A 72089-nucleotide genomic window follows, 5' to 3' on the forward strand; every position below is an offset into this window, starting at 1 on the left:
TGGACGGCGGCAGCAGCCTGAACCTGCTTTATCAGGACACAGTGCGAAAAATGGGCATCGATCCCTCAAGGATTAAACCCACAAAGACAACCTTCAAAGGCGTCATACCAGGTATAGAAGCCAGCTGTACAGGCTCGGTTACACTCGAAGTGGTCTTCGGATCCCCGGATAATTTCCGGAGCGAAGAGTTAATCTTCGACATAGTCCCATTCCGCAGTGGCTATCACGCCCTGCTCGGACGAACCGCATTTGCAAAATTCAACGCGGTGCCACACTACGCATATCTCAAGCTCAAGATGCCAGGACCTCGCGGAGTCATCACGGTAAATGGAAACACCGAACGCTCTCTTCAAATGGAGGAGCACACGGCGGCCCTGGCGGCGGAAGTACAGAGTAGCCTCTCAAGGCAATTCTCCAATCCAGGTGTCAAACGTCCGGACAATGTCAAGCGAGCCCGAAGTAACATACAACAAATCTGGCTGGCACGTTCCAAGCAAGCATAGCAGTGCGGCTCCAACCCCAGCCCTCGCCAAATAGTGATATTGGTACCACGCGTACATAATTACGCCTTAGAGATACCATGGGCATAAGGGGAGGGGCATAACTACGGCACGCCCAGAATGCGGCTCAACCGCACTAAGGGGCTCCCTATTTCGCCGTTTTCCTTTTACACACTTTCAGGACCCAACTATTCGGAAGGCCTGTCCGGCAATACACTCGCCGAACACACGATGCAACAACCAGGGAGAGAACAAGCCACGTCAAACGTCCAGGTGGTCTCTATAACGAGCTTAATACCTGTTTTACTTAAAATCCCGCAGCTTGCCCCTGGAGGGGAACATGTCAAATAATCCCATCTCTTGCTTAACACACTCCTTGTATCGTTCTGCTTTCGCAGCAGCCCTTTTTTAATAAACAATACATAGCTATTATCTATTATTGTACTCATCTATTTTTTATATACAAATATGTTTAGTCATGACATTCTGCAACCGTACACTTTGGTACGGACAATACACCAGGGGCTTAAAACACCCCATAACATGGTGTGAGAAGACCGAACACTCTCATGCGTGCGGCACCCCGAACTTATAGCACTATATGCATCGGCTCTGAATCATGTCTTTGGTCAATAGTTGGGTTTTCCCGGCTCCCATGTTTTGGTACCTTACGTTCCGCAATGTTGGCTAAGGTAGCGCTGGGAGAACTACTGCGATTGTGCCCCAGTTGAGCTGGGTTAACACCTCAGTAGAGAAAGCTAAAACTGACCGTCATGATAGTGCGAGAGACCGGTCGCTATTCGCAAGGTTTTACAACTCCTTAAAGACTTATGCCGCTTAGAGCGAGGAACCGGACTTATCCGGCCTAGGCGTGGATAGCGCCCCGAACTCGGTCTTCCGGATACTAGGGGCTTCGCCGAAATTTAAAATTATAGAATTCTATGGCTAAGTGAGAGTGATAAAGCATTATAAGTCCGACGGCCTGGTTCGTTGTGCTGAGCGTCTCCCTAGATGGACCCAAGAATGGGAACAAGAGCGCTCAGGTTTATCCCGAACACCCCAGCACTTGTGGCATGGGGGTCGAAGTCGACGACTTGCATCTCTCAGATTTGATAAACGGCCGCACAGAAGGTAATATTTTAAATTAACAAGCGTTGCTTAACGCACATGAACAAAGTTTTCAGCGTACAAGATAACAAATGCGAGTCTACTAAAAAATTACATCTTTGGAGCACTCATCCGCTATACGGCGGGCACCCTTCAGGACGCCCTTATAATACATCTCGGGCGTGTGGTACTCCTTGCCCGGCGGTGGCGCGTCCGTCAAAAGCTACTCAGCGTCCAGCTTGCCCCAGTGCACTTTAGCACGGGCAAGGGCCCGACGGGCACCTTCAATGCAGACGGAGCGCTTGATGACCTCAATCCACGGACAAGCGTCCACCAGCCGCCACACCAGACCGAAGTAGCTCCCGGGCATGGCTTCCCCAGGCCATAGCTGAACTATGAGGCCCTTCATGACCTGTTCGGCCACCTTGTGGAGCTCGACCAGCTGCTTCAGTTGGTCACTTAGGGGCACCGGATGTCCGGCCTCAGCATATTGAGACCAGAACACCTTCTCCGTCGAGCTCCCCTCTTCGGCTCGGTAGAATGTGGCAGCATCAGACACACTACGGGGCAGATCGGCGAACGCTCCTAGAGAGCTCCGGATTCGGGTAAGTAACAGGTAATTTACTTTTATATTCTTGCTTTGCATAAAGAATGCCTTACCCGCCGCTATCTTCTTCATCGCCTCGATCTCCTGTAGGGCCTTCTGGGCTTCGGCCTTAGCAGTCTTGGCACTCTCAAGAGCCAAGGCAAGCTCGTACTCTTGAGTCTTCGAGTCACGCTCCAAACTCTCGTGTTTTTCCACGAGAGCCTGGAGCTCTTGCCGCACCTCCGCCACCCGTGCCTCCTGCTTCTCTCGCTCGGTGCGCTCCAAGGCTGCACTGCTTTCGGCCTTGGAGACCGCCTCCTTCAGGGTCGCCACCTTGGTCGTGGCTCCTGCAACATTTACATTGGTCCTGTCATTATTTGCAACCAAGTATTTCTATATACATTTACATGCGGTAGTACGTACCCTCTTTATCCTTGAGCTGCTTCTTGGCACGGCCGAGCTTGCTCTCGGACCGCTCGAGGCTTTCCTTCAAGGCATTGACCTCCGCAGTCAGTGCGGCAGAGGTCAGCAGCGCAGCCTGCATTCCCATATTGACACATTTCTATTAGACTCCTGCGTATATCTTTTTAGATCCTCAGCTCGGCTTTTCTTTCCAAACGCCGAACTGAGCATCAGGGGCTACTGTCTATACCCACAATGATGGCGCAGCCAATGGTTGAGGGCAGGAAGGCTGTCAAGTTTGCAGAGCCGATCGTCCAAGGTACAGTTCTTCTGCGTTTATCTTTTTTCTTATCTACACCTGTGCAGTATGACTTTTATCCCAATCAATTTTTTTCTTCTGTTTTTGGTTTCTCATATGTGATGGCAACTGCTATGCGATGACATGGCAACCGAATTTGCTGCACCGTCTCACCTACATTTTTGTTGCCATGCTGTTGTTTCCATTCAGGCAACCACATTTCCACTGATGTTGATAAAACATGGCAACTTTATTTGTTCTCACATGGCAACTTCAATGCTCTATACATTTGTATTTGGATTTGCTGCAGCATGTCACCTACATTTTTTGTTTCCATGCTGCCATTCTCATCAGGCAACCACATGGCAACTGGAGTTGGCACAACATGGCAACTGCAGTTGCTTTCACATGGCAATTACAGTGCAATACACCTGGCAATTGGATTTGCCTCCACATGGAAACTCCCCAATTTTTGTACCTACATTTCATATCATGCACCTTTTCTACTCGCTCTACTTTTGTTTTGTTTTTCAGGTATCCTAAACCACATTTTGATCCTTGCAGGCACCCCTGAGGAAATTTCGCCATCCCTTGATGAAGCTTACCGCAGGATTGAGGAGGCATCATTGCATAGGAGGTCCACACGAGGTTAGGGGCAATCAAGTTCCAACGTGCCTGCAGATATGGTATCTGAGGATACCATTAGGAGTGCCACCCCTGGTTCTATGAGGCAGCAGAGGGTAATTCACCCACCTCCAGCGGAAGACTACGAGCCCGAGGTCAAGGCCACAAAGGAGCAGAACCAGTTGTACGACATTGTCAAGCATTTTGGAAATGCGAGGGCAAGTAGCAAGCACATAAAGGAGCTGAAAGCGTAAATGACCACACCACATAATCTCTCATTTTGCTTTGCTCTTTTTTACAATTCATCTTCTTCGTACTTTCTAGACATGATCCGCTTACGTTTTAGTTCTTTCTCTTTTTACTTAGTAGACATGATTCTTTCATGCTATATCATTGTCATACAGCTCATGTTTGGACAGAACCAATGTCATTCAATGCGAAGCGACGTACGTCGACCTGGGTGATCTTGCCGAGTCCGTGAGGCCGAACGGTAAAATGTCGACGAATGTAGTTGCATGCGGGATTGACTACATCAACAAGCATACAGATATGTCTCCCGACAAAACAATCATGCATTATAGTGTGACCTACAAAATATGGGACGGTGACTTCCACCACAAAATCCTGAGGAAGAATTTTGCTCAACACGGTGAATTCAAGCTCACACTGAAGAAATGTGTGAGTACTCCTACCCTGTTTGCACTTTTTTTTTCACATGGTATGGTTTTTTGCCATTATCTGCACTCTGTTTATGTGGCAGATGTTTCATGTGGCATCAGCTGCCGTGTAAACTGACTTTTTGATTTGCATCCCGTGCAAACTATGTGGCAACTTCAAAGTAAAATACACGGCAAATTTTGTTCATACATGGACGGCAATTTTCTTTCAACTACCCACTATAACTAAACATTCTACGTGATTCTACTTTTTTTTGCCCCTCTGCTGTTCTTCATGTGAACTCTACTTCTCATTTCCTTCATTTTTAATTGCAGGTCATGTTCCCCATGTTCCAGGAGCTTGCACCACATGACCCACACAACAAATGTGGTCACCACTACGTGATCTGTCTTGACCTGAAGAACCAACGCTTTGAGGTGCTTGATTCAATGCATTCGGCAGCTGATGCAGACCTTACTACGCATGCTGAATTCTTCATCAACAACCTCAAAGAGACATGGAACCGTCACTACAAAAACTCAAAGGTCCAGATCAGACATTTTCCGATTGAGTACGTGGCGACTACGAAGCAAGGGAACATGTAATTTCCTATCTCTTCCTTCATGTGCCCTTTAACACCAATCCCACCCCTCTTGTTGTTACATCTGAATTGAAGTTCTTCATGTGCCTTTTAACACCAATCCCACCTGATTCTTTTTCTTGGCAGGACGGACTGCGGCTTTCACACATTGGAATACTTTGCAAAGTGGGAAGGTAGACTTGTTCCCGTCATCACAGCTGCAACGATCGTTGAGCTCCAGAAAATTTACACATGGAACCGGTTGACGAATGAACATTTCAACAAGCGGTTCGGAGCACGCGAGTTCGTGGAGGAAGCTGTCAAGAAAGTCATCAAGAAGTACAAGTGATCACGTGGCGTTACACACCGGACGCATACCTTACATTCTGTTGCCTTTGAATGTAAGGTACTACCTTTGTTCTTCTAAAAAACTATGCCCGTGTGCTATGTTATGACTGCAACCCCGAGTAGCCTAGTATGTAGTGGTGGTTCGTGAGTGACATTTGAATATTTTCTGTAATATTTTGTGTGGATGTGAACCTATTTAGGCGTGATAGCAGATACATTTTATGTTTATCATTATTATTATGGTTTCATCATTTGCACCACCAGGTTGTTGCTTTGAATGCGTTTACTATGTTTTAAAACATGGCAACTGTAGTTCATCAGACATGGTTAGTAAAAGTCATCGTCGTTTTTCATTTGGCTGTCTGCTTCTTCTTTTTCATTGCTAACTGCACCGGATATCACGGTAGTTTTGATCATGTAGTTGTACCCTTTTCTGCGATTGATGCACGTTATGCTTTTTCAACTTGTTTCCCATAGATTGCACACAATACAGTATGTGTGACTAAAGCGTGTCGAATTATCATGGAAATATACGCGATGTAGAGTCATTACAAATAACATGGCATTTTTCTGTACAGCTAACATGGCAGATTCAGTACAAAGAACACGACAGATTGAGCATAAACAACATGGCAGATCCAGTATACTTGACATGGCAGATTGAGTATAATTAACATGGCAGACCCAGTATATTTACCATGATAGATTCAGTATAAAATATCATGGCATATTTAGTACAAAATAGCATGGCAGATTAAACACATATAACATGGCAGATCAAGTACACATAACATGGCAACTGCAGTTACCCATTCAATGCATTTTCCTTCAACTTCTGATGCCCCTCAAGAATCAGTCTCCCATTTCTAAAAAAATTCAGAACATCTAGGTTACAAAACAAAATGTCCCCAAGGACCATGTCACAGTGCCCTAATTTTGCTTACGGGTTACCTGTCGCTTTTCTTCGTTTTCTTGTGTTTTGCTTGAATCTCCAATCCCGATTTGTACCTTATCTCTTTTGGACGCCCTTTTGTGATGGAACGGGGCGGGTTCCTGACCTGGGTTTGTGTGCTTGCTGTTCTAGATCCTCTCTCCGAGTTTTCAGATGATGGCCCCGTGGACGAAGGCACACTTGATGTGTGGGGGAATTCCTCATTTTTCCTCTTCTTGATCTCATCAAGCTCTCTTTTCAGGGCCTTCCTATGTTTTTCTGCAACTCTCGCTGTCTCATCACTCTTGCACGCTTCATCAATTAGCTCAGCATAGTTCTTTGTCAGCACAACGTGCCTCACGGCTTCCATGGTTGACTCCGGTCTCTCGTCATGCACAGCCAGAACTGCGTTTGTTGTCTGCGGCGCCAATGTGTCGTCAGCGTCCCAAGTCCATTGCCGCCTTATGAAATGGTGGGGCATCCGTGTCACCATGTTCATGTTCATTACTTTCAGTATGTGACAGCACACAATGCCGTCCCGTTCAAACTTGCAGCATTGGCAGTAGTATTCGCCTTGCTCGATCGAGGCTTTCATGAAGTAGTTCCTTCCTTTGTCTGGGTCCTCAGGTTCTGAGTCCGACATGCCCAAAATAGAACACACCTTGAATGTATGTTCGTCCACCTGGAAAGCCATGAACATGCTGGCATGTTTTATTTCTTCCTGGAATCTGCAAGTTTTGTGTGTTTTTTTGTTAAACTATCGTGTGCTGTTTTTTGTAGCACCTTATGTTGTCGTGCTTATAGAAGTACATTTCGTTTGAACATGGCAACTGTAGTACATTACACATGGAAACTATAGTACATTAGACATGGGAACTGTAGTACATTAGACATGGCAACTGTGGTACATTAGACATGGCAACTCTAGTATATTAGACTTGGCAACTGCAGTGCATTGGACATGGCAACTGCAGTGCATTTTCAACTGGTCATTGTCATTTCCATACAAACACCCCCACTAGGAGCACAGTGCATAAAACATGGTAACTACATTTATTAAACATGGCAACCTCAGTTGAGTAAACATGGCATTTGCATTTTTAGTAAAAATGGCAATTGCATTTCAGTAAACATGGCAACTGCATAACATTTTCAACTGGCATTGGAAGTACAGTGTATTACACATGGCAATTGCATTTCATTGAAACATGGCAACTGCATCTGATTAAGCATGGCAAAACAGTAATTCACTAAACATGGCAACTACAGTTGAGTAAACATGTCAAACAGTAGTTCATTAAACATGGCATCCTCAAATCATGGCTACTGCATTGCATTCTATGTGGCCTCTACTGCCTTCATACTTGCGCAAAACAAGATTGCAACGGAACTGACTTACTTTTTAAAGATCTTGTTGGTATATATCTTGCTCATTTGCCTCTCCATCGGTAAATACGTTAACAATTTTGGCTGCTTTAGCGTGGTGTTCGCTTCTTGCTGTAGCTCAGATCCCAGTATTTTTTGTTGTAAAGCTGTGTACTGCTTGGCAAACTGTAGCAATGAGTTGCCAGGGCTCACGTACCACTTCAAAACAGCATTGAACCCCTCGCTGCGCTGTGTAGTCTGCAGAAAAGGGAAGAAGCACTGCATGAAGTAGGCCGGCACCCAGTACATTCGCTTCTCCCATAGGCTAGCAAGAGTCTCTTTGTCTTGGACTTGATATGTTTCAATCATGGCCATCCAGCTCCTTTCAAACTCCTCCATCGTCAAGCTGTGGTCCACGCACAGCTCGAATGCCCTGTGCAGCTCTGGATGGTCAGCAAAGAACGGTCCTAGTGTCTCCCCAGCCTTTTTTATAATGTGCCACCTATAGTGCCTGTGCACTGCCAACGGAAAGACCCCCTCTATGCCTGCACGCATGCTAAAATCCTGGTCTGTTATTATGTTCATCGGAGCAAGTCCATCCATGCACTCCAAGAAGGTCTTGAACAGCCAAACATACCCATCCGTGTCTTCGTTCTGAACGAGCCCGCATCCGAACTGCAACGACTGATTGTAGTTGTTTGTTCCTATGAATGGAGCACACGGCATCTTGTACATATTAGTGAGATACGTCACGTCGAATGAAATGCAATTTCGGAAATGTTTGTAGGCTCTTCTTGCAGCACCATCCACCTAATACATATTCCTGACACGGTCCTCATCATCCAATCTTATCATGTAGAAGAAATCTGGATCTTCCTTCGCTTTCTCATCGAAGTATGCCATCCTGGCTTCTATGTCAGCCAACTTGCTCTCTCTATGGTATTTTGCCTTTAGGTTTGTGACGTCAGCTGGTATGTAGGGCATGCTACTCAGAGTCCCATTTTTGCTGTGGATGAGTGAGAGTATCTGCACCATTCTTGATGGACCAACTTTACAATCATGTAGCAGCTTTATGAATTTCTTCTCGAGTAGGGTGAATCCTCTGTGAGCGGTCAGAAACTTCACCAGGTCGAACTTCTTTATCAGTTGGTGGTTGTGCTCGTCAAAATATTCAGTGACCACCCACTGTGCTCCATCTACGTTTAGCTTACACCGGACAGGGCATTTCGTCTTGAGAATGATTCCTCTCTTTCGTTCTGGAATGACAGGCGCAACACCTTTCCCCTTCTTGTTCCTTCGTGCCTTGTGGCACCTCATCTCACCTCAGCTGTACTCGTTTGTTTTCTTAATCTTCCAATGGTATTCGGTGTTGACTGCAAACCCATGGAACTTTGCATACGTCTGGTCGAATTCCTTTGCTTCTGCGAACGATTCAAATCTCTACCCAACGTACGGTGGCTGAGGTACCATGATCTCTGATTGCCCACCATCTTCATCCCATTGTGCTTCGTCATCAGTTTCACGATTCACTTTAGTATCGGTGGCAGTTTGGTCTACTTGAGTGTTGCCAGTGCTTGTGTTCAAAGGGGTGCTTGTCAGCATTGCAGGAATGATTGCCATTTCTGACTCTGACTCGGTATTGTTTGCGGCATGATTGGTGGCTGGCTGGAGGACCACGTCTTCCGTGCGCTCAGAGCTCCCCGCAGTAGATGCCCCTGCGCCGGTGTTCACTGCAGTTGTAGGCCCTGTAAAACAGGTACAAGCGTAAAATCTTTTGCTTGAATGACATGTTTATCGTAATGGAGTACACCAACTTCAAGTGATTTGGCATGACATCATTCAAACAGCAAGCCGTTAGTCTGCATGTGGACATGCATGGCAACTATAGTTGTCTAGTCATGGCAGCTACTGTCCAACAAACATGGCAACTACTGGTTGCCAATGCATGGCAACCAACTCATTTTTTAGTATGAAAACTTGGATTCTATGTGCATGGCAGCTGCAGTCCTGCATACATGGCAAATACTGTTGCCAACACATGGCAAACCAGTGTGTTCTAGCATCAAAACTTTTTATATTCTAGTCTCGAGCTCACTATGCAAATGAGATCAAACATTTAGTGCTGCACACATGCTTTTTAGCAACTCGCTAACCCCATAGACAAAATATCACTCATTTGCACCCAACCACTTTTGTTCGCGTTTTCTGTTTGATTTTTTTCCACCATCACTGCTACAAATCTTCTTTTCCTGACATGCTATTCCCGCAAAAAGAAAATGCAGTGCTCTTTTTGTTGTTCAATTTTTCATTTGCCTTGCTGTGCTGCATGTGCCCATTTTGTGTGGTCTGTAACACCAAATTGATGTGCTCTATCTGCATTGTGTGAAGCTTGCCATGAGACGTTTGACGGGGTAGAAGCATCGTAATAACCTGTAAGCATGGTATTAGATGGGTAATGCATGGAAACTGCAAGTTGTTCAGTCACGGCAACTGCAGTTGTCCAGGGATGGCAACTGCAGTTGTTCATCCATGGCAACTGCAGTTGTCCAGGTAAGGCAACTGCAGTTGTCCAGGGATGGCAACTGCAATTGTCCAGGGATGGCAACTGCAGTTGTTCAGTCATGGCAACTACAGTTGTTATGGGATGGCAACTGCAGTTGTCAACTACGCTCCTTCTGCTAATTCACCACCCGCATCTTCACTTTAACGGACTCACCTGTGTATGACATCGATGGCAGGAACGTGGGTGCCGCCTGATGCCACGTGCTGTATGAAGGTTCTGCAATTTTTCCCGACACAACTCGTGAGTCTTTTGCCATCCTTTGCAAGTTTATTTTTCATGCCCACACCAGTATGTCTCTTTTTTGTATGCATTACCTTGATTTTCCACATTAGCTAGTTGAAGTTGGCTGCCCGTACATTTGTCAGTGTTAGCTCCCTGTGACTAAACTTGCCATGGCGCCCCTCTTAGTGCGTTTTGGTCATAAGAACCTACTAAAAATGACAGTGTAGGACATAAGTAGAATGTCACCATCATAGTTGCGAACACGGCAAATGTTCTTTTCTTTTTGTTATCATGCAGCATACCAATGCGTGCGTACTGTTCTAGTAGTGGCAGCAACGGCCCTACAAAAATGAGTTGATTGTATTCTGCTGCATCCCAAGGGGGCGTTTCTGGCCTTTGAGAACCCAAAAGATCAGCGCCATCTCCGTGACTCATTCTTTTCCGCGTCTCATTTTTGCCAATGTTCTCTCAATCACTGCATGAACAAGAATGCATCAACAATCCACAAAAAATGTGTCCTTCTGCTGCTTGCATGTAGAAGTTAACACATCAGTGTTATCACACTTTCATGCGTATGCAACCAACATATCATGGCTATTAGGACATGCACATCCACTCTCTTTTCTAAAATCTGGGTGCTAGCTATCCGTTCGATTCGATGGCATCAGCCACTACAATATGATGGCAAGCAATAAGTTAACATGGTGGCAGTTAACGACAATGATAGGTGGCAACTGACGTTAGACACCAGTGGCAACTAATTTTCACACCTCCCATTATTCTAAATTTCTCATTTTCTCTCCTTTTTTTGGATTCCTATGCATCCATTCATTTACCAACTACTTGCATCAATCTACTGAGAACTTAAGCTTATCACTAGCGTAGTACATGGCAGATCTAGTGTATTCTGCTTGGCAACTGCGAAGACACACAACCCATGTAGTGTTTTACCACTATAGCATGGATCTAGTTGCCAACTTCATCGGTAATTTTGCAATTTTCTGCCCAGAAGAAGGATGAGAAGCAGTAGGGAGATCGGGAGATTCACCTGCTTTTAGCTGGTCGTCTCTGGAGGGCGAGGTTGGAGTTGGGGGCGGGGGGTGGGGGAGGGTTGAAGGAAATATGCCCTAGAGGCAATAATAAAGTTATTATTTATTTCCTCATATCATGATAAATGTTTATTATTCATGCTAGAATTGTATTAACCGGAAACATAATACATGTGTGAATAAATAGACAAACTAAATGTCACTAGTATGCCTCTACTTGACTAGCTCATTAATCAAAGAAGGTTATGTTTCCTAACCATAGACATGTGTTGTCATTTGAATAAAGAGATCACATCATTAGGAGAATGATGTGATTGACTTGACCCATTCCATTAGCCTAGCACTTGATCGTTTAGTATGTTTCTATTGCTTTCTTCATAACTTATATAAAGTTCCTACAACTATGAGATTATGCAACTCCTGTTTACCGGAGGAACACTTTGTGTGCTACCAAACGTCAAAACGTAACTGGGTGATTATAAGGGAGCTCTACAGGTGTCTCCAAAGGTACATGTTGAGTTGGCGTATTTCGAGATTAGTTTTTGTCACTCCGATTGTCGGAGAGGTATCTCTGGGCCCTCTCGGTAATGCACATCACTATAAGCCTTGCAAGCAATGTGGCCAATGAGTTGGTTACGGAATGATGCATTACGTAACGAGTAAAGAGACTTGCTGGTAACGAGATTGAACTAGGTATTGGATACCGGCGATCGAATCTCGGGCAAGTAACATACCGATGACAAAGGGAACAACGTATGTTGTTATGCGGTTTGACCGATAAAGATCTTCGTAGAATATGTAGGAGCCAATATGAGCATCCAGGTTCTGCTATTGGTTATTGACCGGAAACTATTCTAGGTCATGTCTACATAGTTCTCGAACCCGTAGGGTCCGCACGCTTAACGTTACGATGACAATTTTATTATGAGTTTATAATTTTGATGTACCGAAGGTTGTTCGGAGTCCCGGATGTGATCATGGACATGACGAGGAGTCTCGAAATGGTTGAGACATAAAGATTGATATATTGGAAGCCTATATTTGGATATCGAAATTGTTCCGGGAGAAATCAGGATTTTTCCGGAGTACCGGGGGGTTACCGGAACCCCCGCGGGGGTTAATGGGCCTACATGGGCCATGAGGGAGAAGAGGAGGGCCGGCCAGGCAGGCCGCGCGCCCCCTCCCCCCTAGTCCAAATAAGACAAGGAAAGGGGGGGCGCCCCCCTTTCCTCTTTCCCCTCCCCCCTTTTCCTTCTCCACCAAGGCAAGAGGGGGGAGTCCTACTCCCGGTGGGAGTAGGACTCCTCCAGGCGCACCCCTAGGGGGCCGGCCGCACCTCCCCCTCCCTCCTTTATATACGAGGGCAGGGGGGCACCCCATAACACACAAGTTGATCTTGTGATCGTTCCTTAGCCGTGTGCGGTGCCCCCCTCCACCATATTCCACCTCGGTCATATTGTTGCGGTGCTTAGGCGAAGCCCTGCGTCGGTAGAACATCATCATCGTCACCACGCCGTCGTGCTGATGGAACTCATCCCCGACACCCTGCTGGATCAGAGTCCGGGGATCGTCATTGAGCTGAACGTGTGCTGAACTCGGAGGTGCCGTACGTTCAGTGCTTGGATCGGTCGGATCATGAAGACGTACGACTACATCAACCGCGTTGTCATAACGCTTCCGCTTTCGGTCTACGAGGGTACGTGGACACACTCTCCCCTCTCGTTGCTATGCATCACCATGATCTTGCGTGTGCGTATGAATTTTTTTGAAATTACTACGTTCCCCAACAGTGGTATCAGAGCCTAGGTTTTATGCGTTGATGTTATATGCACGAGTAGAACACAAGTGAGTTGTGGGCGATACAAGTCATACTGCTTACCAGCATGTCATATTTTGGTTCAGCGGTATTGTTGGATGAAGCGGCCCGGACCGACATTACGCGTATGCTTACGCAAGACTGGTTTTACCGCCGTGCTTTGCACATAGGTGACTAGCGGGTGTCTGTTTCTCCAACTTTAGTTGAACCGAGTGTGGCTATGTCCGGTTCTTGCGAAGGTTAAAACATCACTAACTTGACGAACTATCGTTGTGGTTTTGATGCGTAGGTAAGAACGGTTCTTGCTCAGCCCGTAGCAGCCACGTAAAACTTGCAACAACAAAGTAGAGGACGTCTAACTTGTTTTTGCAGGGCATGCTCTGATGTGATATGGTCAAGACGTGCTGCTATATTTTATTGTATGAGATGATCATGTTTTGTAACCGAAGTTATCGGCAACTGGCAGGAGCCATATGGTTGTCGCTTTATTGTATGAAATGCAAACGCCCTGTAATTGCTTTACTTTATCACTAAACGGTAGCGATAGTCGTAGAAGCAATAGATGGCGTAATGACAATGATGCTACGATGGAGATCAAGGTGTCGCGCCGGTGACGATGGTGATCACGACGGTGCTTCAGAGATGGAGATCACAAGCACAAGATGATGATGGCCATATCATATCACTTATATTGATTGCATGTGATGTTTATCCTTTATGCATCTTATCTTGCTTTGACTGACGGTAGCATTTTAAGATGATCTCTCACTAAATTATCAAGAAATGTTCTCCCTGAGTATGCACCGTTGTGAAAGTTCTTCGTGCTGAGACACCACATGATGATCGGGTGTGATAGGCTCTACGTTCAAATACAACGGGTGCAAAACAGTTGCACACGCAAAATACTCAGGTTAAACTTGACGAGCCTAGCATATACATATATGGCCTCGAAACACAGAGACCGAAAGGTCGAGCATGAATCATATAGTAGATATGATCAACATAGTGATGTTCACCATTGAAAACTACTCCATATCACGTGATGATCGGACATGGTTTAGTTGATTTGGATCACGTGATCACTTAGATGACTAGAGAGATGTCTGTCTAAGTGGGAGTTCCTAAGTAATATGATTAATTGAACTTCAATTTATCATGAACTTAGTACCTGATAGTATTTTTGCTTGTCTATGTTTGTCGTAGATAGATGGCTCGTGCTGTTGTTCCGTTGAATTTTAATGCATTCCTTGAGAAAGCTAAGTTGAAAGATGATGGTAGCAATTACATGGACTGGGTCCATAACCTGAGCATTATCCTCATTGCTGCACAGAAGAATTATGTCCTGGAAGCACCGCTGTGTGCCAGGCCTGCTGCAGATGCAACTGACGATGTTAAGGACGTCTGGCAAAGCAAAGCTGATGACTACTCGATAGTTCAGTGTGCCATGCTTTACGGTTTGGAACCGGGTCTTCAACGACGTTTTGAACGTCATGGAGCATATGAGATGTTCCAGGAGGGTAAGTTAATATTTCAAGCAAATGCCCGGATTGAGAGATATGAAGTCTCCAATAAGTTCTATAGCTGTAAGATGGAGGAGAATAGTTCTGTCAGTGAACACATACTCAAAATGTCTGGGTATAATAATCACTTGATTCAACTAGGAGTTAATCTTCCTGATGATAGTGTCATTGACAGAATTCTTCAATCACTGCCACCAAGCTACAAGAGCTTCGTGATGAACTATAATATGCAAGGGATGGACAAGACTATACCCGAGCTCTTCGCAATGCTAAAGGCTACGGAGGTAGAAATCAAGAAGGAGCATCAAGTGTTGATGGTCAATAAGACCACCAGTTTCAAGAAAAAGGGCAAAGGGAAGAAGAAGGGGAACTTCGAGAAGAACAGCAAACAAGTTGCTGCTCAAGAGAAGAAACCCAAGTCTGGACCTAAGCCTGAGACTGAGTGCTTCTACTGCAAGCAGACTGGACACTGGAAGTGGAACTGCCCCAAGTATTTGGCGGATAAGAATGATGGCAAAGTGAACAAAGGTATATGTGATATACATGTTATTGATGTGTACCTTACTAATGCTCGCAGTAGCACCTGGGTATTTGATACTGGTTCTGTTGCTAATATTTGCAACTCGAAACAGGTACTACGGAATAGGCGAAGATTGGCTAAGGACGAGGTGACGATGCGCGTGGGAAATGGTTCCAAAGTCGATGTGATCGCGGTCGGCACGCTACCTCTACATCTACCATCGGGATTAGTTTTAGACCTAAATAATTGTTATTTTGTGCCAGCGTTGAGCATGAACATTATATCTTGATCTTGTTTGATGCGAGACGGTTATTCATTTAAATCAGAGAATAATGGTTGTTCTATTTATATGAGTAATATCTATTATGGTCATGCACACTTACAGAGTGGTCTATTTATATTAAATCTCGATAGTAGTGATACACATATTCATAATGTTGAAGCCAAAAGATGCAGAGTTAATAATGATAGTGCAACTTATTTGTGGCACTGCCGTTTAGGTCATATCGGTGTAAAGCGTATGAAGAAACTCCATACTGATGGACTTTTGGAATCACTTGATTATGAATCACTTGGTACTTGTGAACCGTGCCTCATGGGCAAGATGACTAAAACGCCGTTCTCCGGAACTATGGAGCGAGCAACTGATTTGTTAGAAATCATACATACCGATGTATGTGGTCCAATGAATGTCTAAGCTCGCGGCGGGTATCGTTATTTTCTCACCTTCACAGATGATTTGAGCAGATATGGGTATATCTACTTGATGAAACACAAGTCTGAAACATTTGAAAAGTTCAAAGAATTTCAGAGTGAAGTAGAAAATCATCGTAGCAAGAAAATAAAATTTCTACGATCTGATCGTGGAGGAGAATATTTGAGTTACGAGTTTGGTTTACATTTGAAACAATGCGGAATAGTTTCGCAACTCATGCCACCCGGAACACCACAATGAAATGGTGTGTCCGAACGTCGTAATCGTACTTTACTGGATATGGTACGATCTATGATGTCTCTTACTGATTTACCGCTATTGTTTTGGGGTTATGCTTTAGAGACGGTCGCATTCATGTTAAATAGGGCACCATCAAAATCCGTTGAGACGACGCCTTATGAACTGTGTTTTGGCAAGAAACCAAAGTTGTCGTTTCTTAAAGTTTGGGGCTGCGATGATTATGTAAAGAAACTTCAACCAGATAAGCTCAAACCCAAATCGTAGAAATGTGTCTTCATAGGATACCCAAAAGAGACAATTGGGTACACCTTCTATCACAGACCTGAAGGCAAGATTTTCGTTGCTAAATTCGGATCCTTTCTAGAGAAGGAGTTTCTCTCGAAAGAAGTGAGTGGGAGGAAAGTAGAACTTGATGAGGTAACTGTACCTGCTCCCTTATTGGAAAGTAGTTCATCACAAGAACCGGTTCCTGTGACAACTACCCCAATTAGTGACGAAGTTAATGATATTGATCATGAATCTTCAGATCAAGTTTCTACTGAACCTCGTAGGTCTACCAGAGTAAGATCCGCACCAGAGTGGTACGGTAATCCTGTTCTGAAAGTCATGTTACTTGACCATGGCGAACCTGCAAACTATGAGGAAGCGATGATGAGCCCAGATTCCGCAAAATGGCTTGAAGCCATGAAATCTGAGATAGGATCCATGTATGAGAACAAAGTATGGACTTTGGTTGACTTGCCCGATGATCGGCAAGCCATTGAGAATAAATGGATCTTCAAGAAGAAGACTGACGCTGATGGTAATATAACTGTCTACAAAGCTCGACTTGTTGCAAAAGGTTTTCGACAAGTTCAAGGGGTTGACTACAATGAGACTTTCTCACCTGTAGCGATGCAAGTCTATCCGAATCATGTTAGCAATTGCCGCATTTTATGATTATGAAATTTGGCAAATAGATGTAAAAGCTGCATTCCTGAATGGATTTCTAGAAGAAGAGTTGTATATGATGCAAACAGAAGGTTTTATCGATCCAAAAAGTGCTAACAAAGTGTGCAAGCTCCAGCGATCCATTTATGGACTGGTGCAAGCATCTCAGAGTTGGAATAAACGCTTTGATAGTGTGATCAAAGCATATGAGTTTATACAGACTTTTGGAGAAGCCTATATTTACAAGAAAGTGAGTGGGAGCTCTGTAGCATTTCTGATATTATATGTAGATGACATATTGTTAATTGGAAATGATATAGAATTTCTGGATAGCATAAAGGGATACTTAAATAGAAGTTTTTCAATGAAAGACCTCGGTGAAGCTGCTTACATATTGGGCATCAAGATCTATAGAGATAGATCAAGACGTTTAATTGGACTTTCACAAAGCACATACCTTGATAAAGTTTTGAAAAGGTTCAAAATGGATCAGGCAAAGAAAGGGTTCTTGCCTGTATTGCAAGGTGTGAGGTTGAGTCAGACTCAATGCCCGACCATAGCAGAAGATAGAGAGAAAATGAAAGATGTTCCCTATGCTTCAGCCATAGGCTCTATCATGTATGCAATGCTGTGTACCAGATCTGATGTATGCTTAGCAATAAGTTTAGCAGGGAGGTACCAAAGTAATCCAGGAGTGGATCACTGGACAGCGGTCAAGAACATCCTGAAATACCTGAAAAGGACTAAGGATATGTTTCTCATTTATGGAGGTGACAAAGAGCTAGTCGTAAATGGTTACGTCGATGCAAGCTTTGACACTGATCCGGATGATTCTAAATCGCAAACCGGATACATGTTTTTATTAAACGGTGGAGCTGTAAGTTGGTGCAGTTCTAAACAAAGTGTCGTGGCGGGATCAACATGCGAAGCGGAGTACATAGCTGCTTTGGAAGCAGCAAATGAAGGAGTCTGGATGAAGGAGTTCATTTCCGATCTAGGTGTCATACCTAGTGCATAGGGACCAATGAAGATATTCTTTGACAATACTGGTGCAATTGCCTTGGCAAAGGAATCCAGATTTCACAAGAGGACCAAGCACATCAGAGACGCTTCAATTCCATCCGGGACCAAGTCCAGGTGGGAGACATAGAGATTTGCAAGATACATACGGATCTGAATGTAGCAGACCCGTTGACTAAGCCTCTTCCACGAGCAAAACATGATCAACACCAAGACTCTATGGGTGTTAGAATCATTACTGTGTAATCTAGATTATTGACTCTAGTGCAAGTGGGAGACTGAAGGAAATATGCCCTAGAGGGAATAATAAAGTTATTATTTATTTCCTCATATCATGATAAATGTTTATTATTCATGCTAGAATTGTATTAACCGGAAACATAATACATGTGTGAATAAATAGACAAACTAAATGTCACTAGTATGACTCTACTTGACTAGCTCATTAATCAAAGATGGTTATGTTTCCTAACCATATACATGTGTTGTCATTTGATTAAAGAGATCACATCATTAGGAGAATGATGTGATTGACTTGACCCATTCCGTTAGCCTAGCACTTGATCGTTTAGTATGTTGCTATTGCTTTCTTCATAACTTATACATAGTTCCTACAACTATGAGATTATGCAACTCCCGTTTACCGGAGGAACACTTTGTGTGCTACCAAACGTCACAACGTAACTGGGTGATTATAAAGGAGCTCTACAGGTGTCCCCAAAGGTAGATGTTGAGTTGGCGTATTTCGAGATTAGTTTTTGTCACTCTGATTGTCGGAGAGGTATCTCTAGGCCCTCTCGGTAATGCACATCACTATAAGCCTTGCAAGCAATGTGGCCAATGAGTTGGTTACGGAATGATGCATTACGTAATGAGTAAAGAGACTTGCCGGTAACGACATTGAACTAGGTATTGGATATCGACGATCGAATCTCGGGCAAGTAACATACCGATGACAAAGGGAACAATGTATGTTGTTATGCGATTTGACCGATAAAGATCTTCGTAGAATATGTAGGAGCCAATATGAGCATCCAGGTTCCGCTATTGGTTATTGACCGGAAACTGTTCTAGGTCATGTCTACATAGTTCTCGAACCCGTAGGGTCCGCACGCTTAACGTTACGATGACAGTTTTATTATGAGTTTATAATTTTGATGTACCGAAGGTCGTTCGGAGTCCCGGATGTGATCACGGACATGACGAGGAGTCTCGAAATGGTCGAGACATAAAGATTGATATATTGGAAGCCTATATTTGGATATCGGAATTGTTTCGGGAGAAATCGGGATTTTTCCGGAGTACCGGGGGGTTACCGGAACCCCCCCGGGGGTTAATGGGCCTACATGGGCCATGAGGGAGAAGAGGAGGGCCGGCCAGGCAGGCCACGTGCCCCCTCCCCCTAGTCCGAATAGGACAAGGAAGAGGGGGGGGGGCGCCCCCGTTTCCTCTTTCCCCTCCTCCCTTTTCCTTCTCCACCAAGGCAAGAGGGGGGACTCCTACTCCCGGTGGGAGTAGGACTCCTCCAGGCGCACCCCTAGGGGGCCGGCCGCACCTCCCCCCTCCCTCCTTTATATACGGGGGCAGGGGGGCACCCCATAACACACAAGTTGATCTTCGTGATTGTTCCTTAGCCGTGTGCGGTGCCCCCCTCCACCATATTCCACCTCGGTCATATCGTTGCGGTGCTTAGGCGAAGCCCTGCGTCGGTAGAACATCATCATCGTCACCACACCGTCGTGCTGACGGAACTCATCCCCGACACCCTGCTGGATCGGAGTCCGGGGATCATCATCGAGCTGAACGTGTGCTGAACTCGGAGGTGCCGTACGTTCGGTGCTTGGATTGGTCGGATCGTGAAGACGTACGACTACATCAACCGCGTTGTCATAACGCTTCCGCTTTCGGTCTACGAGGGTACGTGGACACACTCTCCCCTCTCGTTGCTATGCATCACCATGATCTTGCGTGTGCGTAGGATTTTTTTTGAAATTACTACGTTCCCCAACAAGGGTTGGGGTGTGGTTTGCGGTGGGAAGGCCCTACTGCTCTGGTTGCCATGGCAACCAGAGAAGGCCGGCGATGGAGGTAGGGGTTCGAGAGGTGGGAGAAGATGGCGGCAGTCGGGATTGGGGATCGATCGGAGGCCGGGACGGCTGGGTCGTGCGGGATGCGGGGTCCTCTGGCCCGGGCGTGCGGTCGGGGTTGCCACACACCGGACGTGCGGGCCGTGCCTTTGCACGCCCGTACGCGGTCGTGCGGGCGGGTTCCTATCCATGCCACACGAGGCGTGTGGCACAACTACCCGATACACCACACGTGTGACAGTTATCGGGACCCTTAAAATAAATGACTCAACTTTGTACTCTCTTCATTTTTTATTTACTCCGCTCTTCGCATATTCGCTTTGGTCAAAGTCAAACTTTATAAACTTTGACAAAGTTTATAGATAAAAATATACTTCCACATTATATAGATTTGTTACGGTAAATATTTAGATTCTTTTCTATAAACTTGGTCAAAACTTTAGGAAGTCTGACTTCAGTCAACTTTAATATGTGAAGTAAATAAAAATGGAAGAACTATTAACTTTAGTATAAAAATTAGTACGTACAAAGTTGGGTCATTCATTTTGAAACAGAGGGAGTAGTAGTATCTTGCACTAAGACTGAGCAGACAAAAAACACGAATGTTATGGCTCCTAAACTTGGCCCCAAGGACAGAAATTAACGTGACAGAGACTTGCTAATAGTAACGCTTCAAAAAAACGCCCGTGCCCCAGGATAAGCATGCACAGTAGAGAATAGGCGGCATTCCTACCGGCGCGCGCGGCCTATATAAGCTGCTCCGAGCGCCGGTAAACCCCTCTCGCCCGTCTACCGCTCCAAGCTCTCCATCCATCGCCTCCACCAGGCTCCAGTACCGCGCCCGCCTCGTGTCGCAAGTGGCTTCCTCGACCTCTCCTTCAAGCAGCGGAGACCGGAGCCTACGCGGGGCTTCGCGCCAGGAGCTGGCTAACTATTAGGCGTAGGATTTGTGTGAACTGGCTCAATCTTTTAGGGGTGGCCTATCACATGTATTTATAATGATACACAATGTACATATTACACAGTTGGGCTACGTTACAAAGTCTAACACCCTCCCTCAATCTCAACTCACTCCTGATGCATCTAGGAGGTTGAGATTGCGCCTACAGACCTCAAACATGGGAGAAGGTAGAGGCTTGGTGAAGATGTCGGCAAGTTGATCCTTTGAGGAGATAAACTTGATCTGTAGTAGCTTCTGTGCAACACGTTCCCTCACAAAATGATAGTCAATCTCAATGTGCTTGGTTCGTGCATGAAACACCGGTGGTTTGTCAAAAGAAACGTAGCACCGATGTTGTCACACCAAAGAACTGGAGGATGTGACTGGGAGATTCCCAGTTCTCTAAGCAAAGATTCAATCCAGATAAGCTCAGCAGTTGCATTGGCAACTGCTTTGTACTCAGCCTCTGTGCTCCTGCGAGAAACAGTGGCTTGCTTGCGTGCACTCTAGGTGATCAAATTAGGACTCAGAAATACAACATGTCCCCCTGTGGATCGCCTGTCATCCGGACACCCAGCCCAATCAGCATCTGAGAATGCAGAGAGAATAGTAGAGGAACTGGGTCGCAAATGAAGACCGTAGGAGACAGTGAGACGCACATAACGAAGAATGCGCTTCACAGCAGACCAGTACACATCTGTAGGAGCATGAAGGTACTGACATACCCTGTTAACCGCAAAGGAAAGATCAGGACGGGTGATAGTCAGATACTGCAAGCCACCAACAATACTCCGATACTCCGTAGCATCCGTAGAAGAAGGAGGAGAACCAGCATTGGCCGAGAGCTTATCGGTAGAGGACATGGGCGTGGGTGACGGCTTACACTTGAGCATACCAGCACGGTGCAAGAGATCAAGGGAGTACTTTTTCTGGGTGAGGGCCAAGCTGCCACGAGACTGATGTGCAACCTCTATGCATAGAAAGAAGTGTAACCGTCCCAAGTCTTTAACTGCAAAATCTCTGCCAAGAGTAGTCACAAGAGCATCAGCATCCGTCTCAGAAGAACTGACCAGAATAATATCATCCACGTACACAAGCAAATACACAGTCAGACTGGGGCACTGAAATAGGACAGTGAACTGTCAGCTGTCGACGGAATGAATCCATGAGTACAAAGTGCCAAAGCAAGACGAGCATGCCAGGCACGAGGCGCCTGTTTCAGTCGATAGAGTGCCTTCGTCAGACGACAGAGATGATGAGGCTGAGCTGGATCAACAAACCCTGGTGGCTGCCGCATGTAAACCTCCTCTTCAAGCAACCCATGGAGAAAAGCGTTCTGTACATCAAGCTGACGTAGAGACCAACCACGAGAGACTGCAAGAGACAAAAGAAGCCGGATGGTAGTAGGCTTGACAACCGGGCTGAACGTATCCTCGTAATCCAGACCCTGTCGCTGTTTAAACCCTCTGGCCATGAGGCGCGCCTTGTAGTGCTCAATAGACCGATCGGCATGTCTCTTGACTTTGAAAACCCATTTCGAATCAATGATGTTGACACGAGGCGAAGGAGGAACCAATGTCCATGTCTCATTATGCAGAAGAGCATGATACTCTTGCTCCATAGCTGCCCGCCTGTGAGGGATACGCATAGCAGCCTCATAATGGCGTGGTTCATCAGTGGGATCTGCAACAGAATGAGCAAGACAAGCAGCCAAATATGTGACAGTACCATCATGACGCTGCTTGGGTTGGACAATACCGCTGCGACTACGAGTATGCGGGCGTTGCGGTGCAACGGGAACAGGAGCCGGCGGCGCCAACACAGGGGATGATGACGGCAGAGCGGGTGACGGGGGCCCAGGCGAGGGCTCAGGCGAGTCGACAGTAGGCCCAGCCGACCCAGGCGAAAGGGGCGACATGGACATAGTGGCGGGTGACGAAGACGATGACGGGGGCGAGGCCGGGCGTGGAGGCGTAGACGGAGACCCCTCGAGCTGCCCAGGGGAGGGCGTCGGGGTCGTGGGCCGCGCCTCGTCTGTCGTGGGCCGCGCCTCGCCTGGCGTGGACGACGCCTCGGATGACACAAGCCCAGGGTCGGAGGCCAGCGCCGGTCCAGTTGCATGGACAGGCACGTCGCCAGAGGCGGGGTCGACGGCGGGTGCATGCACGTGCACTGACCGGTCAACATGCGCGATGGGAGTTGTATCCGGAAGAAGTTCCAGGCGAGCACCGCGTCCAATACCTGCACCATGGTTAGGTAACAACACAGGCGAATATGCAACATCTTCAAATTGGCCAAGCATAATAAGAGATGAATGCATAGATGGTGGTGTGGCAGGTTGGTGCGGCATGGAGGAAAAGGGAAAGACATTCTCATCAAAGACAACATCACGGGATATATAGACACGGTTTGTTGGCACATGGAGGCACTTATACCTTTATGGAGAGAACTATAACCTAGAAACACACATTTTAGACCGAAATTCAAGTTTTCTAGAATTATATGAACGGAGATGAGGCCAACAAGCGCACCCAAACACCTTAAATAATGTATAATCAGGAATTTCATGTAGAAGGAGCTCAATAGGAGTTTTTATATTAATAACACGCGTAGGTAGTTGGTTAATAAGAAAACATGTTGTAGCAAAGGCATCACTCCAAAAATGAAAAGGTACAGACGCATGAGCCAGGAGTGTGAGTCCGGTCTCAACTATATGTCGATGCTTGCGCTCAACAGCGCCGTTCTGCTGATGTGTATGAGGACATGATAAACGATGAGAGATCCCAAGATTATTAAAGAAAGCATTGAGGTTGCGATATTCGCCCCCCCCCCCAATCAGACTGAACAGGAATAATCTTATGCTTGAGAAGACGCTCTACATGTACTTGAAACTGAATGAATATACCAAACACATCGGATTTGCGCTTAAGAAGATAAAGCCAGGTAAAGCGACTATAGGCATCAATAAAGCTAACATAATAGTTGTGACCACTCACAGAAGTTTGAGCAGGACCCCACACATCAGAAAACACAAGTTCAAGAGGACTCATTACTTGACGAGTAGAAGAAACAAATGGTAACTGATGACTTTTGCCTTGTTGACAGGCATCACACACAGACATCTCCTTATTACTAGACTCAAGAGGCAGCTCATGACGGTGAAGGATATGACGAACTATGGGAGTGGCAGGGTGACCAAGGCGAGAGTGCCACTGGGACGGCGACACACGAACACCACTGAAGACGCGCGGGGCGGATGGATCCTTCAAGCGGTATAAGCCATGGCTGAGACGACCACTAAGCAAAATTTCCCGGGTGGCTCGGTCCTTAACAAAAAGATCAAACGGGTGAAATTCACATATGACATTGTTATCAAGAGTGAGCTTTGGAACAGATAACAGATTAAGAGTCACCGAGGGGACTCGTAAAATATTACGAAGATGAAGCTGCCTAGATGGATGACTAGTTAAGAGAGATGCTTGACCAATGTGAGAGATGGGCATACCTACACCGTTGGCGGTGTGAACCTTGTCGGGACCGTAGTATGGCTGATGGGTGGACAGCTTGGTGAGCTCGTTCGTCATGTGATTGGTGGCGCCAGTGTCCATATACCATGCAGGATCAATCGGATATGACGGTGTATATCCGGGGTCGACGCGTGTATCCTTGCTCTTGGTGGCAACATGAGCAGCAGGAGGGCCAAAATCCGCCATGGCAAACTGTCGCTCATTACCTTTTCCATCGTTACCAATACCCAGGAAGCTCCACTGAAACCTCTTGTGGCACTTGGAGGCAACATGCCTCTCACGCCCACAAAGCTGACAGCGTACAGGGCCGCCGCCCGAGGTTGGCGCTGGCGGGTTGGTGACGCGGGCAGGCGGCGAGGATGCAGGGGGGCGCTGACCCCGCGAGGCCCAGAAGGCCGCGGGCTGGTCGGCGATGGAATTGGTGGCGCGGCGAGCTTCGATGCGTTGCTCAGTGAAGAGCAGCCGGGAGAAGAGCTCGTGCGGCGGCAGCGGCGGCTTGGCGTTGTGGACGGCCTCGGCAAGGTTGTTGTATTCAGCATCAAGACCCTTAATAATATAGCCGGTGAACTCCTCATCACTCAATGGTCGACCGATAGAGGTTAATGTATCCGCCAAGACCTTGAGCTTGTTGAAGTATGTTGTGACCGAGGAATCCAGTTTCTTGACATCATCAAGCTTGCTGTGAAGAGCCATCGAGTGGGCGGCGGAGGTCTGGGCAAACGCATGTTCCAGCGTCGTCCACGCATCCAAGGAGGAGGCAGCAAAGAGACAGAGGCCAGCGACCCCGTCTCCAAGGGAACCCTGGATGGCAGAGAGGATCGCTTGGTCCTGTTGCACCCACAGTCAGTGCGCCGGGTTGATGGCCGGGCCGTGGACGGTGTGAAGAACCTGCGGCGGACACGGTAGGGAGCTATCGACATAACCAAGGAGGGGGCGGCTGCGGAGCAGCGTTAGAACCTTGGCACGCCAAAACAAATAGTTGTCCAGCGTGAGACGAGTCGTGATGAGGTTGTCGAAGTGGAATGACGCGGAGATCATGGCGGCGTCGGTGGCAGCGACTGGCGGGGCTGCAGGTGGCCCACCCGCAGGCTGATCATCGGAGCCCCCCGAGGCCGCCGACAGGAGGGCGAGCGTCGGGGACGAGCTAGTGGTGGAGGCCGATGGCGCTACCATCGCGGCGGTGGAGGCCGGCGCTGTCGACGACACACGAGACAGCGAGATCGGGGCGGAAAACAGCGAGCCCATCGCCTTGGTGCTGAAGAAGTGCGGCGTCGGCGAGGCACCAGTGCGAGCAGGAAGATTCAGCAGGGCAGCCAGCGATGCGGGTATGGTCCCGGAGCTGGCGGAGCTAGATGCGGAAGCAGACATGGCAGCAGCGGCGGCGGCGGCCATAGGGTTTAGGGCACGGCGGCAGCGGCGGCTGGGGTGGAGGTGGATTAGGTCCTAGGTTTTAGGCTGATACCATATTAGGCGTAGGATTTGTGGGAACTGGCTCAACCCTCTAGGGGTGGCCTATCACATGTATTTATAATGATACACAATGTACATATTACACAGTTGGGCTACGTTATAAAGTCTAACACTAACCATCAGCAGACCCTCGCGGTGGCGCCGGCGCCGCACGTCGACACGGACGCGGAGCTGGCAGGGGAAATGGAGGAGCAGCGCGGCAAGTTCCTCGTGCTGCGCCTCTACGAGGCGCTTAACTCCCGCAACACACGCCGGGCGCAGGACCTGCTCGCCCCAGACCTCGAGTGGTGGTTCCATGGCCCGCCCGCGCACCAGCACATGATGCGCCTCCTCACCAGTGCCGGCACCAACACCGAGTTCAGGTTCTGCCCCCGCTCCATCGACGCCTTCGTCTCCACCGTAATCGCCGAGGGGAGCGCCGACGGCGCCGACCAGCTCCTCTACTGGGTGCACGCCTGGACCGTCGGGCCCGATGGGGTGATCACCCAGCTCAGGGAGTACTTCAACACCGACCTCACCGTCACCCGCCTCTCCGCCGCGGCGGCCACCAAGAACGTCAGTGCGGGCTCCCCTAGCCACTTCTCCTCTTCTTCTGCCTCTTCCTCCCCCTCCTCGTCCACGTTCTCGGGCCTCTCCTCGCCGGCGCACACGCCCAAGTGGCCCAAGTGCCTGTGGCAGAGCCGCCGCAGCAACCGCGTGTGCAAGTCGCTGCAGGGCCTCGTCCTCGCCATCTAACAACAGAGCCTACGAATGAGTAAACTAGAAGTCAAAGGAGTTGCTTTGCGTGCTTGAATTAAGAGTGTGATTTATTTGGCCTAGATCATGGATTATGGTGTGTACTACTGCTACTGCGGCAATGACTTGCTGCTACGGCTGAATAAAAGTATATCGTATTGGAGCCTTGGGCAATGTGCGATGAGTCACCTTCATTTCATTTTCTTTCTTTCCTGTTTCCTTGGTGTCATGACCGGTCTTCAGCTGAACCGAGCTACTCCCTCTTAATTTGATTTGACCACATATTGGAAACTTGCTGAGTCAGGAATTGCGAGCAACTCAAGGGGGTGACTCGAACGGACAAGGATTTTGTCCGCTTTTTGTCCGTCTGGATCGCCCGTCCGTGTGTCGTGTGTCCGTGTCTATTTTTGTTTGGGTAGGCCGGTTCGGCCAACGGGTGCAGCATGCATTTTAGACATGTCCGCGTCGCCATTTCGTGAAACACTTGGAGGGCGAGCTCCCGCGCCACCTCGCCCACCGCAGCTTGCCACGCCACCTCACCGCAGCTCACCCCGACCTTGCTGCTTCCGCCCGCAGCTCTCGCCCGGTGATCCAACGAGCTCCCGCCCCGTCCCGTAGCTTTCGCCCGAAGTGCACCTGCCCCGCATTGCGCACTCGTGCCCACCCTGTGCGATGGCCAGCTCCAGCGATGGCATGTAGCTACCTAGCGCGCATGCACGCAAGGGTGCGACCATGCCGATGTGCTCGGACGCTGCAGGCACGGCAAGCGCCGCGACTCGAGGACATGCACGACAGGGCGACCGGGCGTGGCGAGTCGAGGACGGGTGAGGCGAGGCCGCGGCGAGTCGAGGACGGGCGTGGCCGGGTGCAGCGAGGCAAGGCTGCGCAGTTGGGACGGCGAGACGAGGTCGGGGCGAGGCGCGACGGGCGGGGCGAAGCGAAGCCGCAGCGAGGCGCGACCAGCGGCGGCTGGCTAGCAGGCGCGCGACCATCGGCTGCTGGCAGTAGCACCAGCACGCACGCTGGGCAGCGGCGGCTAGCTAGCTAGCTAGCATGCGCGCAGCCAGCAGCATCAGCACAAGCACCAGCATGCATTTTCCACCAACGGTGGCTAGCTAGCTAGCTAGTACGCGCACGGTCATCCGCCAGTGGTGCGCGTGGTTGTAGGACGCGACGACGAGCGCTTGACCGTTGTGCGCCGGCAGCGGGAGGAGGCGGCGGCTGCTTGCCTTGGCAACGAGAGGAGGAAGCGACACCTCGCTCGCGACAGAGGCTGAAGCAGCCGGCACCATGCCCGCATCGGCATGCCCGGTGGCATCGAGAAAGAGAGAAAAGGAGGAGAGAGACGGATGTGGGATGGATGGGTAGCCCCTCGATGACAGGTGGGCCAGTGCTCGCATGCAATGTACAAAGGCGGACAAGGAGGCCACAGAAAACAGCCGCCTTGTGTTCGCCGTGGAATATGACCCAAATTTGGATCCAATCGGACACAAAACGGACAACAGGCGGACGCTGTGTCTGTTTGGATCACCCCGTTGGACCAAGTTTTATGTCTGGATGATCCAAACACATAAAATGGGTCACCCGTTTGGAGTTACTTCGATGCTTCCGTAAGAGTGGCACCTCTCAGATATTGTTGGCAAAAAACGCATATATTGGGGACAAATCCAAGCTTGCAGGGAACCCAAAAAATCTGGATGAACTGAGTACACGGATGCAGAGATTCATACCAGAGCGGCGGAAAGTCTCCCGTATCCAGGGGGAAGGTTGAGGGTGTTGCTTTCAACGTAGCACACACCAAACAAATCCTTGATGTGAAGTTTGCTGGATTCCCGATGGCACTTGAGGAACACAACAAGTCTGGAATTTCCTTTACACAATTTGTATACTTTAGAGCAACTTCAAGGGGCCGACTCAAACGGATGTGCACTTTGTCCATTTTTGTCTGTTTGGGTCGGCCGCGCGGACATATTTGTCTGCTTTTTCATTTGGGTCAGCCGGTGTGCCCAATGGCAGCCTAACCATTTTTACATGTCCGCCCCGGCATTTTGTCAAACACGTAGTGGGCAGCGGAGCTCGCAGCGGCTGTGCGCAAGGAGACGAGGTCAATGTCTGCAGGAGCATCGGCCGGGCGCGGGGGCGGGTGCGGGCATGAGGCGAGGCCGGCGGTCGAGCTCGAACCCACGCCGGCGAGACGAAGCAGGATGAGCGGTCCGACACGGCGGCGCGTCCCGACAGGGCGCGGCGAGGCGAGGCGGCTGGGCGGGCGGCGAGCATGGCGGCTGGGCGCGGCGAGGCGGCTAGGCACGCGGCGCTCCGCGTCTGGGCGGCTAGGCGCGTGAGCTACAACGGACGGACCAGAGCGGACGACGCTGCAACTTGGGCGCGAGCGGGGAGGCCGACAGCTGCAGCAGGCGAGCTGCTCCTTCCGAGCCATGCCGGGCTCCAGCTGCTGCACGGCAGAGCGAGCGGGGCGTACGCGGCCATGGCGAGCGGGGCGAGCGAAGGCCACAACGAGCCAGTTAGCTACGCCCGTACGCAGCCACCGGACCAGCTAGCTACGCACGCACGCATCCATTAGACTAGCTAGCTACGCACGCACGCAGCCATTGGACTAGCTGCACTTGCTCGAGCGGCCCCAGGTCGATGGGCGCGGCCAGCGTGACGCACCGGCATGCCCGTGATCGGCGCCCACCCGCGCCTCCAGCTTCCTTGCCATGGCGAGCAGCCCGTCGAGCTCCGTCGCCAGCATCGCGGTCGCGCCCTTCATCCCGGCCCTCCGTTCAGTTTCAGCAAACACTAAAAAAAATATGCAAGTGGATGGCAGGTGGGCCACGCGGGATCGGGAGAGGACAGAGGCGGACGAGAGGGAGGCAGAAAACGTCTGCTTTGTGTCCACCTCGGACCCAAATATGACTCAAATTTAGACCGTAAATGGGTCCGCACGGACAGAAAGCGGCTGTCTTTTGAAAATGGGTCTCTGCATTGGGCAGTCGTTTTGTCCGCGCAGACCCAAGCAGACATGGACGGACGAAATGGGTCGCCCCATTAGAGTTGCTCTTAATGCTTTTTTTTCCAACTGAACTTTCCGTTCCCAATTATTTCCGACGTGTAAAAGGTGGTTGACCCAAAAGCCGTCTGGGTTTTCGTTTTGGATTTTCTTCTTTTCTTTTCTTGGGCCTGCCTTTGCTTGTAAACCGGGTCATCTGAACATGCTGTTGGAGAGCACTTCAGACTTTCAGCACCTTTTGTACAAAGCAACAGTATCCAACAAGTTATACTTTACTTCATTTGAGAAAAGTTGAGGATTTCACTGGCTATAGAGACGCACATAAGCTTTTTGATCTTTGGCTCTCGGATGTGCGTGACAGCATACCACCAGATAATCTGATAGGATAGCTGTTCTCTCGGCAATGAGATCGATGGGCATTCTAGAATCTGCAGGTCTGAAACATGTGCCTTGGGGAATCCTAGGGCGTCGTCGGTCGGTCCCCTCCCCTCATCTTCTTCCCTCGCCGCCGCCCGTTCGCACCGGCGGGCGAAGCCCATTTAGTGCTGGCGACGGCGGGGCCTCGTCTCTCTCGGCTCGGGCGGCGGCGGCGCGGGGCGCCCTGCTCGGTCAGCGGCGCTGCTCTTTCGGGGGGCGCGGCGGCGTGGCTGCTTGGTCCGGCGGCGGGGCTGCTGGTCCGGGGTGGCGGCGTGGAGGGCCTCGTGGTGGTGGGCGCACCCGTGGCGGCGGCAGATCTGATGCGGTGGCGGCGGTGCTGGTGGTTGCGAGTGAGCCGGTCTCCGGCCAGATCCGGTTGGATTTGTCGCGGATTCAGGAGGGGACGGCGGCGGTTGCCGGCCTGCTCCTTGGATCTGGCTCAGGGCTGTCGGCGGGTGGCTCTGAGCAGTCCCTCGGGGTCCCGGCATGGATGTGGGCTTCCACGGCATGGTGGTGGCCCATGGCGGTGGTCTGGGTCATTTCACGGTGGCGGCCGGACTTCTTCGGCGTCTGCCTGTCGGTGAGTGCCCTGGACGACCTTCGACTCCACTCCCCGTCGTTCAGGTGCTACCTTCATCAGAGGGTTGGCCCTCTCCCAGCGGCGCCCATCGCCCGTCTCGCGCCTGGCGACTGGACCGAGCTCGTCCCGCGCTCGGCAGCAAGACCGGACTTGTCTAGCGCCCGACAGCAAGACCGGACTTGTCTAGCGCCCGGCAGCAGGACCGAGCCCGTCTCGCGCCCGGCGGCAGGATCTGACTGGTCTCGCGCCCGGCTGCAGGACTGAGCTCGTCTCGTGCCCGGCAGCAGGACGGGTCGATGGTGGCCAGGTATGGCTAGATTCGGGTCTCGACACTAGGGACGGCTCAGGAGTGCGAAAGGCAGTTCCTTTCCATTCGTCTCTTTGGGTGGGGTAGTGGTGGATGGCGGGTGAGGTGGCGTCAAGGTCATGGATGCTGGGGCGGCGGCCCTGGTGGTGGTGTCGCGGTGCTCCTGGGCAAAGCCCGTGACTTGGTGCTGCCTGGTGGCCATGGCCGTGTGGGCGGCGTGGTAGCCAGGGTGCAGCGTTCGGTGGCGGTGAATATTGGTCGGGGTGAAAACCTGTTCTATCTTCGGATTGACCGGCGACGGCGAAGCTCGTTCCCTTCTTGAAGGCGTCGCCGCGACTCTCGCTGCCCGTCGTGTTGCTCCGGAGGAAACTCTGATCCTTGGGTCGGGCGGTGGCGGCGCTTCGGTGTCGTAACCTTCCTGTTGGCACCGCCTTGGAGCCCACGGTGCGTCATATGTAGCTTCTTCTCTTCGCGGTGGCGTGTTCACGGTTGAGGCCCCCGGTGGCTCTTGTAGTGCTAGGGGTGGTGTTGCTGCACTCAGCGCCTATGTATCCTGCCTTGGGTGTGTGCGTGTGTTGATGGCATATGTTGTACTAGGTTGTTGGTGATCTGTGCTTTATATATAAAGCGGGGCGAAAGCCTTTTTGGTTAACATGTGCCTTGTTCGACTGAACTTTCATAGTTTCATGCTGATGCATGTACCTATCTGAATTATTAGGCGCGGTAAATTGTAACGGCGAGCCGGAAAAGCAGTACCCACGAACCAGCTCATTTACCTTTCGGAGTTTGACGTCCGTATACATTTTTTTTCTGAAAATGAAGGCATGCCTCCGGCGTTGCATCATGAAGATGCATGTAGTCATTTTATTAAAAATCCATAAAGTCACATCATAAAGGTCTTACAGCTCGCGAACGGAGCAGAACAAAGTAAAAAATGAAAATTACATGCTGACACAAGCAACCGATACGGTAATATGGAGGATAAGCTTCCTAGACTCCTATCCTGTTATGCGAGCGCTATCCGAACCGGTTGATTATAACCCGAGTTAGCATCTCCCATTAGTTCCACCCAGTAACCAAAGACTCTCTGGAGTAAGTAAGGATCACGAAACGGATCCAAGCTGTAGCTCTGAAGATGACCACGTCCATGTACATGAGCTTTATTAAGGTATTTGTATGTACTTGTGGCTGGCATCTGATTTTTGTGGTTTCTCATATATGTATATGGTCAACGGTGGACCACCCTAATTATTATAATTAACAAGTAGCTCTATATCATTGTACTACACTGTTCAAACTCAACTTATTACGATTTGACCGAAATGAAATCAATTTGTGCAGATAAATAATCGATGTACTTCCAGGTTCACTAGTTTGGTTCGCTATCGCAGGCCACTAGTACTCCGGGACGCTGGAATGTTAATTTTCAGCACTCAATGTACTTCCATTTCAATTGGATTGTAACATCGATGTCGGGCCAGCTATTGAAAACATCTAATCTTGCCTCGATGCAGAGACCGCGGGTTATACTCGTTTTCAAAAAAAACTAATCTTGCCCGAGCTGGGGATCAATCACTGAAAGCACTTGACAACAGAGGAGGAAGGAAACGATGTGTCGTCTTCATCAAAGGATAGGAGAAGGAAATGTCCAAAGGGACCAGCACAGTGCATCCAGGCCCACCCAAAAGATACGTCTGGAAACGCCAGACAAGTTACTCGCCAGGGTCCCAATTTCTGAGAAGGAAGCAGGGGCCAGGTAACATTTAGCCATTCTCTAACGCAGCTCCAAATGAGCTTAGCCAAGACACAGTGGAAGAAAATGTGAGCCGTATCCTCCACGTCACCACACAAAGCACAAAATTGTGAACCCGGCCCGTTTCTCTTATGAATCTGGTCAGCCGAAGGCAACCGGCCCCTAAAGGCTTGCCAAAGGAAAATCTTAACTTTAGGAGGGATCCCGGCCTTCCAAATCTGAGAGAAACGGTTAGTAGGGGAGCCACCAATAAGTTTAGAATAAAGCGATTTAACAGAAAAGTGACCTGAGGCAGTGCGGCCAGATCACCGAGAGCATGGGGAAGAAGGCAGTAAGGCGTTGTCAATCTTCAAACTCTTTAGGCGAGAAGGATCGGTGAAAGGCCAGGTTCCAACCATGGGCAGCCAACTCCGCGATAGAAATATTCGGGTCAGCGCAGTAAGAAAATAAGGTGGGGAAGGTCACAGAGAGCGGTGAATCTCCACACCACCAGTCCAACCAGAATCTACTGGAGGAACCATCCCCAACTACAAATTTAACATGAGCCTGGAAAAAAGGTCTAACTTTAACCAAGGCCTTCCAAAACTAAGAACCACCATGAGCATTAGCAAACATCGGGCTAGAGGAAGGAAAATATTTAGCCTTGAGAATGGAGAGCCAGAGTGGCTGATCCCCCGCACTCATAATCTTCCACCACCATTTAATCATCAAACATTGGTTCATGATGGAAGTATTGATAATACCCAACCCTCCAAGGTATTTGGGTCTGCACATCAGTTTCCACTTAACAAAACGATATTTACGACGATTATCAGCAGCATTCCAATAGAAAGCCCCACGGTGTTTGTCAAAACCAGCATGAATCCCGCCCGATAATAAGTAAAAGCCCATCAAGAACATGTGAAGGGAAGACAGACAAGCGTTGATCAAAGCAACTTTACCAGCGTTGGTATTATATCTCCCACGCTAGGGTAAGACCCTGTTGCCCACATTGGTTACCACTGGGGCAAATTCTTTCGCATGAAGTACGTCCGAGGATATGGGAAGGCCCAGATATTTGAAAGGGGAGGACCCTAGCGTACAATTAAGAAGATGTGCCACACGCACAGCTTGAGAGTCATCCACACCAGTAACAATAAACTCGCTCTTCGCAAAATTGATCTTAAGACCCGACATAGCTTCGAAGCAGAGGAGAATGAATTTGAGATTAGCGAGGCAGGAGTCATCCAACTCGACCATAATAATAGTGTCATCCGCATATTGAAGGTGAGTAACCCCTTCAGGTAGAAGATTAGAAATGGCCGGAGCGATATGTCCATGAGTAGATGCCCTGGAGAGAATACGGGATAAGGCATCCGCCACAAAATTGAACAAGATGGGACATGCAGGGTCGCCTTGCCGCAGACCCCTGCCATTTGCAAAAAAATTACTAACCTAACCGTTAACAGAAATGGCAATATGGCCCCCCGAGACCAACTGCATGATTCTGTGCACAAAGGGCCCCTCAAACCCTTTTGCTAAAAGAACCCTTCTCAAAAAAGGTCAGCTCACCGAGTGGCAAGCCTTCTCAAAATCAAGTTTTAGAATCACAACTTTAGACTTATGGATCTTGAGGTCATGCACAATTTCATGTAAGCAAAGGATCCCATCCAAAATGAATGGACCTTTAGTAAAGGCCGATTGGAAGGGGCTGATGGAGCGGTGAGCAATGGGGGAAAGGCGCGTGGTGAGCCCTTTGGCAGGGAATTTAGCGAAATTATTGATGAGGGCAATAGGTCGAAACTGCGAGATCATGTCAGCTCCTTTGACTTTAGGAATGAGAGATATGACAGCATAATTAAGATGAGAAATATCCACTGTCCCCAGCCAGAAACCTTGGATGATCTTACAAATGAGCACCCGCAACTGCGGCCAGAATTTCTTAAAGAAGGGAATCGAGAATCCTCTGGCCCCGAGGCAGCGTTCGGGTTAGCCAAACTAATCACCTTCCAATCTCCTCATCAAATAAAGGCACCATTAAATCCGCATTTTCATCAGAAGATATCTTAGTACCCACATCCCAAAAATCAGAGGAGAAGGAAAGGCCAGAATCCGGTTTGGGACCAAGAAGATTGGAAAAGAACCCAACAATATGATTCATAATGAGAGATTGGTCCGAAGTCCTGACACCATCAATGATAAGACTATCAATGAAACATCTCCAATGCCTACCATTGGCGATCACAAAGAAGTAAGCCGTTATAGCGTCACCTTTTAAGGTCTAGCTCAGGGAGCCGCGTTGGCGCCAATAAATTTCCGATTGTTGATGCAACAACATCAGGGCATCTTACAAGGAGTAGCGAGTGGCCCATTGAGAAGCAGAAAGCCCGATGAGATCCGCAGACTGGTCCAGATCCCGGATCTGGGATTCGAGGGCATCTTTTTCCCTGTGCTGGTAGGTAGCCCTATTACGGGACCAATCTCTTAAGAATTTGCGCAACTCATAGGAGCACTCGTGCCAGTCATCCATGGGGCCAAAAGATCGGCGAGGGGTATTAAGAAAAATAGAGATCTTGGTGGCCAGGATATCACAAAATCCATCCACAATCAGCCAGGAAGCATCAAATTAGAAATGGGAAGATGACAGAGGAGAATTAAGGCCCATATCCACGACGAGGGGAACATGATTATATCCAACCGCAAGTCTGGCTTTCAGCGACACACGAGGAAAGAGCGAATCCCATCTATCGTAGACAAAGACCCAATCCAGCACCGATCGGACAGGGTTTGACTGATGATTTGACCAAGTGAACCGCACCCCCACCCTAGGGAGCTCACAGATCGCACAATTACTAATGAACTCATTAAAGGCGTTGGCCAGGGGCCAAGAGAAATTAGGGCTGTTTTTATCTGCCGAGGAACATAAAAGATTAAAGTCACCACCAATCAATAAAGGAATATTACAAGACTCAATTTTATTAGAAATCTCATCAAGAAACATGGCCGCAAGAGAGTGATCAGCGGGGCCATAAACCACAAGACATTCCCATAACGTGTTTAGCTGATGATGGTGAACCACAACGCTGGCCCAAAAAATGCCATGATCAAAAGTAATGAAATCAAACACATCCCGTTTAGACCCAATCAAGATGCCCCCAGAGTGACCCGAGACAGGGATATAATGCCAGTCAAATCTGTCCATGCCTGCAGCCGCAGACAGCTCAGAGGGAGAGAAGGATTCCTTTAACGTTTCAACAAGCCCTAAAATGTCAATGTGATCACCGCAAACCAAGTCATGAATCTGGTCTCGACGCCCCCTAGCGGCGAAACCTCTTACATTCCAGAAAAGAGCTTCCATTTATAAGAGAGGTTTTTAATATGAAGACTAGATCTGCACGGGGCTAGACAAGGTTTAGATCACTTGGTCTGACCTCTCTTCACTTGGGTGGGGGGGAGGCAACTGGCCACAACCATTTGCCGCCCCAGCATCCCCCGACAACCCCTTGAGTTCGAGAAAGAGTCTCAAGAGATCATCTCGTCGAACAAATCTTTGATGACATTCAAACCTGGAGAATTACTCGCTCTAAATCTCATTTGGCTATCTTTTGTGAACATTACTCATTCATTTCTAGCATTGAACCTATGAAGGTTGAAGAAGCATTGGAAGATGCAGATTGGATAAATGCCATGCATGAAGAGCTACACAACTTTGAGAGAAACCAAGTGTGGACGTTGGTTGAAAAGCCCGATGAGAAGCACAATGTATTGGAACCAAATGAGTGTTTCGGAACAAGCAAGATGAAGATGGACAAGTTGTATGCAACAAGGCTCGTCTCGTCGCTCAAGGCTACACTCAAGTCGAAGGTATGGACTATTGTGAGACTTATTCCCCCGTTGCTAGACTTGAGTCCATTCGCATCTTACTTGCCTATGCCAATCATCATGACATTACCTTATATCAAATGGACATCAAAAGTGCTTTTATAAATGGTGAAATTGAGGAGGAAGTTTATGTTAAACAGCCTCCCGGCTTTGTTAATCCTAAGAAACCCGACCATGATTACAAAGTCCACAAAGCTCTTTATGGTCTTAAGCAAGCTCCTAGAGCTTAGTATAAATGCTTGACTAAGTTTCTTCTTAGAAAAGGCTTTGAAATTGGTAAAAATTGATTCTACACTCTTTACTAAAAGGGCTAATGGAGAATTATTTGTGTGCCAAATTTATGTTGATGATATCATATTTGGTTCAACTAACCCTCATTTTAGTGAAAAGTTTGGAAAGCTTATGTCGGAGAAGTTTGAGATGTCTATGATGAGTGAACTCAAGTTCTTTCTTGGTTTGCAAATCAAGCAAACTAAGGAGGGAACCTTTATCTCTCAAACAAAGTATATCAAGGACTTATTCAAGAAGTTTAACATGCAAGAATGCAAAGGTATGAATAGCCCCATGCCTACTTGTGGACATCTTGACTTGACAAAGCATGGCGAACCGGTTGACCAAAAGGTTTACCGCTCTATGATTGGTTCATTGTTATATCTATGTGCCTCCCATTCCGATATCATGCTAAGTGTGTGCATGTGTGCATGATATCAAGCGGTCCCCAAAGAGTGTCATCTTAAGGCTGTGAAAAGGATAGTGAGATACTTAATACATACACCAAATTTTGGCATTTGGTATCCTAAGAGGTCTTCTTTTAATCTTGTTGGCTACTCCGACTCGGACTATGCCGGTGACAAGGTTGATAGAAAGTCCACTTCAGGTACTTGTCAATTTCTTGGTAGATATCTTGTGTCTTGGTCCTCTAAGAAACAAAATTCGGTATCCTTATCCACCGCCGAAGCGGAATACATTGCCGCCGGTTCATGTTGTGCTCAATTACTTTGGATGACCCAAACTCTTAAAGATTATGGGATATATGTGAAACATGTTCCATTTCTTTGCGATAATGATAGTGCTATTAAGATTGCTCATAATCCCGTGCAACACTCTCAAACTAAGCATATTGAAGTTCGTCATCATTTCATTCGAGATCATGTTGCCAAGGGAGATATCAAACTTAAGCATGTTCGTACCATAAGCAATTGGCGGATATATTCACCAAACCACTTGATGAGAAAGTGGTTTGTAGGTTGAGAGGTGAATTGAACATCATTGATGCTTCAAATTTGGAGTAGAAACTCCATGTGGATGCATGCAAGGCATGAGCCTAACTATGACTAATCCTTGACATTTCTCTTATGATGATGATCATATGTCTTGGATATTCTTGCGCTCTTGCATGCTATCTAACCCTTGTAGGTACTTGGACGAACCCAACTCTATGAGATTGCAACTCAATCACATTCTAAGCAATCCCTACATCTCCAAGTTTCTACAAAATGGTGGATGAAGACAAGGAAGCACGAATCCATTCAATATATCCTTTGATAAATTCCTTATATCAACTTTCAATTGGTATTCAAATTTCATGATTGTCACTTTGTATACACAAGTGCTCTTCCTTGGAAGACTAACCCATGTAGGAAGATGAACTTCAACTACAAGTGGTGCTCCCAACTCTTGATAATCTACATCAACTTGAGCACCCTACACAAGTTCAACTACATGACCAAGTTCAACACCACCACCCAAGGTATGTCATTCCATCTTAGAGAAGCTTTACACCAAGACATGAGTCAAGGCAACTCAACAAGATGTGAATACATCAAAATGCTTAAATGAAAAATGGCAACCCCATTTTGAGCTTAAACGATGAGTATGACCCTTGATCAAGTGCCCTCACTTGACTCCTAAGTCAATATACTCTAAGATAGGTGACTTTGTCGCCGACCATTTCTATATGAAGTTATCTGTTGTTTCTTTGTGCTCTTGCATTTGTCTCTTGCATGCTAGTTCCCCTTTAAAAAAACTTCATCTAGATTTCTTTCTTTTCTATGTTATTTTCTGCATTTCCCTGCATCCAATTCATTGCAAATCCTTCAGTTAATTCCTTGCATATCCTTCTGAGATCATAATTGCCAAAGTGAGCTGAGGTGACAAGTATTTACTCTCTGGATTGAACTCGGCCTCACCGTTTTGTTTACTTCGGCTTAACCGAACCATCTCAGTGCCACCGAAAATAACAACTCGGTGCTACCGGTTTCAATACTGAGATAAAAACTGTGTCACTTGCATCCTGCATATTAGTTTCAGCTCCACTCAATGAAACTTGTCCTCTACCAGCATCCTATTACATGTTGCTTTGTAATGTGACTCAAGGACCAAACCTACTTGACTCATGCTCCAGAAGTCCCTTCTTGGAAATTGATGTCAAAGGGGGAGAGAAAGCACATCAAAGCTTATCACATAATAGAGAATGCACTCCTAAAGCTTCTCTTGATGCTTCTATTCTTAAGAGGAAGGTTATCTCGTGTCTTCAAGAGGGGAAAGACATGATAGCATGATAGTATGTTATAATTCTATCTTGCTCTGGTTATTTTCTTGTTTGCTCTGATTTTATATTACCCTATCTTCTCGCATTATCCAATGTCAGATTCAGGGGGAGAAAGACACCTAAGGGAAGAAAATCCTTGGAATTCGTTGCATAACTTTATTCTTGGGGACATGTCTATAACCAAATAGAGTACATAGTACTCACTCTCAACATGTCATCCCAATCTTGGTATTCTTGTGTTCTCCTAATCTTGCTCTGTCTAGTAGATGTTCTTGTGTTATCTAACCTTGTTTACCCAGGTACATCTCTTTCAAAGCTAGCTTAAGACCACAAGGTCAGTATATGCATCACACTCATGTGCATAAAGACCTCTTACTGGTGTACGTATTGTTTGCAAGAGAAGTTCATGAACATGAAGGTATATTTCCGTCATCTACATCATTTACTCTAATGCATATAACCAAGACACATGTAACTCATTGTTTTCTCTGTCATGTTTATGCATTCCCATACTCTTATGATCCATCATCAGATGATTGCATGCATGTAGGGGGAGATAATGCATGTTGCATGTCTTGCCAAAGCTTTACTTGCTATTTCCTTATATCTTTATCTAAAGCTTTGATGTATGTTGTCATCAATTACCAAAAAGGGGGAGATTGAAAGCACAAGTGCTCCCTGGGTGATTTTGGTAATTAATGTCAACATACCTCTTGTTGGACTAATACTTCTACCTAGTATATTTCAGATGAGTTCAACATTGGAGTGGCATGGACATGGACAAGAGGATGTGGAACCCCTTCAAGATGCTAAGGACAAATATTGGCAAAAGCTGAAGACTCTACATTTTCATTTTAGTGATCCAAGATCACACTGAGTCCGTAGGAAAGCTAATACTATTAAGAGGGGATGAGGTGTTGCTTAATGGCTTGCTTGCTCAAAGTGGTGAGTGATATGCTCCAAAGCCCTCAACCACTTTCTCATTTCCATAGATGTCCTAAACCTAAAAGTCAAACTCGGCCCCACCGATTTGATCTATCCGGCGCCACCGAGTTCATCTGATCAGCCACTGCCAAACCCTAATCAATTCAGTCTCATTGATGGGATCTTGGTCTCACCGAGATGGGCTTGCAAATTCTCTTTGACCTATTGCAACAATTTCGGTCTCACCGAGTTTGTTCAGTCGGTCCCATCGAGTTTGCTTGAACAATACTTAGTTTGGTCATTACCAAAATTGGTCCCACGGAGTTTGAGTAATCAGTCAAACTGAGTTGAGGTTTTACCCTAACCCTTGCACATCGGTCTCACCGAGTTGACCTTGTCGATCCCACCAAAAACTCTAACGTTCACATTTTCACCCGAATCGGTCTGACCGAGTTTTACCATTCGGTCCCACCGAGTTTGGGAATCTATGTGTAACGGTTAGATTTTGTCTGCATGCTATATATACCCCTCCACCCATTCTTCATTAATGAGGAGAGCCATCAGAACGTGCCTACACTTCCAGCATTCATTTTCTGAGAGAGAACCACCTACTCATGTGTTGAGGCCAAGATATTCCATTCCAACCACAAGAATCTTGATCTCTAGCCTTCCCTAAGTTGCTTTCCACTCAAATCATCTCTCCACCCTAGCCAAATCTATGAGAGAGAGTTGAGTGTTGGGGAGACTATCATTTGAAGCACAAGAGCAAGGAGTTCATCATCAACACACTATATATTACCTTTTGGAGAGTGGTGTCTCCTAGATTGGTTAGGTGTCACTTGGGAGCCTCCGTCAAGATTGTGGAGTTGAACCAGAAGTTTGTAAGGGCAAGGAGATCGCCTACTTCGTGAAGATCTACCCTAGTGAGGCAAGTCCTTCATGGGCGATGGCCATGGTGGGATAGACAAGGTTGCTTCTTCGTGGACCCTTTGTGGGTGGAGCTCTCCATGGACTCGTGCAACAGTTACCCTTCGTGGGTTGAAGTCTCCACCAACATGGATGTACGACAGCACTACCTATCGGAACCACGCCAAAAATTTCTGTGTCTCCAATTGCGTTTGCACACCAATCCCATCCCTTTACTTTCTTGCAAGTTGCATGCTTTACTTTCCGCTGCTCATATACTCTTTGCATGCTTGCTTGAATTGTATTGTGTATGCTTGAAATTGTGTTAATCTACCACCTCAACTTGAAAAACTACCACCTTTATTTGTTGAGGGTCTAATCACCCCTTCTAGACACCTCTTCTCGATCCTTTGACTAAGTTGACAAAGCCCTGTGTACACGTCAACTGAGTAGGCCCACAAGTCAGCCATCAAATTGAGTGGGTCCGAGCTAGCAGCAGGTGGAATCATTTTTCTTGCATGTAATAAGGAGCCACTTTCTTGCGTGCGAAGATGTAGCTGGGGGGGGGGGTCTCAGTTGTCAGGGGGGATACTTTTTTCCCGCATAATAAGGAGGCACTTCCTTGCGTGCGAAGATGTAGCTGGTAGGTCCCACCTGTCAGTGGGAGTAATCATTTTTTTCGCGTAATAAGGAGGGACCTGCTTGCATGCAGCCATGGACCATATGAGTCCCTACTATCAGCCGCTTCACGTACATTCCTCTTCCGATGGTTGTTGTTTGTTGACTATGTTGACCACACCACGTCGAGAGCACCAACACGGTGGACGGCAGCGAGGCCTAGGAAGGGAACGACACGGAGCCGGGGAAGACTCAGTAGTGGTTGCCCACACGGTGGGGAGTACAAGAGTTTACTGGTTTGGCTGCCGTCGTGTGACACCCCCAATTCAATCGTACACTAATCATACACGCAAACGTGTACAATCAAGATCAGGGACTCACGGGAAGATATCACAACACAACTCTACAAATAAAATAAGTCATACAAGAATCATAATACAAGCCAGGGGCCTTGAGGGCTTGAATACAAGTGCTCGATCATAGACGAGTTAGCGGAAGCAACAATATCTGAGTACAGACATAAGTTAAACAAGTTGCCATAAGATGGCTAGCACAAACTGGGATACAGATCGAAAGAGGCGTAGGCCTCCTGCCTGGGATCCTCCTAAACTACTCCTGGTCATCGTCAGCGGCCTGCACGTAGTAGTAGGCACCTCCAGTGTAGTAGGAGTCGTCATCGACGGTGGCGTCTGGATCCTGGGCTCCAACGTCTGGTTGCGGGAACCGAGAAGAAAAGGAAAGAAGGGGAAAAGAGGGAGCAAAGCAACCGTGAGTACTCATCCAAAGTAATCGCAAGCAAGGATATACACTACATATGCATGGGTATATGTGTAAAGAGACAATATCGGTGGACTGAACTACAGAATGCCAGAATAAGAGGAGGATAGCTAGTCCTATCGAAGACTACACTTCTGGCAGCCTCCGTCTTGCAGCATGTAGAAGAGAGTAGATTGAAGTCCTCCAAGTAGCATCGCATAGCATAATCCTACCCGGCGACCCTCCCCTCGTCGCCCTATGGAAAATCGATCACCGAGTTGTCTGTGGAACTTGTCTGGGTGTGTTTTATGAAGTATCCAGTTCTAGTTGTCATAAGGTCAAGGTACAACTCCGGGTCGTACTTTTATCGAGGGACACGGCTATTCGAATAGATAAACTTCCATGCAGGGGTGCACCACATAACCCAACACGCTTGATCCCATTTGGCCGGACACACTTTCTTGGGTCATGCCCGACCTCGGAAGATCAACACTTCGCAGCCCTACCTAGGCACAACAGAGAGGTCAGCACGCCAGTCTAAATCCTATGGCGCAGGGGTCTGGGCCCATCAACCATTGCACACCTGCATGTTGCGAGGGCGGCTGGAAGCAGACCTAGCCTCCCTAATACAAGAGCAGGCATTCCAGTCCAATCCGGCGCGCGCCCCTCAGTCGCTGACGTCACGAAGGCTTCGGCTGATACCACGACGTCGAGTGCCCATAATTGTTCCCGCATAGTTGGTTAGTGCGTATAGGCCAGTGGCCAGACTCAGATCAAATACCAAGATCTCGTTAAGCGTGTTAATTGAAGTATCCACGAACGCCGACCAGGGCCAGGCCCACCTCTCTCCTAGGTGGTCTCAACCTGCCCTGTCGCTCCACCACAAAGTAACAGCCGGGGGCCGTCGGGAACCCAAGCCCACTTCTACTGGGATGGAGCCACCTGTCCTTCCATCCCCCACATCGGAATCACTTGCGGGTACTCAACGAGCTGACCCGACTTCAGTCACCATCTGTATAGTATATGTATGTATAGTATAAACCTGTGATCACCTCCTGAGTGATCACGGCCCGATAGTATAGCAAGGCAGACTGACAAGAATGTAGGGCCAATGATGATAAACTAGCATCCTATACTAAGAATTTAGGATGGCGGGTAAGGTATCAACGACTGTAGCAACAATGATAGGCTATGCAGCAGAATAGGATTAACCGAAAGAAGTAACATGTTACACTACTCTAATGCAAGCAGTAGAGAGAAGGAATAGGCGATATCTGGTGATCAGGGGGGGGGGGGCTTGCCTGGTTTCTCTGGCAAGAAGGACGGGTCGTCAACACCGTAGTCGAACTTGGGGTCGCCGGCAGCCTCGGGGTCTGCCGGAAAGAAGTAACAGAGGGGAACACAATAAATAACAGAGCAATCAATGCATCACAAAGCGTAACATGGCAATACGCGGTGCTAGAGGTGACCTAACACAGTAGGAGGTGATACCGGCAAAGGGGGAAAATGTCCGGGAAAGTATTCCCGGTGTTTTGCATTTTTGGACAGATGAACCGGAGGGGGAAAGTTGCGTGTTTGTTATGCTAGGGATGTGTGGCGGATGAACGGGCCGCGCATCCGGATTCGTCTCATTGTTCTGAGCAATTTTCATGTAGAAAACATTTTCATCTGAGCTACAATTTATTTTCTATGTTTTTTCTAAAGTTTTTAATCATTTTCTGAATTTGTTTATCTATTTAATTCTAACATTATCTAGAATAGTGTCTGCTGATGTCATCATGATGCAGTCCTGAGGTCAACGGTCAACAATGCAGTTGACTGGGTCAAATCTGACCCGTGGGTCCCCGCAGTTAGTGAGACAGTTTGTTAACATGTTTTATTTATTTAAAATAGTCTAATTAGTTAGTGGGCCCAGTCTGTCAGAGATCAGGTTAGGAATTGTGTTATTTTAATTAAGTGATTAACAACGGTGGGGGCCCACATCTCTGTGGCAGTGGGGGGTGTTAGTGGGTTCAGTAACCACCGGTGCTAATCCGGCGGCTCCGGCGATCGCCGGCTGGCCGACTCCGGCCACGGGAGCTCGCAAGGGTGGCGGCTTTGGAAAGCCCGTTCAACGGTGAATCTGGTGGTGGTCGTGGGGCATTTGGAGGTGGAGCATAGAGGCGGTGGCGTTGAGCGGGGCGCCGGCGGCGCCTCTGCTTGCGGGGCGCGACGCACGGGACGGTCGGGAGCACGACATAGAGGGAGCGCTGGGCGCGGTGAACGCGTGCTCACCACGGGCGCGCGCATGTGCGGTCTAGCATGCGGTGACCGTGAGCGATGCGTGAGGCACACAAGGGGAGAGGCCCGGGGCCTCACCAGCGTTGATGGGGAGAGGGGGCGCCGAGGCTTGCTGGCGGCCGGCGGGGAAGAGGAAGAGGACGCGAGGTTCGACGAGGAGGATGATGGGGACGACACGCGATGGGGAGGAGACGAGGTCGAGGCGGCGTTGGCGACGGTGGAGCGGTCCGTCGAGGGGCGCCGGTGTGGTGGCGACGGGAATCGGCGGCGGCGTGGTTCGTTCCCCTTCCCGATCCAGATCTAGATCAGGGGAAGGAGGAGAGGAAGAGACCGAACATGGGGGGGGGGGAGTGGCGGGGAGTGGGGGGTTGAACCGCTAGGGTTCGGTCGCCCAGGGAAGGTGGGGCGATGGGGGCAGTTAGGCCTGGCGGCCCAGAGGCCAGCTGGACCACAGCCCAGCAAAGGGGGTTCTTCTCCCTTTTTTAATTTTCTTGTTTGTTTTTCTTTTCTTTTTGTATTTTATTTTATTCTGGTTTTATTTTACTTTTAATTTCTTTAGCTTTGTGAAATGTGACAATAGCTCCTAAATTAATGTCTTAGATAACCCACTACCTTAAATAGTTTGGTGACTAAATAAACTAGTTTAACATTTGTTTGTTATTTTAAAAGCATTCAAATAATTGTATTTGCTACTGTTTTGTTTAGTTTAGTGCATTTAAACTTTTTATAAAGACTTGGTTTATCCACCAATATTACTTATGAATTATTTGGCACATCCCAAACATTATAGTTTTAATATTTGAAAACCTTTATTCTGACTTGATTTTGAAATCAAATTTGAATAGGTTTCGAACAAACATGAGTTTAACAACAATAATCTTGGTGATGTGGCATCATTAGGAGGGAATTACTGTAGCTTGATTATCCGGGCGTCACAATTCTCCTCCACTACAAGAAATCTCGTCCCGAGATTTAAGAGGGGGAGTAAGGGGGAAGGGATTTGGTTACGAAATTCTAACGAGTCTTCTCGGTGTTGGTTGCTCTTCCTGAAGTAGTTGATCCTCTTCGTTGATGTCTTTATTTCTCTGCTTCCCGTCATGATGATGAAGTCAACATCCTTTCTTCGGGAACTCCATCGTACTTACGTAAAATGACAAGGGTTAACTCGAAAGAACGGAACTCTGCACGGTTGCTTATCCGGTAGATAACTCTCGAATTGAAACTTAAGAAATTATCGAGAGAAAAGTAAGAGGGTGCAAAGTAGAAGTTTCAAGCACATAGGTAATCATTCGTTGCCTGATACGAAATGTGGAAGGGGTTCAGAGCAATGGGAATAAGTATTGTGTCTGATACCAGAATAGATCACTAGGAAGGTGGCCCATGAACTACATACGAAGTCAAGCTCTATGAATAACTATGGCAACAGGGTGTTGATACGTCTCCAACATATCTATAATATTTGATTGTTCCATGCTATTATATTACCTGTTTTGGATGTTTATGGGCTTTGTTTTACACATTATTATCATTTTTGGGACTAACCTACTAACCGGAGGCCCAGCCCGTATTGCTGTTTTTTTGACTATTTCAGTATTTTGAAGAAAAGGAATATCAAACGGAGTCCAAACGGAATAAAACCTTCGGAAGCGTGATTTTTGGAACGAACGTGATCCAGAGGACTTGGAGTGCAAGTCAAGAAGCAGCCGAGGCGGCCACGAGACGGTAGGGCGCCCCCCCTATAAGGCGCGCCCCCTGTCTCGTGGGCCCCTCGGGCGGCCACCGACCTACTTCTTCCTCCTATATAAGCCTACATGCCCCGAAAACATCTAGGGAGCCACCAAGTAAATATTTCTGCCACCGTAACCTTCTGTATCCGCGAGATCCCATCTTCGAGCCGTCGCCGGCGTTCTGCCGGAGGGGGATTCCACCATGGAGGGCTTCTACATCAACACCATAGCCCTTCCAATGAGTTGTGAGTAGTTTAGCACAGACCTTCGGGTCCATAGTTATTAGCTAGATGGCTTCTTCTCTCTTTTTGGATCTCAATACAATGTTCTCCCCCTCTCTTGTGGAGATCTATTCGATGTAATCTCTTTTTGCAGTGTGTTTGTCGAGATTTGATGAATTGTGGATTTACGATCAAGTTTATCTATGGATAATAATTGAATCTTCTCTGAATTCTTTTATATGTTTGAGTTATCTTTGCAAGTCTCTTCGAATTATCGGTTTGGTTTGGCCTACTAGATTGATCTTTCTTGCCATGGGAGAAGTGCTTAGCTTTGGGTTCAATCTTGCGGTGTTCTTACCAAGTGACAGAAAGGGTTACGAGACACGTATTGTATTGTTGCCATCGAGGATAAAAAGATGGGGTTTATATCATATTGCTTGAGTTTATCCCTCTACATCTTGTCATCTTGCTTAATGCGTTACTCTGTTCTTATGAATTTAATACTCTAGATGCATGCTGGATAGCGGTCGATGTGTGGAGTAATAGTAGTAGATGCAGGCAGGAGTCGGTCTACTTGTTGCGGACATGATGCCTATATGCATGATCATGCCTAGATAACGTCATAATTATTCTCTTTTCTATCAATTGCTCGACAGTAATTTGTTCACCCACCGTAATACTTATGCTATCTTGAGAGAAGCCACTAGTGAAACCTATGGCCCCCGGGTCTATCTCTTATCATATTTGCTTCCAATTTACTTTTATTTGCATCTTTTATTTTCTTCATCTATATTATAAAATACCAAAAATATATTTATATTATCTTTTTATCTCTATTAGATCTCACTTTCGCAAGTTGTCGTGAAGGGATTGACTACCCCTTTATTGCGTTGGTTGCGAGTTCTTTGTTTGTTTGTGTAGGTTCGTGGGATTTGTTGAGGAGCCTCCTACTGGACTGATACCTTGGTTCTCAAAAACTGAGGGAAATACTTACGCTGGTATTGCTTCATCACCCTTTACTCTTCAAGGAAAACCAACGCAAGCTCAAGATGTAGCAAGAAGGATTTCTGGCGCCTTTGCCGGGGAGGTCTTCGCTCAAGTCAAGACATACCAAGTACCCATCACAAACTCATCTCCCTCACATTTACATTATTTACCTTTTGCCTCTCGTTTTCCTCTCCCCACTTCACCCTTGCCGTTTTATTCGCCCTCTCTTTCCCAATCTCCTCTCTTTCGCTTGCCCTCTTTGTTTTCTTGTGTCTCCATGTGCCTTATATGTGCTTGCATCTTTGCTTGCTAAAAATCTATTGATATGGATCCACTTAAAGTGTTCTACTTGGATCATCTTCGATCCCTTTGCGCTCGTGCTGAAACCCCAACTAGCCTAATTGATGGGAAATCTTTGGATGAGCATGCTCATTTTGTGCATCACCGTTTGTCTGAAAAAGGGAGACTCTTATGGGATCAAATAAATAGATTGATGTGTTATGCTTGGAATCTTTGTGAAATTTGTGATTTTACTTGTTGCTCTAAGAACCCTAAAAAACACCTTCCCTACTTATGTGAGTTTAATGAAAATGAAATCTTATCTTTTTATGCAAACAGTGTTTATAGTTACTATGATATTGAACAAATTGAAGAATTTGTTGCTTTTAAGGGTGCTTATGAAGTTGCTTCTTTGATTGAAAAGTATGATATTACTCTCTACAAATCTGAAAATTTTGACATACTTAAATATTGCTATGAAAACTATGCTCATAATGTCTATGTCAAAGAATTTATTGAGAGAATGAATGGTGCCTCAGAAGAAAATAATGATATGCATGAATCTATAGATAATGATTCCGATGATTTGATTGAAATATCCCTTGATGAACATGATGCTTGCTATTCTTGTGGCCATGATGCCAATATTTATGAAGATGAATTTGCTATAGTCCCGTATGTTAAACATGAGATTATTGCTATTGCACCCCTACTTGGTAGTTCCTTGAATAAAAAGCATGATTGCAATGATTTTACTATAAATTTTCCTGATGTCAATTGTGCTAAGAATATGCAAAACCCTAAGATTGGGGATGCTAGTTTTGCTATGTCTATTACTTGTTGCAATGATCATGATTGGGGTGATTTTTCTTATGATCTTGAATATTTATTTGAGTCCCTTGATGAATATGATATTGATAATGTTTGCAATAATATTGAAAGTGGGTTTGGGAGAGTGTCAACTTTAGATCCCACATATTTGGATAATGTTTAATCTTATGAAGTTTTTGATAAAAGTGGGTTTGGAGAGGTCATGACTTTAGTTAATGTTAATCCCACTATTTTGGACGAGTGTCAACTTTGCATGCATGTGGATCGTGTTGAGAATATGTTATGTGATAGATATTTTGTTGAATTTTATTATGATCCCACTTGTAATTATTATGAGAGAGGAAAAATGCTTGTATAAATTTTCATGTTGCTACCTCTCTTCATGTTGAGATTGCTATCATCTCTTTGTTCTTCCTTGCATATGCTAGTTTTTGCTTGCCTTGATAATTTGTTTTCTTACAAGATGCCTATGCATAGGAAGTATGTTAGACTTAGATGTGTTTGCCACATGTTTTACGATGCTCTCTTTATAGCTTCAATTCTTGTCTTTCATGTGAGCATCATTGAAATCTCAATGGCTAGCTTGGGGCGTTAAACAATAGCGCTAGTTGGGAGGCAACCCAATTTTATTTGTGTTCTTTGTTTTTGTTCCTGTTTAGTGTTAAATTTTGTTTCTACTTTCTGTTTAGATGTCTTTTTACCTTTTAATTAGTGTTTGTGCCAAGTAGAACCTATAGGATAACCTATGATGATAGTTGATTTGATTCTGCTGAAAAACAGAAACTTTGCGCTCACGAGAAAAAATTAAATAAATAACAGGAATGAGCTTTTGCATTGATTATTTTTGATGCTGATCAATAAACAAATTTTTAAGACGTCCAATTTCGGTAGGATTTTTAAGGTTCTATAAGTTTGCATTAGTTACAGATTGCTACAGACTGTTCTGTTTTTGACAGATTCTGTTTTTTGTGTGTTGTTTGCTTATTTTGATGCATCTATGGCTACTATGTAAGGGTATGAACCATAAAGAACTTGGAATACAGTAGGTTTAACACCAAAATAAATAAATAATGAGTTCATTACAGTACCTTATGTGGTGGTTTTGTTTTCTTTCACTAACGGAGCTTATAAGATTTCCTGTTGAGTTTTATGTTGTGAAGTTTTCAAGTTTTGGGTAAAGCTTTTATGGACTATGGAATAAAGGGTGGCAAAGAGCCCAAGATTGGGGATTCCCATGGCACCCCAAGATATTCAAGGATAGCCAAAAGCCTAAGCTTGGGGATGCCCCGGGAAGGCATCCCCTCTTTCGTCTTCGTTCATTGGTAACTTTACTTGGAGCTATATTTTTATTCGCCACATGATATGTGTTTTGCTTGGAGCGTCGTGTATTATATTAGTCTTTGCTTTTTAGTTTACCACAATCATCCTTGCTGTACACACCCTTTTTGGGAGAAGCCTATTTGATTAGAATTTGCTAGAATACTCTATGCGCTTCACTTATATCTTTTGAGCTTGATAGTTTTTGCTCTAGTACTTCACTTAAATATTTTAGAGCATGGTGGTGGATTAATTTTGAAGAAATTGCTAGTATCTCTTGCTTCACTTATATTATTTTGAGAGTCTCTTAGAACAGCATGGTATTTGCGTTGGTTATGAATTTGGTCCTAGAATGATGAGCATCCAAGTTGGGTATAATAAAAACTATCATAGAAAGTGAATTGGATGCTAGGATCAATTTTATGCTTGATAATTGTTTTGAGATATAAAGGTAGTAATGTTAGGGTCATGCTAGTGGATAAATGAAATTGAGAAATACTTTTGTTGAAGTTGGCAAGTCCCGTAGCATGCACGTATGGTAAAAGTTGTGTGACAAATTTGTTGCATGAGGTGCTCTTTTGAGTGTCTTCCTTATGAGTGGCAGTCGGGGACGAGCGATGGATTTTTCCTACCAATCTATCCCTCTTGGGGCATGCGTAGTAGTACTTTGCTTCGAGGGCAAAGTAGATTTTTGCAATAAGTATATGAGTTCTTTATGACTAATGTGAGTCCATGGATATACGCACACTCATCCTTCCACTTAGCTAGCCTCTATTTTACCGCGCAATTTTCGCCGGTAGCATAAACCCATTATTTACCTTCCTCAAAACAGCCACCATACCTACCTATTATGGCATTTCCATAGCCATTCCGAGATATATTGCCATGCAACTTTCCACCGTTTCGTTTATTATGACACGTTTCATCATTGTCATATTGCTCTTTGCATGATCATGTAGTTTCCATCGTATTTGTGGCAAGGCCACCTTCATTATTTTCATACATGTCACTCTTGATTCATTGCATATCCCGGTACACCGCCGGAGGCATCCATATAGAGTCATATTTTGTTCTAGCTTTGAGTTGTAATTCTTGAGATGTAAATCCATAAAAGTGTGATGATCTTCATTATTAGAGCATTCTCCCAGTGAGGAAAGGATGATGAAGACTATCCCCCACAAGTCAGGGTGGGACTTCGGACTTTATAAAAATAAAAGAGGCCAAAGAAGCCCACCAAAAAGAAAAAAGAGAAAGAAAAAAAGAGAGAAAAAAAGGAAGAAAGAAAAAAAAGAAAAAAAGAAAAAATGAGAGAAAAAGAGAGAAGGGACAATTGCTACTATCTCCTTTTCCACACTTGTGCTTCAAAAATAGCACCTTGATCTTCATGATAGAGAGTCTCATATGTTGTCACTTTCATATACTAGTGGGATTTTTTCATTATAGAACTTGGCTTGTACATTCCAATGACGGGCTTCCTCAAAATGCCCTAGGTCTTCGTGAGCAAGCAAGTTGGATGCACACCCACTTAGTTTCCTTTGTTGAGCTTTCATATATTTATAGCTCTAGTGCATCCCTTGCATGGCAATCCCTACTCACTCACATTGATATTTATTGATGGGGATCTCCATAGCCCGTTGATATGCCTAGTTGATGTGAGACTATCTTCTCCCACTTTTTGTCCTCACAACCACCACATTAGACCAACATAGTGCTATGTCCATGGCTTGCGCTCATGTATTGCGTAAGAGTTGAAAAGCTGAAGCGCATTAAAAAGTATGAACCAATTGCTCGGCTCGTCATCGGGGTTGTGCATGATGGAGGTATTTTGTGTAATGAAAATGAAGCATGGCCTAACTATATGATTTTGTAGGGATAAGCTTTGTTTGGCTATGTTATTTTGATAGGACATGATTAAATGTTAGTATGCTTTGAAGCATTATTATTTTTATGTTTTATAAGCTTTTATCTTGAGTCATTTGGATCTGAACATTCATGCTACATTAAATAAAATTACATTGAGAATTATGCTAGGTAGCATTCCACATCAAAAATTCTGTTTTTATCATTTACCTACTCGAGGACGAGCAGGAATTAAGCTTGGGGATGCTTGATACGTCTCCAACGTATCTATAATTTTTGATTGTTCCATGCTATTATATTACCTGTTTTGGATGTTTATGGGCTTTATTGTACACATTATTATCATTTTTGGGACTAACTTACTAACCGGAGGCCCAGCCCGTATTGCTGTTTTTTTGCCTATTTCAGTATTTAGAAGAAAAGGAATATCAAACGGAGTCCAAACGGAATAAAACCTTCGGAAGCGTGATTTTTGAAACGAACGTGATCCAGAGGACTTGTAGTGCAAGTCAAGAAGCAGCCGAGGTGACCACGAGAGGGTAGGGCGCCCCCCCCCCCTATAGGGCGCCCCCCTGTCTCGTGGGCCCCTCGAGCGGCCACCGACCTACTTCTTCCTCCTATATAAGCCTACATACCCCAAAAACATCCAGGGAGCCACCGTAACCTTCTGTATCCGCAAGATCCCATCCTTGAGCCGTCGCCGGTGTTTTGCCGGAGGGGGGGTTCCACCATGGAGGGCTTCTACATCAACACCATAGCCCTTCCGATGAGTTGTGAGTAGTTTACCACAGACCTTCGGGTCCATAGTTATTAGCTAGATGGCTTCTTCTCTCTTTTTGGATCTCAATACAATGTTCTCCCCCTCTCTTGTGGAGATCTATTCGATGTAATCTCTTTTTGTCGCGTGTTTGCCGAGATCCAATGAATTGTGTGTTTATGATCAAGTTTATCTATGGATAATAATTGAATCTTCTCTGAATTCTTTTATATGATTGAGTTATCTTTGCAAGTCTCTTCGAATTATCAGTTTGGTTTGGCCTACTAGATTGATCTTTCTTGCCATGGGAGAAGTGCTTAGCTTTGGGTTCAATCTTGCGGTGTTCTTACCCAGTGACAGAAAGGGTTGCGAGACACGTATTGTATTGTTGCCATCGAGGATAAAAAGATGGGGTTTATATCATATTGCTTGAGTTTATCCCTCTACATCATGTCATCTTGCTTAATGCGTTACTCTGTTCTTATGAACTTAATACTCTAGATGCATGCTGGATAGCGGTCGATGTGTGGAGTAATAGTAGTAGATGCAGGCAGGAGTCGGTCTACTTGTTGCGGGCATGATTCCTATATGCATGATCATGCCTAGATAACGTCATAATTATTCTCTTTCCTATCAATTGCTCGACAGTAATTTGTTCACCCACCGTAATACTTATGCTATCTTGAGAGAAGCCACTAGTGAAACCTATGGCCCCTGGGTATATCTCTTATCTTATTTGCTTCCAATTTACTTTTATTTGCATCTTTTATTTTCTGCATCTATATTCTAAAATACGAAAAATATATTTATCTTATCTTTTTATCTCTATTATATCTCACTGTCGCAAGTGGCCGTGAAGGTATTGACAACCCCTTTATTGCGTTGGTTGCGAGTTCTTTGTTTGTTTGTGTAGGTTCGTGGGACTTGTTGAGGAGCCTCCTACTGGATTGATACCTTGGTTCTCAAAAACTGAGGGAAATACTTACGCTACTATTGCTGCATCACCCTTTCCTCTTCAAGGAAAACCAACGCAAGCTCAAGACATAGCAGGTGTACAATAGAGTCAGGTTTCGATCTTGTGGAACTGTGGGTTATGGGCCCACCATGTGGTTTAAAGTAGAAAGGGGGCTGACATCTTGCACGTCGCGATAGCAAGGCCTGTCAGAGGGTATCCTATCAGTTATGTTGGCAACAACATCGATACCAAGGGCGAGGGACGAAGAGAACCATTTTCCTGCTTGTTGAACGAGGCGGACCAATAGGCAAAGTTCTCATCCATCGGTGGTTACCGAAATGCTATCGACAAATGCAACAGGGTCTTACTGACACGGTTGTACACCAAGGTGTTTACATAAGCAGAAGAACATTACTGCTTAGGTCATATGGTTCACAAGGAAGGTTAAACAAATTAATGGAAAGAAAAATGTGTTTAAACACATATTTCATAGGTATATCCTTCCCAAGGACAAGCAGAGCATGATATTCATGACAGCATATAATGTAGAAAACCCTTTAGGTAAGGGGAGAGAAATTTCATGACATTACCCATGCAACGGTGTTTGGATAATTGAGTAAGAAACATTTATCATTGGGCTTCAAATGTTCTTGTTGAAAATTGGAGTATCATAGACATGCTTTGAGATAGCATTGACATGGTCATCGGGTGAAGATCAAACTTTGGAAACACAAAGGATTCATCGGAAACAACTTATAGGATAAGTCTTACAATTTCCTCATGGAAGAATGGATAGCCTTGCTGAAAAGGATTCTATAACAATAGGGCCTTGGGCCAGGTGTGCTAGGCATGGCATCACCTTACCGGGTCATATAATGACCAATGTTATAACTCTTGGAAATATGTCCCAACCATCATATCTGACAGAGGTTCAGATCTGATTGGTGTCAAAATTCTCAGACTCGGGATGCCTGAGAAGAAAAGGTACAACACAAATTGACGAGATGACATTGTAAAATTCTCTGGAAATGAACTATGGAAGCGAGAGTTCATCAGTAAACAAAAGAGAGGATGAGGAGGTGGCTGATGGACTCACCGATAATTCCTCGAGATTACCAACAAGATGGATTCCACAATTATGTGAACAAGGAGATAACATTTGTCCGATCAAATGATATAATGAGGTATGCTCGAGGAAAACATACACAGTTAAACATTGGTTGAAAGGTGCACCCAAAATATGGGCTTAGGTAGCATGATCAATGTTAGAATGGTGATTCGATAACCAAAAGACTTAGAATGAACCTATCTACCATTCACTTCAAAGCAATATAGTTGCTAGAAGTTTTGAATTCGCACATCTTAGTTCAATTTTTGGTATTCCGGTTAGAAACAACACGGGGACAAATAATGAATGAAGATTGCGAGAAGTATCACTTGTATTAAGAATTCTTATTAGGTGATGAAATTCTCACTACATTCATGACATAAGAGATGGCAATACTCAAAGATAAAGAAGAACAAATGTTGGATAGCAAGGAACTCAAGGTATAGCACAAAACACGAACAAGTTTGTGTTGAGCAGAAGACAATAAAATGGTCGATGGTAACACAAATCATCAAGGGCAAGGATGGTATTTATCATCATGAATTTAATTGATATCCTGGAAGAGCTCAGAAGGATGATGATGATCACGATGCATTTGTCGAGAGATTTCATGAGGATGTAATTGATAGGCAATGACATCAAGTTAAAAGAATGATGAAGCAAAAGGTTATTGGAACCAAGGGTACGAACCAAACTCGAAATTGATCTTGCCATTCAAGGCAAAACGATACAACGAGGAAGATCGGCATAAGGTTATCTCATCATCGAAAATTGTGCTCCGGGAAGAAGGACCATGTAGCACAGTTAAATTTTAGCGCAAAATGATATAGCCGATCAGGCTAGGAATGACGTGATGGAGTATTAAACTTCTCAACCACAAAGTACTAGGAGTGCTGAATCACAGGGTGATTCAATTCACTAACCGGTGTTCTCGGTTGACGACAACCCAGAACCCGTGGAGTGACTATGACGGGGAAAGGCACTACTTCATCAGAAATGCATAAGATGTAGTGCAACTGGTTGATGTCCTCGAGATACCAGGGGGGTAATACTCGAAGGTAGATCAAAAATAGAGGTTGGGCTAGGGTATTACTCTGTAGAAGACAAGTGCTTAAACTTGCACGAGAAAAGGTATTTAAAGGAGAACATGGTCGGAACCACGATTGCAAAAGGCCGGATCCCAGATATAAGAACTTATACCAAGGGAATAATTAATTTAAGAGAAGTTTCAATGATAAGAACTACATCATGTCCATGGGCATGAACACAAAGCTCAAGGTCGACTCCCACTTCTTCAATGCATAACCTTTCATTCACTGCTCTAGATAAAAATGATTTCAGTGTCAAAACCTACCTAGTGAATTACCAGAGGAGTATGACCCGTGAAAACTTTCGAGTTCACACAGATTAAGGAAGGCATAGGTTCAACCCACCGAGGCTTCTTAGAACATATACCATGAACTTCGGGAGTAAATAAGACAAGCTCAAAAGTAGAGCATGGTTGACAAAAGTAGAGGATACAATTTACCAAAGGCATTATGTATCGGGTAAAGAACTCATAAGAATTTTGGTTGTGAAGGACACTGTCGGATAATAACCCGACAATGGGTATGGCGGTCCACAACGGGGCTGATGTGAGTATCGGTACTCAATCAAAGGAAGAAGGAATGCCAAGGCATCAGATTGTAGAAACAACTGACTAATTCAAAGATTAATGCAAAGAATTTTATGATTTCCAAATTAAGGGATCAGAAGCAATCGTTCTGATCGAAAATGAATAAGTTCGATAGACTTAGAAGCACAACCGATCAAGGCACTGATTGGTCAAGAACTAGCTCATATCCAAATGACGTCTGAGCCGGAAGGATAATCCTAGGATTTGACTGGTGATTGTGAACATTCACAACTTATTGAATCAATGGACTCAAAAATGATAGTGAAAAAGGATGCCAATAAGATTATTATGCTTATGGGATTAACCATAATGCAAGCAAGCAAGAATTTAAAGAACAACAGGCTGTTGAGGATTTTTGAAAGATCAAATAGTATTTCGAAGGCTTATGTGAAACACCTGAACAACTGAGAAGGAGCGGATACTCGATAAGTGCAAGGAATTATCCATATGGGTATTCTTGTGGCAAAGAGCCATAAGGCTGTAAGCTCAAAGGATTCTCGGAACAACAAAGAGCAGTTCGTTGCACCTTGTAATAACAAGCTCAATGGGATCGAATGTAAGAATGGCAGGTGCATGCAGTTATCCATAAGGATATAACAGTGGTAGGGAATTTGCAAAGGAGGTGGGCACAATTGTCTTGGGAGAACACCCTAGAGTATCTTTGAAATCTTCTGACACAGTAGGCGATCATCTATGATTAGGGGCTCTCCGAGAGAAAGTAGTTACGAGAACCTAGAGTCAGATTTAGTAAAATCATTTAACCCGAATAGAAGAGAGATCAGAGTCCCAGAGTATAGACGAGGAGTAAAAGATCCTAATACCACCCAATGGCGACATGGGCCCATAAGGCACACCACCATGTTAGTAAAAGTTTTGCACTGTCTAGACTCAACTTCGGCCAAGGAGTGTGGAAGGGGGATTCCTACAGGCAGTCGGCTCTCATACCAACTTATGACGCCCCCGATTCAATCGTACACTAATCATACATGCAAACGTGTATGATCAAGATCAGGGACTCACGGGAAGATATCACAACACAACTCTACAAATAAAATAAGTCATACAAGCATCATAATACAAGCCAGGGGCCTCAAGGGCTCGAATACAAGTGCTCGATCATAGACGAGTCAGCGGAAGCAACAATATCTGAGTACAGACATAAGTTAAACAAGTTGCCATAAGATGGCTAACACAAACTGGGATACACATCGAAAGAGGCGCATGCCTCCTGCCTGGGATCCTCCTAAACTACTCCTGGTTGTCGTTAGCGGCCTGCACATAGTAGTAGGCACCTCCAGTGTAGTAGGAGTCGTCGTCGACGGTGGCGTCTGGATCCTGGGCTCCAACATTTGGTTGCGACAACCGAGAAGAAAAGGAAAGAGGGGGAAAAGAGGGAGCAAAGCAACCGCGAGTACTCATCCAAAGTACTCGCAAGCAAGGATATACACTACATATGCATGGGTATATGTGTAAAGAGACAATATCGGTAGACTGAACTGCAGAATGCCAGAATAAGAGGGGGATAGCTAGTCCTATCGAAGACTACGCTTCTGGCAGCCTCCGTCTTGCAGCATGTAGAAGAGAGTAGATTGAAGTCCTCCAAGTAGCATCGCATAGGATAATCCTACCCGGCGATCCTCCCCTCGTCGGCCTGTGGAAAAGAGATCACCGGGTTGTCTGTGGAACTTGTCTGGGTGTGTTTTATTAAGTATCCGGTTCTAGTTGTCATAAGGTCAAGGTACAACTCCGAGTCGTCCTTTTACCGACGGACACGGCTATTCAAATAGATAAACTTCCCTGCAGGGGTGCACCACATAACCCAACACGCTCGATCCCATTTGGCCGGACACACTTTCCTGGGTCATGCCCGGCCTCGGAAGATCAACACGTCACAGCCCTACCTAGGCACAACAGAGAGGTCAGCATGCCGGTCTAAATCCTATGGCGCAGGGGGTCTGGGACCATCGCCTATTGCACACCTGCATGTTGCGAGGGCGGACGGAAGCAGACCTAGCCTCCCTAATACAAGAGCAGGTGTTCCAGTCCAATCCGGCGCGTGCCGCTCAGTCGCTGACGTCACGAAGGCTTCGGCTGATACCATGACGTCGAGTGCCCATAACTGTTCCCATGTAGTTGGTTAGTGCGTATAGGCCAGTGGCCAGACTCAGATCAAATACCAAGATCTCGTTAAGCATGTTAATTGAAGTATCCACGAACGACGACCAGGGCCAGGCCCACCTCTCTCCTAGGTTGTCTCAACCTTCCCTGTTGCTCCACCACAAAGTAACAACCGGGGGCCGTTGGGAACCCAGGCCCACCTGTACCGGGATGGAGCCACCTGTCCTTCCAGCCCCCACATCGGAATCACTTGCGGGTACTGAACGAGCTGACCCGACTTTAGTCACCATCTGTATAGTATATGTATGTATAGTATAAACCCGTGATCACCTCCTGAGTGATCACGGCCCGATAGTATAGCAAGGCAGTCTGACAAGAATGTAGGGCCAATGATGATAAACTAGCATCCTATACTAAGCATTTAGGATGGTGGGTAAGGTATCAATGACTGTAGCAACAATGACAGGCTATGCAGCAGAATAGGATTAACCGAAAGCAGTAACATGTTACACTACTCTAATGGAAGCAGTAGAGAGAAGGAATAGGCGATATCTAGTGATCAAAGGGGGGGGGCTTGCCTGGTTTCTCTGGCAAGAAGGACGGGTCATCAACACCGTAGTCGAACTTGGGGTCACCGGCAGCCTCAGGGTCTACCGGAAAGAAGTAACGAGGGGGAACACAATAAATAACAGAGCAATCAAAGCATCAGAAAGTGTAACATGGCAATACGCGGTGCTAGAGGTGACCTAACACAGTAGGAGGTGATACCGGCCAAGGGGAAAACATCCAGGAAAGTATCCCTGGTGTTTTGTGATTTCGGACAGATGAACCGGAGGGGGAAAGTTGCGTGTTGGCTATGCTAGGGATGTGTGGCGGACGAACGGGCCGCGTATCCAGATTCGTCTCGTCGTTCTGAGCAACTTTCATGTAGAAAACATTTTTATCTGAGCGACAATTTATTTTCTATGTTTTTCTAAAGTTTTTAATCATTTTCTGAATTTATTTATCTATTTAATTCTAACATTATCCATAATAGTGTCTGCTGATGTCATCACGACGCAATCCTGAGGTCATCGGTCAACAGTGCAGTTGACTGGGTCAAATCTGACCTGTGGGTCCCCGCAGTTAGTGAGACAGTTTGTTAACAGGTTTTATTTATTTAAAATAGTCTAGTTAGTTAGTGGACCCAGTCTGTCAGAGACTCAGGTTAGGGATTGTGTTATTTTAATTAAGTGATTAACAACGGTGGGGGCCCACATCTCTGTGGCAGTGGGGGTGGTAGTGGGTTCAGTAACCACCGGTGCTAATCCAGCGGCTCCGGCGATCGCCGGCTGGCCGACTCCGGCCACGGGAGCTCACAAGGGTGGCGGCTTTGGAAAGCCCGTTCAACGGTGAATCTGGTGGTGGTCGTGGGGCGGTCGAAGGTGGAGCATAGAGGCGGTGGAGTTGAGCGGGGCGCCGCCGGCGCGTCTGCTTGCGGGGCGCGAGACACGGGACGGTCGGGAGCACGACATAGAGGGCGCACTGGGCGCGGTGAACACGTGCTCACCGCGGGCGCGCGCGTGGGCGGTCTAGCGTGCGGTGACCGTGAGCGATGCATGAGGCAGAGAAGGGGAGAGGCCCGGGGCCTCACCAGTGTTGATGGGGAGAGGGGGAGCAGAGGCTTGCTGGTGGCCGATGGGGAAGAGGATGAGGACGCGAGGTCCGGCAAGGAGGATGATGGGGACGACACATGATGGGGAGGAGACGAGGTCGAGCCGGCGTTGGCAACGGCGGAGCGGTCCGGCGAGGGGCGCCGGTGTGGTGGCGACGGGAATTGGCGGTGGCGTGGTTTGTTCCCCAGATCTGGATCGGGGGAAGGAGGAGAGGAAGAGATGTGGGGGGGGGGGGGAGTGGCGGGGGAGTGGGGGGTTGAACCGCTAGGGTTCGGTCGCCCAGGGAAGGTGGGGCGATGGGGGTAGTTGGGCCTGGCAGCCCAGAGGCCAGCTGGACCACAGCCCAGCAAAGGGGGTTCTTCTCCCTTTTTTAATTTTCTTCTTTGTTTTTCTTTTCTTTTTGTATTTTCTTTTATTCTGGTTTTATTTTACTTTTAATTTCTTTAGCTTTGTGAAATCCGACAATAGCTCCTAAATTAATGTCTTAGAATAACCCACTACCTTAAAAAGTTTGGTGACTAACTAAACTAGTTTAACATTTGTTTGTTATTTTAAAAGCATTCAAATAATTGTATTTGCTACTGTTTTGTTTAGTTTAGTGCATTTAAACTTTTTATAAAGACTTGGTTTATCCACCAATATTACTTATGAATTATTTGGCACATCCCAACATTATAGTTTTAATATTTGAAAACCTTTATTGTGACTTGATTTTGAAATCAAATTTGAATCGCTTTCGAACCAACGTGAGTTTAACAACAATAATCATGGTGACATGGCATCATTCGCAGGAAATTACTGTAACTTGATTATCCGGGAGTCACACGTCACCGGAAAATAACAAGAGGTGTGGGTGAGTTGAGGAATGGCCTGGCCAGCGATGGAAGTAGGATGGGGCGGTGAGGCCTACACGGCAGCAAAGGCGGTCCCACCGGCGCTGGTTTGGGAGGCTGGAGCAAGAAGATTAGATATGAAGCAACATGGCCGTTGAATTACATCCAATGGTCACTGCTCATAGAATCTTTTGGGGACTAATTTGACAAAGCCTTGCGTACACGTCAACCTTGTAGACCCACAAGTCAGCTTCCGAATCTGTTGTTAACAGCATAAAACCCAAAATTTCTAGCCAGGTTCAAATTAATTTAAAAATTAAACATACCTTAATTTAAAATCCAATGAAATTTTACCCAGACAAAAACAATGAAATTTAAAATATCAAAATCCGAAAGAAAAAAGTCATTTGTAACTAATTGCCTGTTTGCTGTATTTTGTTGAATTTACAACCCATTTCTCATTACTTATAGCCCATTTTCTGGGCAAGCCGAATGCATCCCTCCTCGTCTTGAAAGATTTCTGGCCCAGCAGGGCGCAGAAAAACAATTAGGCCTCCGTTGGGTATTCTGCAAAAAAGAAAATAGTTGGGGTAGCCGCTTTAAGAAAGAAAAAAATGGGCTAGTCATGTGGTAAACATATGAAATAAAAGCCTAGGCTAGATAGGTCACAACTCCCACAGAACCTAGTTTATACCCTTCTTCGTCCCCAAAACAAAAAAAAGTTACTAGGCGAGCTACTGGGTCCCAGGTGTCAGCCATTCTTTGTGCAGTTATCTCACTTATTGACTACATTGACAGTGGCGTGCAACCCAGATGTCAGGAAACCATCAGGCAGAACCATTTTTTCTTGTAATAAAGGAGGTACTTGCTTGCATACTGCCATGACCTTGGTAGGCCCCTGCTGTCATCCTCTCCATGTATAATCATCTCCTTATTCTTCTCGGTTGTTGACCATGTTGACAACACCGGAGGGCGGCATCGCAGCGAGCGAACCAACGTGGAGGATGGTGGTGAGGCCTCGGACGGGAACAAATAGGAGTCGGGGAAGATGCACCTGAGTTTTAGGGTGTGATGTGGCCATGATGTATGCACGACAGCACAGTCAGCCATGGGAGGCGGGAGCAAGCGGTACCCACCGGTGCTGGTTTGGCTTTGGCGGCTGGAGGAAGAAGAGAGTGACGAAACACAACAAACGTTGACTGTCAGTCCAACGGTAAAGGTTGGCACAATCGTTTGTTGTCTGAGCCGACACCACGTAGCATACTTTTTTTGGGAGAAAAGAAAAACTGTGCTAGTTCGCCAGATAACATTCTCGAAACTGCCATCGTTTGATCTTGTGTCGTGTCGGTGTACTAGAGTAGGGGTACCCTAGTATCCTGAACTTGTGCACGGGCAGTCGCAGCACCCCGCGGCAAGGCTTGCCGGGTGACCGCCAAGGTCCTCCATGGTTCCTTTGGAGCGATTCAAGAACAAAGTATCCAAGCCAAGTAGACAAGGCCCTGGCAAGAGGAGCTTGCCGGGAAGGCCAACCAAGGCATCTCAAGGAACTTGCCGCGATGCGCCATGCGTCCCGGCAAGGCCCGGTGAGCGACAAGCTTCCGGACGCGACAAGGCAACGACCGCGGCAAGGCGCTTGCCGCGGCAAGCGACCACTCTGTACCCACGCTCCAGCACATCAACCAACGTGTCACCCTGGGGCCTTTCCAGGCGCGCGTGGCGAGAGGCTGTGCAGCCAGCGGTGCGCGGTGGCATGCGGCGCTGACAAGATTGCCATCGTGGCAAGCGGTGGCGTCCCTGACGGTCCTTTCCTGCACTATTTGGGCGACACAGACGGGCATTTAATGCCTTTGTCCCCTGCCGTCGGGGTTAGGTAGGATGCACTGTGCAGGTAGCTGTACCAACTACCACTCCTTTTCCATTTTTACCCTCGTCTGCGTTGCCACCTGTCGGTGACCCCTTGAGCATATAAAAGGAGGCCCATGCGCAACGTAGGGGAGGTTCGGGTTTTGAGACCAGAAAACACTCACGCTCGGTCTCGTTAGCAGCTCGTGTGTACTGTAGCACTCATCGCTCTTGAGCAAGAACTCAATACAATCAGACAAGCAGCAGTAGGAGTATTATCTCTCCGGAGAGCTCCAAAGCGGGGTAAACTGCTCGTGTGCTTCGCCTCGATCCACTCTTTGTGCGACCTCCGCCCCCCCGCCGAATCGAAAGGGGCTCGGTCCGCCAGTCCCATAGGTGTTCATGGATCAGTTTCCCCGACATCTTTGGCGCGCCAGGTAGGGGCTGTCGAGGTTGTGTGAACCTGATCCGGCGTTCACACGAGCTAGATCTTCATCTTCTTCATCAACATGCCACCGAAGAAGAAGGCTTCGGAGGCAGCTGTTCCGTCCACGTCGATCCCACCACCACCGAAGCAAACGAGTGGTGGGGTAGACGCCGGCAGAAGAACGGACGCCGACGAGGGAGCTCACGGTGCTGCCAGGTCCAAGGACAAGGCTGCGCAGACCTCGGCGTCCGTACATGTACCGCGCCCATCTCAGGAGGCGCAGGACCGACAACGTCATGGTATTCGCAGTACCATACGCTTGTTGGACCAAGATCGAGCTGGTGGATCTCGGGACGCTCAAGACCAGCATGTACGCCAACGTGCTGGCACGAGCGAGACACGGTCGCCCAGACGAGATACTGCTCCTTCTAACATAGTTAGAAGTCCGAGCACATCCCGCTCCTCGCATCGTTCGCCACTGCCGCCCACCACTCCAGCAGAAGCTTTGGCGCGAGCTCAACTGCTCCTAGATTACCCTCCAACGGCGGACAAGACCGATCAATGGAGGGCCACCATTCAGAGTCTCATCAGCTTCGCCAACGGCGACACTCCATGGCAGCTGAATACATCGCTGCCACGGTAGGACTGCCAGGCGCGAGCCAGTGGCGACGGAACCGGTGGGGGTGCGACCACCATGCACTCTCCATCCCGAAGGCCAAGATCACCGACTCGCCGGATCCACCTCGACAGCGACTCCACCGCATCGTCGGATCCACAAGCTCGTCGCGATCAACGCCAAGTTCTTCACGAACGACAGCAAGAAGATGCTCGTACTTGCATCGAGCGCCGAAGAGAAGCGCGGCGTCAATCCGACCAGCGCGCTGGGCCCTCTGTCGACATGCATGCGCCAGGGGAACCAGGCGACTTGCTGTACGCGGTAGGTTGCCCTGCGTTCACTCGTGAGCTGCGGCAAGTCCAGTGGCCCAGCACAAAGAATTTCAAGCCAGACGTACCAAAGAAGTACGATGACAAGTCGCATCCGTCGGAGTTCCTCAGCATCTACACCATCGCGGTGCAAGCTGCCGGGGGGCGGGACGACAAGATCCTTGCCAACTACTTCCCGCTGGTACTCAAGCCCAACGTCAGATCCTGGCTCATGCACTTGCCGGAAAACTCCATTTCCTCCTGGGCAGATCTATGCCATCAGTTTGTCGGCGCCTTTACAGGCGGCCACAAGCCTCATGGCCAAGAGAGCGACCTTCATCTGCTCGCCCAGAAGGAAGGAGAGCCCCTGCGCAAGTACATTCAGAGATTCAGCAGCGTACAACACAACATCCCAGATGTCCACCCTGCCGCAGTAATCAGCGCGTTCCATCAGAACGTGCGGAACCGCAGGATGCTGCGGGAGGAGATGGAGATGTGCAAGATCAGAGACGTCAGTGAGCTATATGCCCTGGCCGACAAGTGTGCACGTGCTGAGGAAGGGAGGAAACTCCCCGAAGAGAATACATGAGCAGGAGGATCTGATAGTGAGGATGCTGCCCCGGCAAAGAGAAACCGACGGCGGAACAACAGGAAGAAGAAAGGCGAAGATGTGCTAGTCATTGAGCAGTCCGGCAACCGAGGTGGTGCCAAGAAAGCCAAAGTTGGTAGCTCCGGCAAGGAGATTGCCACGGGCACCAACTACCAGGCTGTGGCGGTCGCCGACAAGCAGGACGACACCAACAAGCAGTATTGCAAGATCCACCGCACCAAGGGCCATGACCTCCAGAGCTGCAAGAAGGTCGAGCAGCTTGTTGAGCAGCAAAAAGCTGAGTACGAGCGACGCGACAAGGAGAAGGCCCAGGATGGTGCTGGAGGATCCGGCAAGAAGCGCCCCGGCCGAGGAGGACGCCGCGGCAAGGCCAAGCAGCGGCAAGGAGACAGACCTCCCCGCGGCCGCGACAAGGATGAAGATGACGACGATGACGAAGATATGGATGATGACGAGGCCGATGAGCAGGAGTTCCAGAAAGCCACAGAGGTCCTGTGCGTTGACGGCGGTGCTTCTCTGCATACTTCACACCGCCAGCTCAAGCAGTGGGTGCGGGAAGTCAACGTGGCAAAACCACCCGTCGAGTCACGCAGGCCTCTGAAATGGTCCAGCACGCCTATCATCTTTGATATTGAGGACCACCCTGATCGCATAACTGCAGTCGGGTGCTTGCCGATGTTGGTTTCACCAACTATCTGCAACCTCAAGGTCACTAAGATGCTAGTTGACGGCGGGGCCGGATTGAACCCGATCTCCTCCGCGGTACTCCAGAAACTCCAGATCCCTGACAGCGAGCTCGAAGAGACCGGCACATTCCAAGGAATCAATCCGGGAAGGAGCAAGCCGAAGGGAAAGATCACGTTGCCGGTGACATTTGGCAGCGAGTTAAACTTCAGGACTGAGAGGGTCACTTTTGATGTTGCTGACTTTCCATTACCCTACAATGGGATACTCGGCCATCTAGCACTCGCTAAGTTCATGGCAGCCTCTCACTATGCATACAACATCCTGAAGATGCCAGGCCCGATAAGCGTCATCTCTGTCCCTGGCGACAAGAAGGATGCTCTTATCTGCGCCGACAAGATCTACCGGGAAGCAGCAGCCGCAGCGGATCGCAGGTCACTGGCCGCTGAAGCTCCCGGGGGGAAGAAAAAGACCAAGTCCGGCAAGAGTTCTGATGCCCACTCCGGCAAGCGCACCTCTTCGGAGTGCTGCGCTACTGTCGAGGACGCACCATCGAGCTCCACCGGCAAGTGTAAGAAGACAATGGCAGCTCCACCAGAGACCAAGAAGGTGCCCGCCAAGGAGGACGGCACTGGTGGTACCTTCACCATCAGTGCCACTCTCGACCCTAAATAGGAAAGCGCGCTCGTTGCTTTCCTGCGGGCGAATGTCGACGTGTTTGCGTGGCAACCGTCTGACATCCCCGGTGTTCCCAGGAAAGTAATTGAGCACCACCTGGCTGTCTGTCCTCATGCGTGGCCCGTCAAGCAGAAAATCAGGAAACAGGCAGTGGAGCGCCAAGAATTCATCACAGAAGAAATCAAGAAATTGGAAGCAGCAGGCCTTGTCAGAGGAGTGCTCCATCCTACGTGGTTGGCCAACCCTGTAGTCGTGCGCAAGGCTAACGGGGAATGGAGGCTTTGTATCGACTTTACCGATGTCAATAAAGCTTGTCCCAAAGACCCATTTCCCTTGCCGCGCATCGACCAGATTGTTGACTCCACGGCCGGATGTGACTTGCTCTCATTTCTTGATGCATATTCAGGATACCATCAGATCTTCATGGCAGAAGAGGATGAGGAGAAGACCGCATTCATCACTCCATGTGGCACATCCTGTTTCGTACGGATGCCTTTCGGGATAAAGAATGCGGGTTCAACATTTGCAAGGGTAGTCCACTACGCTTTTGAGCAACAAATACACAGAAATGTGGAAGCCTACATGGATGACATAGTGGTCAAAAGCAAGGACAAGGCGACCCTGATTCAAGATTTAGACGAAACCTTTGCAAATCTGCGCAAGATCAACCTCAAGCTTAACCCCGAGAAGTGTGTGTTTGGGGTCCCCTCCGGCAAGCTTCTCGGGTTCTTCGTGTCTCAGTGGGAAATTTAAGCCAATCCCGACAAGATCAAGGCCATTGAGCAGATTGAAGCACCAAAGCGCGTCAAGGATGTATGAAGACTTGCCGGTTGCGTGGCTGCTCTCAGCAGGTTTATCTCTAGATCTGCTGAGCGCGCCCTGCCATTCTTCAAAATATTGAAAAAGGCAGGTCCAATGAAATGGACTCCGAAGGCGGAGGCTGCGCTGCAGGACTTAAAGAGATACCTGTCCTCCACTCCAGTAATTGTTGCACCTAAGCCACAAGAGAAGTTGCTGCTATATATAGCGGCAACCAATCAAGTGGTTAGTGCTGCGTTAGTAGCGGAGAGGGAGGCGGATGATGAGCCGGCAACCACGGCAGATGCATCCAGCGACAAGCAGGGGGCATCACCGACAAGCTCTGGTCCCGACAAAGATGGATCTGCGCAGGCCCGTGAAAAGATGCAGAAAAGAATGGTGCAGCGCCCAGTTTACTTTGTCAGTTCCCTTCTGCAGGGGGCTAGGTCAAGGTACATCGGTGTGCAGAAACTGCTCGTGTGCTTCGCCTCGATCCGCTCTTCGTGCGATCTCTGCCCCCCACCGAACCGAAAGGGGCTCGGTCCGCCGGTCCCATAGGTGTTCGTGGATCAGTTTCCCCGACATCTTTTGGCGTCCTTGACGGTCCTTTCCTGCACTGTTTGGGCGACACAGACGGGCATTTAATGCCTTTGTCCCCTGCCGTCAGGGTTAGGTAGGATGCACTGTGCAGGTAGCTGTACCAACCACCACTCCTTTTCCATTTTTACCCTCGTCTGCGTTGCCACCTGTCGGTGACCCCTTGAGCATATAAAAGGAGGCCCATGCGCAACGTAGGGGAGGTTCGGGTTTTGAGACCAGAAAACACTCACGCTCGGTCTCGTTAGCAGCTCGTGTGTACTGTAGCACTCAGCGCTCCCGAGCAAGAACTCAATACAATCAGACAAGCAGCAGTAGGAGTATTATCTCTCCAGAGAGCTCCGAAGCTGGGTAAACTGCTCGTGTGCTTCGCCTCGATCAGCTCTTCGTGCGACCTCCGCCCCCCCGCCGAACCGAAAGGGGTTCGGTCCGCCAGTCCCATAGGTGTTCGTGGATCAGTTTCCCCGACATCTTTGGCGCGCCAGGTAGGGGTATCCGTTTGGAGCCAGTTCAGAAGCGGCAGCCGGGAGTACCTTCGTGCGTGGATGCGCTCGCGTCTCCGTCGACCAGAAGAGGTAGTAGTACTCCCTCAGCTCCTTCGCGGCAAGCTGAGGGGGGAAGATGGCCCGCTCCTTCCGCAGCGCCGCGAGCCGCTGCGCCTCGGCCGATTTCACGCCCTTCCCCTTGTCGGCTTTCGGGGCCATGGCGGAGGTGGTGGGGGAGATCGAAGGTGTTGGTGGTGTGTAGTGGCAATGGGGGGCGGAGCGCTGCTCTCTTTCAGCTTCGAGAAGAAGGGGGGAGCGGCGGAGATTCATGAAATTGGAGGAGCAACCGGCGAGATGGGCGAACTGCCCCTGTTTCCCCTGCTTATAAAGAGGGAGGGGGCGGACGTTTCTCCCTTCCGAATAAAGAAACCACCCACGATTTCTCCCACGATGCCGCATTCGACGCGTGCCGTTGGGGGAGGGCGTGGTGGATACGGAGTAAGATACGGCGTAACACAGGCCGCGTGTGCCCGTGCCCTGTTGTGGGCCTGGCCCAACAGCGCTCGGCACCGTGTGTGGCCCAGGCCCGGGGGCTCCTGTCGGTGTACTAGAGTAGGGGTACCCTAGTATCCCGAACTTGTGCACGGGCAGTCGCAGCACCCCGCGGCAAGGCTTGCCGGGTGACCGCCAAGGTCCTCCGTGGTTCCTTTGGAGTCATTCAAGAACAAAGTATCCAAGCCAAGGAGACAAGTCCCCGGCAAGAGGAGCTTGCCGGGAAGGCCAACCAAGGCATCTCAAGGAACTTGCCGCGACGCGCCATGCGTCTCGGCAAGGCCCGGTGAGCGACAAGCTTCCAGACGCGACAAGGCAACGACCGCGGCAAGGCGCTTGCCGCGGCAAGCGACCACTCTGTACCCACGCTCCAGCACATCCACCAACGTGTCGCCCTGGGGCCTTTCCAGGCGCGCGTGGCGAGAGGCTGTGCAGCCAGCGGTGCGTGGTGGCATGCGGCGCTGACAAGATTGCCATCATGGCAAGCGGTGGCATCCCTGACGGTCCTTTCCTGCATTGTTTGGGCGACACAGACGGGCATTTAATGCCTTTGTCCCCTGCCGTCAGGGTTAGGTAGGATGCACTATGCAGGTAGCTGTACCAACCACCACTCCTTTTCCATTTTTACCCTCGTCTGCGTTGCCACCTGTCGGTGACCCCTTGAGCATATAAAAGGAGGCCCATGCGCAACGTAGGGGAGGTTCGGGTTTTGAGACCAGAAAACACTCACGCTCGGTCTCGTTAGCAGCTCGTGTGTACTGTAGCACTCAGCGCTCCCGAGCAAGAACTCAATACAATCAGACAAGCAGCAGTAGGAGTATTATCTCTCCGGAGAGCTCCGAAGCTGGGTAAACTGCTCGTGTGCTTCGCCTCGATCCGCTCTTCGTGCGACCTCCGCCCCCCGCCGAACCGAAAGGGGCTCGGTCCGCCGGTCCCATAGGTGTTCGTGGATCAGTTTCCCCGACATCTTTAGGTGCACTTTCCCAAGGAGCAAGCAACGAACAATACTGCAGAGTATGAAGGTTTGCTTGCCGGTCTCAGGATCGCAGCGGACCTTGGGATCAAGAAGCTCATTGTCAGGGGTGACTCGCAGCTTGTCGTCCGACAAGTGAACAAGATTTACCAGAGTCCGTTGATGGAAGCCTACGTTGATGAAGTGAGAAAGCTGGAAGAGCACTTTGACGGCCTACAGACGGAACATGTTCCAAGAGCTCAGAACGACATTGCTGATGGCCTGTCGAAGTGCGCCGCACTTAAGTTACCTGTGGAACCAGGGATTTTTGTGCTCAAGCTGAATCAACCATCTGTAATGCCATCAACTGGACAGAGCAAGAAGAGGAAGTTGATTTCTGGTGACTATTTTCCGGCATAGCTCCCCGAAGCCGCCGCCAAGAAGGTCCCCAAGATCAACGCCAAGGGTGCTGAGGAGCAGTCTGCTCTGGCAAGCCTTAGGGTTTGTTCCGTTGAAGCAGACGCTCCCGACAAGTTTTGCTCCGGCAAGCTTGCCGGGGAACGTCAAGCTCCGGCCGAGCCGCAGGTTCTCGCCGTAGAAGCGGATGTTCCCGCACCAGCAGATATGCCTTTGGTCCTTGTTGTCGAGCCGCAAGCTCCAGCATGGGCACATCAGATTGTCCATTTCCTTCAGACAGGAGAACTTCCTGAAGAGCAAGAAGAAGCGGAAAAAGTAGCCCGGCAGTCAAGTATGTACCAGTTTGTCGACAACACATTGTACAGAAGAAGACTCAACGGTGTGAAATTGAAGTGTATTCATTGGGAAGATGGACAAAAGCTGTTGGCAGAGATACATAGAGGCATATGTGGTCACCACGTTGGCGCAAGAACACTTGCCAGCAAAGCTTTCTGGCAAGGTTTCTTTTGGCTGACAGCCCTCCAGGATGCAACTGCACAAGTAACCAAGTGTGAAGCGTGCCAGTTCCACTCCAAACAGATACACCAGCCAGCTCAAGCTCTCCAGACGATCCCTTTATCCTGGCCATTTTCGGTCTGGGGGCTCGACATCCTCGGCCCCTTTCCCCGAGCTGTCGGGGGCTTTGAGTACTTGTACGTTGCAATCGACAAGTTCACAAAGTGGCCGGAAGTGGAACTAGTGAGGAAGGTGACAGCACAGTCAGCAGTCAAGTTCTTCAGGTCGATTGTTTGCCGTTTCGGGATCCCTAACAGGATCATCATCGACAACGGCACCCAATTCACGAGCCGCACCTTCATGCAGTACTTCCAAGATCTTGGCGCCAAGGTCTGCTTCACTTCTGTTGCTCATCCGAGAAGCAACGGTCAAGCGGAGAGGGCAAATGCTGAAGTGCTGCGCGGGCTCAAGACCAGAACTTTCGACAGGCTGCACAAGTGCGGAAAGAACTGGATTGAGGAGCTGCCGGTGGTTCTTTGGTCGATCAAAACGACGCCAAATCGGGCCACTGGTCAGACGCCTTTCGCTCTAGTCTATGGAGCAGAGGCAGTTCTCCCCACGGAACTCGTATATGGGTCACCTCGAGTGCTGGCTTATGATGAGCTTGAGCAAGAGCAGCTGCGGCAAGATGATGCACTGCTCCTTGAGGAAGACCGTCTTCAGGCTGCTGTACGAGCTGCTCGATACTAGCAAGCTTTGCACCGCTACCATAGCCGCAAAGTTAATGCCAGAAGTTTCGAGGAAGGCGACCTTGTTCTTCGGTGCGTTCAGTCTGCCAAGAATTCCAACAAGTTGACGCCGAAGTGGGAAGGCCCTTACCGGGTGAAACGAGTCACTAGGCCTGGCGCTGTCCGCCTTGAGACCGAAGATGGCATTCCGGTGAGCAACTCCTGGAACATTGAGCATCTTCGTAAGTTTTACCCATAGGGCGCGGTTGCCAGAACCTGTTCCGGCAACCACCTTTTGTACAAGTCTTGCCGATGTTGCATGTAATCCTTTGTACAAAGCCGGGCGCAGACCCCGTGCATAAGTAAAGCTCATGTGCTCCGCACGTCTTGTCAATTTCATGCATTATACTTCTTCTTGCATGCGTTATTTGACACTTTGTGCAGCACCTACCCCCGGTAAGCAATAACGAGCCATAAGACTCCATATCTTTATTTTCTCTTCTTTCTTTTTCTCAAAGAAGGAAAGGAAGGTTCCCTCGCCCACAAGTTTGCCGGGGGGAAAGGAGAAGATAATGGTGTGGATCAGGCATCGTTCAAGGAAGTTTCGCCTTACCGGAAAGCAAGCGACAGAAAAGCTAAGTTGCCAAAGTTTGAGCAATCAGTTTAGAAATTTTAAGTTATCTTCCTCGAACGACCGTGCTTTGTATGGAAAACCTGTGCACGGAGGAACCAACTCGTAGCTAGTTGCGCCCTTACTTCGTTTCGAGTCTGCTCAACAACTTAAGTGAGCTGCGGCTAGTTGCGACAAGGTTTCTTGTCAGAAGCGGCACCACCAGCAGGCTGCTGACGTCCCGCACTCAGC

The 72089-nt window shown here is 47.7% G+C and overlaps 1 protein-coding gene across 1 annotated transcript; it reads left to right on the top strand.

The window, feature by feature from the left end:
* Window positions 1-26077: 26077 nt before the first annotated feature.
* LOC123090144 (uncharacterized) lies at window positions 26078-26752 on the top strand. Its single transcript, XM_044511575.1, has one exon. The coding sequence runs from the start codon at window positions 26078-26080 to the stop codon at window positions 26750-26752; it is 675 nt and encodes a 224-aa protein (XP_044367510.1).
* The last annotated feature ends 45337 nt before the right edge of the window (window positions 26753-72089 follow it).

Source organism: Triticum aestivum, chromosome 4B (assembly GCF_018294505.1).
Source record: "Triticum aestivum cultivar Chinese Spring chromosome 4B, IWGSC CS RefSeq v2.1, whole genome shotgun sequence".
Classification (NCBI taxonomy): Eukaryota; Viridiplantae; Streptophyta; class Magnoliopsida; order Poales; family Poaceae; genus Triticum; species Triticum aestivum.

Bases quoted from the DNA above. Each gene is read 5' to 3' on its own strand.
- LOC123090144 (XM_044511575.1), top strand. From the start codon at position 26,078: ATGATACACAATGTACATATTACACAGTTGGGCTACGTTATAAAGTCT.